The 72,089-nt window shown below is 39.4% G+C and overlaps 1 protein-coding gene across 1 annotated transcript; it reads right to left on the reverse strand.

Moving 5' to 3' along the window:
* Nucleotides 1–15,670: 15,670 nt before the first annotated feature.
* Nucleotides 15,671–55,581, reverse strand: LOC126942196 (zinc finger protein 208-like). Its single transcript, XM_050769515.1, has 4 exons — nucleotides 55,416–55,581; nucleotides 40,699–40,825; nucleotides 35,574–35,669; nucleotides 15,671–21,562 (listed from the first exon to the last, which is right to left on the reverse strand). The coding sequence occupies exons 1-4, from the start codon at nucleotides 55,416–55,418 to the stop codon at nucleotides 19,170–19,172; spliced, it is 2,619 nt and encodes an 872-aa protein (XP_050625472.1). The 5' UTR covers nucleotides 55,419–55,581; the 3' UTR covers nucleotides 15,671–19,169.
* Nucleotides 55,582–72,089: the final 16,508 nt, after the last annotated feature.

Raw genomic sequence — 72,089 nt, forward strand, 5'->3', positions numbered from 1 at the left:
TAGAAAGGTTGCAAAGAACCACAATCAAGCATGTTAACTACTCTAACCCATCCTTGTTAAATCACAAACCAGATTAAAATCCCATGGTCTTTTTGAAAAGGCTGAAAAAACTAATAAACAACTTCCAAGGAATGTGAATGACCTCTTCAAGGAGAACTACAAACCACTGCTAATGAAATAAGAGAGGACAAAAATAAATGGAAGAAAATTCCATGCTCATGGAAGTCCTTGCCCATGCCTATGTCCTGAATGGTATTGCCTAGGTTTTCTTCTAGAGTTTTCTTCTAGGGTTTTTATGGTTTTATGGTTTTAGATCTAACATTTAAGTCTTTAATTCATCTTGAATTAAGTTTTGTATAAGGTGTAAGGAAGGGCTGTTTCTGAGGTATCAGTTCTGATCCATCTGTTTTGGTACCAGTACCATGCTGTTTTGGTTACTGTAGCCTTGTAGTATAGTTTGAAGGAAGGTAGCATGATACCTCCAGCTTTGTTCTTTCTGCTTAGGATTGTCATGGCAATGTGGGCTCTTTTTTGGTTCCACATGAACTTTAAAGAAGTTTTTTCCAATTCTGTGAAGAAAGTCAATGGTAGCTTGATGGGGATGGCATTGAATCTATAAATTACCTTAGGCAGTACAGCCATTTTCACGATATTCGGTCTTCCTATCCATGAGCATGGAATGTACTTCCATTTGTTTGTGTCCTCTTTTGTTTTGTTGAGCAGTGGTTTGTAGTTCTGCTTGAAGAGGTCCTTCACATCCCTTGTAAGTTGGATTCCTAGGTATTTTATTTTCTTTGAAGCAATTGTGAATGGGAGTTCACTCATGATTTTGCTCTCTGTTTGTCTGTTATTGGTGTATAGGAATGCTTGTGATTTTTGCACATTGAAAAATTTCATATTCTGAGACTTTGCTGAAGTTGCTTGTCAGCTTAAGGAGATTTTGGGTTGAGATGATGGGGTTTTCTAAGTGTACAATCATGTCATCTGCAGACAGGGACAATTTGACTTCATCTTTTCCTAATTGAATACCCTTTATTTCTTTCTCTTGCCTGATTGCCGTGACCAGAACTTCCAACTCTATGTTGAAAAGGAGTGGTGAGAGAGGGCATCCCTGTCTCGTGCCAGTTTTCAAAGGGAATGTTTCCAGTTTTTGCCCATTCAGTATGCTATTGGCTGTGGGTTTGTTATAAATAGCTTTTATTATTTTGAGATACATCCCATCAATACCTAGCTGACTGAGAGTTTTTAGCATGAAGGACTGTTGGGTTTTGTTGTATGCTTTTTCTGCATCTATTGAGATAATCATGTGATTTTTGTCATTGGTTTAGTTTATGCAGATTACATCTGCAGACGCTGTCTGCTGCCTTTTGTTCAGCTATGCCCTGCCCCCAGAGGTGGAGTCTACAGAGGCAGGCAGGCCTCTTTGAGCTGCAGTGGGCTCCAACCAGTTCAAGGTTCCCAGTCACTTTGCTTACCTACTCAAGCCTCAGCAATGGCAGATGCCCCTCTGCCAGCCTCACTGCCACCTTGCAGTGGGATGTCAGAATGCTGTGCCAGCGGTGAGCGAGGCTCCACGGGCATGGGACTCTCTGAGCCAGGCATGGGATATAATCTTCTGGTGTGCCATTTGCTAAGACCATTGGAAAAGCACAGTATTAGGGTGGGAGTGTCCCGATTTTCCAGGTATGGTCTGTCACAGCTTCTCTTGGCTAGGAAAGTGATTACCCTGACACCTTGCACTTCCTTGGTGAGGCGATGCCCCGCCCTGCTTTGGCTCACACTCCATAGGCTGAAGCCACTGTCCGACAAGCCCCAGTGAGATGAACCCTGTACCTCAGTTGAAAATGGAGAAATCACCCATTGTCTGCGTCACTCCCGCTGGGAACTGTAGACTGGAGCTCTTCCTGTTCGGCCATCTTGGAACCTCTATCAACTAGTTATAAGTATTCTTAACTTACAACAATATAGTTGTTTGCATCAGTGAAACAAAAATCCATTTTCTATTTTTTTTTTTTTTTCTTTTGAGACATTGTCTCACTCTGTCTGTGGCCAGCATGCAGTGGCACAATCTCAGCTCACTGCAACCTCTGCCTCTCAGGTTCAAGTGATTCTCCCACCTCAGCTTCCTGAGTAGCTGGGAGTACACACAGGCACCACCATGACCAGATAATTTTTGTATTTTTAGTACAGATGGGGTTTCACCATGTTGGCTAGGATAATTTTGATCTCTCCACCTCATGATCTGCCCACCTCATGATCTGCCCACCTCAGCATACCAAAGTGATGTGATTACAGGAATGAGTCAATGTGCCCAGCTGAAAAATCCATTTTCTTATGCAATGAAACACAATAGAAAAATGCTAGTTCTTTTACCATGGCTTTAACTGGAAGGGTGTGTTTTCCTTTAAGAAATCAAGTTTAAGTTGCAAAACCAGTAACAGCCTCTTGGGAAAGCTGGTCTCATCCTTGTCTACACAGTCCTCATACAGATTTCCTGGCCAGTGGTGAGTAAAAAAATGTCACTTTCTAGCAGACTCAGAAACACTGTGCTCTTGGAACCTCAGAAATACAGGAGTTTAACCAACTCACAGGTATTTAAGAGTACAAATCCATGGCTTGGTCCAGCTTTAAAAAATTTAAGATTTCTTCTGGAATAGAGTTCCATCAAAGCCTATCAAAAAGGCCTATGGAAAGAGAGTTATTCTTGCTGCTCTGTGTTCAAATAGTTAGGCCAAGGATAATACTAAAGTCTGTTTTGCAAACAATTCAGACTATTGTAAGCTGTTTTTAACAAAACTAAATCTAAAAGAAAGAAATTATGTTTCAAAACTTATCATACATTTATCATCAACTTCTAGTTTCATTCATTGTTTTAAAGTTTTTGATGACGTTTTAAACTAACCCTGCTTATTCCTGTAAGCCAACCAGCAATCTCTGCCTGCAGCACAGAAAAAAAAGAAAGGGAAGGGTAATGTAAAAATCTAAATCAATATTCTAGTTCTAAGCAATTATTCTGGAAATCCAGCTGGGTGATGGAAATAAATAAGGTGTCAATAACCCACAGGTTTCTTTTATCAGAAAGTAAGATCAAGGGAGCTAACCAAAGCCAAGCCTCATGCCCCCAAATCTTAGCAAATATAACTATAGCTACCAGTTATCGGGGTGTGTCAGCAGCCTCAACATTTTTAGACTTTTCCTACCCTCCTCCTTTCATTTCAATGCATGTCCTCTACTAAACCAGATTGTTTCTTTTTCCCTAAAAACTCTCAAGCTCCAAGTGGTAATGCAAATGGAATGATGCATAAACACATGTTTCTTCCGAGACACTTAAACCAGCCCTGGAAGAAATTCTAGCTGCTGTTTTCTACACAGCACCCCTCTCCAGTGAGGAATAGCCAGAAATATCAATGCCTATTCTCCCTAACAGCAGTTAGGGTCTCCACTCCTGAGAGGTGACTGAGAGGGATTAACTAGCTAGCCTAATGTAGACAGCGAGGGAAGGGTCCCCAGAGAGCCCCCAATCCATGAGTCAGTGCCTCATAACCACATACCTACCAAGCCGGGCATAATGGCACACACCTGTAATCCCAGTGACTCAGGAGGCATGAGAATTGCTTGAACCTCAGAGGCGGAGGTTGGAGTGAACTGAGATCACACCATTGCGCTCCAGCCTGGGTGACAGAGCAAGACTCAGTCTCAAGGAAACAAACAAACAAAGACCTCATCTTTCATCAATATTTTAATAGTTTTATGTCTGAGTACTTAAGCCTCAAGGACAGGACCCTGGATGATGATAAGAGCATATTTAAATTCATAAAGTGAAAAATGACCATCAGAGTCTAGTAAGTGATGAATACAGCAACGTAATACTTCACAAAATCATTCTGGGTATGTTTGACAAACAAGAAGGTTGCACAGGACCTTCTTGTGCGACCCATGTGAAGTGTTCTTCTCTCTCACTTTAGTCTCAATTCCCAACCTTACAACTACCTCATACTCACATACACAGAATGAGAAAAATTAACTTATTTTCTTAGAAAGCCATGATTCACATTTTAGTCTATTAAATCTTTTCCATATTGCTGCTACAGTAGTGTTGAAGTGCACCCTCTTTCACCAGAAGAATACTTTTGTGAATGTGAATAGACTGACACTGGAGAAGACCAGCTCAGCACAGTCACCTGAACGATCCCATTGCTTTTCAGGCAGTAAAAATGCCTTCGAGCAGTGAAAATAAAGTTACTGCAGATGGAGCAGACAGTTACACACGCAAAAACATTGTCAATTGTTTGAAGATTACATTGCACGGTCTACAACTTTTAAAATATAAAATGCATATCATAAATACAGCAGAAGAAAATAGAATAAAAATAAGGGAGTTGTCCACAAAAGACAGTCAATGCTGTATTATAGCAATATAGAAAAATATATATCTACTGTCAGAAGAAGGTAACTTGAAGTATTTCAGAGATGTTCTCTAAGAAACTAAAAATATTTTTAGTTTTAGATTCTGTAAAAAATGCTTTTTAAGCATTTTTAATTTTCAAAAAAATGTGAGTGCATATTTTGTCAGCTTAGTTTTTCTGAAGAATTTAAATATAATAGAGTAAAATAATACATATTAAAAATACCTTTTCTGGTAATGGAGAAGTTTAATTTTTAGATTAAAAAAGTAAAATTTTACACAAATATATGCTGACCAATTTAATCAGAAGCTTCTTTCTTACAACTGTGAGAAATGACACAAAGATCCAACATTTATGTTGGTGGGAGAGAAAATGATTACCAGGTGCTAGAAAATTGTTGTTTCACTAATCAATGTTGATTTTTATTGCCATATTGTCTCAGATTATGTTAATAATAAAGTAATGGCCTTGATCCAAAAATTTTTTTTAATTTATTGTTTCAGTCAAAATATTAACCAAAAGAAGGCATAGAAATAAAGATATTTAACAGTCATAATTTATAGAATAAAATTAAAATGTTTCTAGAAATAAAAAAGAAAAAAGAGATAAAGAAATAAGAAAAGGAAAAAAAGTGGATTACTTACAATAGCTAAGGTATGAAATCAACCTAAGTGTCCATCAACAGGTGAATGAACTTTAAAAAGTGGTATATTTACACAATGGAATGCTCTTTATTCCTTCAAAAGAAAGAAGTCTTAGAGGTGGGCTCAGCAGTCTGTGTCTTAGCAAGCCTTGCAGGGACTCTGATGCATGCTGAAGTTTGAGCATCACTGGAATGGATAGTGTCAATATGATTGCTCAGTCACCCCACCTATCCTGAATGTCAAGAACATCTTGAGTGAGACCAGTAAGTATATTGTAGCTCTTTCTCCAGCCACAACAAGAAAGTCTTTGTTTCACCTTTGCCTTCCACCATGATTTTAAGTTTCCTGAAGCCTCTGCAGCTGTGTGAAACTGGAAAAATATGCACATCCAAAAGCCTCATTTGAAACTTCCAGACAGAAAGCCAAGAATTTGGAGGGTCTCTTTGGACAGTTCTAAACACAATTGCAGAAAAGAAAGCAACCCTACTCAGTGTGAAGATGATGAGAATGAAGACCTTTATGATGATCTACTTCCACTTAATAAATAGTGATTCCAGAATCCTTAACACAGCCCTCAGCTACCAATGCCAATGAATAAGATTTTGCATCATGGTTGAAATCTGTTCACCCCTCCTTTTGTAGATGTTCTGAATTGTGTACCAGAAGTCAATTGTTATTGGGGGATCCCACCCCCAATATTTCAATGTAGCTTCTATTTTCCCTAAATGTTGGCCAGTCTGAGAAATAAAGAGAGAGAGTATAAAGAGAGGAATTTTGCAGCTGGGCCTCCGGGGGTGACATCACATATTGGTAGGACCATGATGTTCACCTGAGCTGCAAAACCAGCAGGTTTTTATTAAGGACTTCAAAAGGGGAGGGGGTGTATGAACAGGGAGTATGTCACAAAGATGACATGCTTCAAAGGGCAAAAAGAGAACAAAGATCACATGCTTCTGAGGAAACAGGGCAAGGACAAAAGCAAAGATCACAAGGCAAATGGCAAAATTAGAATTACTGATGAGGGCCTATATACAGCTGTGCACATATTGTCTTGATAAACATCTTAAACAACAGAAAACAGGGTTCAAGAGCAGAGAACCGGTCTAACATGAAATTCACCACCCTAGTTTTTTTCCCCACCCTAATAAGTCTGAGGGTACTGCAGGAGACCAGGGCCTATTTCAGTCCTTATCTCAACCGCATAAGACAGACACTCCCAAAGTGTCTTAATTATTAGTATGCTATGCTAGGAAAAGAATTCAGTGATATCTTCCCTACTTGCAAGTCCATTTATAGGCTCTCTGTAAGAAGAAAAATATGGCTCTATTCTGTCCAACCCGGCAGGCAGTCAGACCTTATGGTTGTCTTCCCTTGTTCCCTAAAATCATTGTTATTCTGTTATTTTTCAAGGTCCACTGATTACATATTGTGCAAACACACATGCTTTGCAATCAATTTGTACAATAGTGCTCCTGAGGTGACGTACATCCTCAGCTTACAAAGATAACATGATTAAGAGATTAAAGTAACACAGGCATAAGAAATTATGAGTATTGTTTGGGAATTGACAAATGTTCATGAAATCTTCACAATTTATGTTTAGAGATTGAAGTAAAGACAGGTGTAAGAAATTATAAGAGTATTTTTAGGGAAGTGATAAATGTCCATATTAAAATGAAATCTTCACAATTTATGTTCCTCTGCTGCAGCTCCAGGCCGTCCCTCCATTTGGGGTCCCTGACTTCCTGCAACAAATTGTCTCATTATTAAGATGGCTTCTAAAGTGATTCATTTTTGTGACACATAATAAGTGCTAGCTGAGGTCTAGCTGTATGGTGAAAAGTACTGATGAAAACTGTTGTCTACAGAGAAGATAGTCAACTTTTATTAACTGTGAGTTATACTAGGAGCTATACTTAACTCATTTAGACTTTATTTGGTCAGCTTTTTTTATATTTCAAAAAAAGGAGACTTTTTAAAAAAGAAGTATTTTTAAATATATATTCTGCTCAAATCACCATTTCCTTTTTTTTTTCCTGACTAAAAGGACTTTTTCATGATCTTTCAGGGATTATATTTTCTTTCACCTTTACCTTCATTCTCTTTCTTCAGCCAATTGATTAAAAAAGAGATGCAGAGAAGACACATTTGCTTCTTATCCACACATCACTTCCACTTGCTATTCGTCAATGTGAGCAGAGCTGAGAATAGCAGTTTTCTAAAAGGCCAGCTGCTTCCAGGAAAGCAGGCAATGCTCTTTTTACTTTAACAATGATAATCAACAGCACTTGTTTTGGTGATACTCCTGGCCAAAAACTGTTATTTTGCCTGAAGTACTGGTTTTCTATTTTTCTCTATATTTATTAATAAAATAAAATTCTTTATTTTTTTAACTTTTTTTTTTTTTTTTTTTTTGAGACAGAGTTTCGCTCTTTTTGCCCAGGCTGGAGTGCAATGGCGCGATCTCGGCTCACCGCAACCTCCGCCTCCCGGGTTCAAGGGATTCTCCTGCCTCAGCCTCCCGAGTAGCTGGGATTACAGGCATGTGCCACCACCCCAGCTAATTTTGTATTTTTAGTAGAGACGGGGTTTCTCCATGTTGGTCAGGCTGGTCTTGAACTCCCGACCGCAGGTGATCCACCTGCCTCGGCCTCCCAAAGTGCTGGGATTAAAAGCGTGAGCCACCGCGCCCGGCAATAAAATAAAATTCTTAACCAAGAGGAATTTATCTCATTCAAGTTTTATGGAATTTTGTTTACATTTACGTGTCTCTGACTTTCCTGGAATATTGAAATTGTTATGAATCTAAACTGAGTACCATAAATAAACAATCTTATACTAAAATACTTTTTGTTTTGTTTTGTTTTGTTTTTTGAGACAGAGTCTTGCTCTGTCGCCCAGGCTGGAGTGCAGTGGTGTGATCTCGGCTCACTGCAAGCTCCGCCTCCCGGGTTTACGCCATTCTCCTGCCTCAGCCTCCTGAGTAGCTGGGACTACAGGCGTCCGCCACCGCGCCCGGCTAATTTTTTGTATTTTTAGTAGAGACGGGGTTTCACCGTGGTCTCGATCTCCTGACCTTGTGATCCGCCCGCCTCGGCCTCCCAAAGTGCTGGGATTACAGGCGTGAGCCACCGCGCCCGGCCTTACTAAAATACTTTTTGAAGTGGAATGATATTTATAAAAACTTTTCATAACATTGAAGAAATGTTTTAACCGTGTTCCCAGTAATTACGCTGAACACAGAATTTTCAATTTTCAGTATTTTCTCGGAGTCACTAAGGGGAAATTGATATCTTTACAAATGGGGAAAAAAAGGTGCTGAGTGGAGATGCAAAACATTGCAGATGAATGCTTTTCACATGCAGCTATTAGGGTCTTAATTTAGTTGAACTGTCATTTGCATAGCTAGACATACTAGCTAGACATACTGAAGCTAGTCATACTATTTTTTGGCAACTAATGCCATATTTGTTACCCATTAGTTTTATACACTTACTTGCTTGGCTGAAAAAAATAAATCTTCTCTTAATTCACTCTAAATTGAGAGACTAGATTCACAGTCTGGACTATAATAGTAGTTGAATGTTTGTAATACTACTCTTGGCAAATTCTCATATATTCACATTCAGAATGGATATAAATTTTATGAAAAGTTAGGGAACTGACAAAAAGTAAAACATTTCAAATAGGTTAAGTAAGTTTTGAGATCTATTGCACAGCAGGGTAACTATAGTAACTATAAAGTATTGTATATTTCAAAATAACTAAGTAAATTTCAAATGTAACACCACAAAAATGATTGGCAAGTGAGTTCATAGATATGTTATTAAATGAAACTTAATTATTCCATATTTTATACATATACTAAAACATCACATTGTATCCCATAAATTTATGCAACTGTGATTTGCCAATCAAAAACACTACTAATACTTTTTTTTTTTTATAAGAGAGAATGAAATAAGCTATTGCACCAGAGAAAAATGTGGTTGTTCACCTTAAAATTTTAGGAAACATATACATTTTATATATATATATATATATAATTTTATATATATATAAAATTTCAAATGGCTTGCTCATTTACAGATGTAGGTAAGTAAACTTTTAATATCATGAACAGACAGAACCCAGCACTCAGAAATAGACTGTTGATTTTTTTTTTTTTTTTTTTTTTTTTTTGATACGGAGTCTCGCTGTGTCGCCCAGGCTGGAGTGCAGTGGCCGGATCTCAGCTCACTGCAAGCTCCGCCTCCCGGGTTTTTACGCCATTCTCCTGCCTCAGGCTCCCGAGTAGCCGGGACTACAGGCGCCCGCCACCTCGCCCGGCTAGTTTTTCGTAGTTTTTAGTAGAGACGGGGTTTCACTGTGTTAGCCAGGATGGTCTCGAACTCCTGACCTCGTGATCCGCCCGTCTCGGCCTCCCAAAGTGCTGGGATTACAGGCTTGAGCCACCGCGCCCGGCCTAGACTGTTGATTTTTAATGTTCAAAATAGTATAGTACTTTAAAAGACAGACTCTGAAGCAACTGTTTAGAGTAAAATTCTCTCTATATTTTTAAATAAGTGATTTCCTTCACTTGTTAGATAAAAATTTTATTTTTAAACTATATTGAAATTTGTCAAATTAACATAAATTCATTAAACAAGTAAATAAAAAACATGATGCCTTCCTCTCTCTAATTATAAAACTGACAGACACTCTGCATTTAACCAAATACTTTGATAAAGGGATTCTAACAATGATATCTCTCATGACTTAAAAGTCACTAGTTTTAACTTAGACATATATTACATTTTTATATTAAAATCTAAGATTAGCCTATTATTACATAGAAAATTTGTGGTCTGCATGTACATCATCATCCATTGAGTAGTCTACAGTTTCTGAGTTTCAGAAACGCTAATATAAGAACACTTCTTTCAATTGAATAATTTAAATTTTCTCAGTGACTAAAAATGATTGGAATTACTTATCACTCACAATGTGGTTTTAAATATTATTTAATGAAGATATATAAAGTTTCATTTAAAATCATTTTAACATTTCTTTTGCTTTTTCACTTTTATTAGAAAATGAGTATGAAAATGTATGTTTTTACAAGCTTATAAATTTTATTTAAATTTAGACATAGTGCTAATCTTAAAAGATCTGTATGTTTAAGATTATGGATAACCTATTTACACTTAGAAGATAAATAACTGCTTTCCAGTAAATCAAATGGGGCAATTTTGACTCTCGATTATAAGCTATTAAAATATTAATACTATCATCTAGGTGGAAATTTAAGATATCTGCAGGTTCAGGTTTTTTAGCATATAATAAATCAGAAACTATAAATTTTTATAAACTAAATAATGAACTAAAAATATAAAGTATCACTTTCTTTTTCTCAGTTTTGAAATACTGTCATTATTTCTAGGTAATATAACACTAAATTACAGAGGCTGTGGCCATTGAAATTAGAAATGTCATGGTTGATTCTTCTTTACTTGCTGCCTTTTTATTTCAAACACAGCAGCACAAGGAAGGCAAGAAAGGCTACACTCTGATTGCAAACACATAAGTGCCCTTCTAGGGAGAATAAATGTGTGAGCAGATTTCCTTGAAATTCATGGCATCTTTTGTTCAAGTAAAGACTTTTGTATGGAGAGTAATAAAGACAGTAATTTCATACTGCAATGGCATAAGAAAAGTACTCTAAAAATACCTTCTGACCCATTATTTCTATTTTTCACAGGAATGATTGTGATGAAATGAGCATTTGCAGCACTGTGGTCTTAAATAACCCCTTCTTTTTTTTTTTTTCTTTTTTGAGACGGAGTCTTGCTCTGTCGCCCAGGCTGGAGTGCAGTGGCCGGATCTCAGCTCACTGCAAGCTCTGCCTCCTGGGTTTAGGCCATTCTCCTGCCTCAGCCTCCCGAGTAGCTGGGACTACAGGCGCCCACCACCTCGCCCGGCTAGTTTTTTGTATTTTTTTTTTTTTTTTAGTAGAGACGGGGTTTCACCGTGTTAGCCAGGATGGTCTCAATCTCCCGACCTCGTGATCCGCCCGTCTCAGCCTCCCAAAGTGCTGAGATTACAGGCTTGAGCCACCGCGCCCGGCCTAACCCCCACTTTCTGTTGAATTATTTTTGGAATATGACCATAAGCTTTTTGTGCTTTTTTTTTTTTTTTTTTTTTGAGACGGAGTCTCGCTCTGTCGCCCAGACTGGAGTGCAGTGGCGCGATCTCGGCTCACTGCAAGCTCCGCCTCCCGGGTTCACGCCATTCTCCTGCCTCAGCCTGCGGAGTAGCTGGGACTACAGGCGCCCGCCACCACGCCCGGCTAATTTCTTTTTGTATTTTTAGTAGAGACGGGGTTTCACCGTGTTAGCCAGGATGGTCTCGATCTCCTGACCTCGTGATCCGCCCGCCTCGGCCTCCCAAAGTGCTGGGATTACAGGCTTGAGCCACCGCGCCCGGCCTTGTGCTTTTTTTTTTTTTAAGAAAAAATGTTTTATATTTCTAATTCAGTAATTTAGCATAATTTTTAGTCTCACCCTTTCAAAAATAGTTCATTCTGAAAAAGATATGATTAAGCCACTTACCACATTTTCTCCCAAAACAGTAGAGTAACAAATTAAGTCTATAGTCTAGTGTACAGTTAATACATAAATAATAAAGCTGTAATTTGTTTTACCTGCACACTTGAAAATAAAACACTTTTTGGCTATAGACAAAGAAATTTCAGAGGTTAGCTTATAAAATGTGAGACCTTGTATAGAAACATTCACCACTATGTCTTAAGGGGTGAAAATTTGTCTTTCACCCCTTTCAACTATTAACCCAGAGCTGGAAAAATAGAACATGTCATTATACCAAAAAGCATTTTATTATTTTTATTTTATATTTAAGGGATACATGTGCAGATTTGTAAAACAGGTATACTACATGATGTTGGGGTTTGGACACTTAATAATTCCATTGCCCAAGTAGTGTACATCATACCTAAGCAGATTTTCAATGCTTATCTCCCATCCTTCCTCCTTCTTTATAGAATTCCCAGTGTTTATTGTTTTCATCTTTGTTTCCATGTGCACCCAATTTTTAGCGTCCATGCTGCATTCATGTTGCTGCATAGTATTGGAGGTTGTATAACCACATCACTTTTCTTATCCAATAAGAGATTCATGGGCAACTGCTTTAATTCTGCTTTTGCTATTATGTATAGTGCTGCAATGAACTTGTGAGTGCTGGTGTCTCTTTAGCAAAATTATGTATTCTTTTTGGGGCAGACACCCAGTAATGGGCTTGATTGGTCAAATGGCAATTCTATTTTTAGTTATTTGAGAAGTCTCCAAACTGCTCTGCACAGGCCCTGAATTAATTTGCATTCCCACCAACAGTGCAGAAAGATTTCCTCTTCTCCACAACTTCAACATCTTATTTATCTTACTTTTAACAACAGTCATTCTTACTGGTGTGAAATGGTATCACACTGTCACTTTGATTTACATCTTTCTAATAATTAGGAATGTTGAGCAATTTTTACATGTTTATTGGCAGCTCATATGTCTTATTTTGAGAAGCTGGCTATTCATATCTTGTTTGCTCTTTTTATTAAATGTTTTATAGATTCTGTATACTAATCCTTCATTGTCTGCAGTTTGCAAATATTTTATTTCATACTGTAGGTCATCTGTTTACTTTGTTGATAGTTTCTTTTACTGTGCAAAAGCTCTTTGGATTAGATGCCATTTTTAATTTTTATTTTGGTTCCACTCATGTTAGATGTTAGTCATAAATTCTTTCCAGAGGCCAATATTTTCTAAGTATTCTTCTAAGATTTTTGTAGCTTGGAGACTCACAGATCAAGTCTTTAATCTATGTTATTTATTTTTATATATAGAAAAAGGTAGGAGTACAATTTTCCTCCACATATGACTAACCAGTTTTCCCAGTATTATTTACTGAATAGGGAGTTTATTCCCCTTTTGTTTATTTCTGTTGGTTTTGTAAAAATAACCTGGTTGTAAAGTATAGCTTAATTCAGGACTCTCTATTCCATTTCATTGGTCTATATGTATATTTTTGTACCAGAACCATGTCATACTGGTTACTCTGATGCAATCTTGGCTCACTGCAACCTCCACTACCCAGGTTCAAGTGATTCTCTTGCTTCAGCCTCCCAAGTAGCTGGGATTACAGGCATGCACCACCACACCTGGCTAATTTTTTGTATTTAGTAGAGACGCAGGTTTCACCATGTTGGCCAGGCTGGTCTCAAATTTCTGACCTCAGGTGATCCATCCACCTCAGTCTACCAAAGGGCTGAGATGACAGGCATGAGCCACCACGCTCGGCCCAGATTTATTCTTTTAGTCTGATGCTGTCTTGGCTATTCAATCTCCTTAATTCTTTTGTATATAATTTAGAATAGTTTTCTTTTTCTAATTCTATGAAAAAGCATCATGGATAGTCTGATAAAAATAGCACTTAATCTGTAGGTTGCTTTAGGCAGAATGACCATTTTAATTATATTCTTTGAACCCATGAACATGCAATATTTTTGCATTTATTTGCAAAAGAAATGCCTCTCATTTCTTTCAGCAATGTTTTGTTGTTCTTTGTAGAGATATTTTACTCCATTGATTTAATGTATTTCCAGAGTTTTTTTGTTTGCTTGTGGCTACTGTAAATAGAGCTGTTTTTTGTTCTGTTTGAATATTATTGGTGTACAGAAATCCTATGCATTTGTGTTGATTTTGTATTCTCATATTTTTTTGAAGTCTTTTTTCACACTTAGGAGTCTTTTGGTGAAATCTTTAAAGTATTCTAGGTAGAGAATTCTATCATCAGTAAAGATAATTTGACTTCCTTTGTTTTCTGTTTGGATTCCTTTTATTTCTCTGGCTAGGACTCCATAACTTCAATAGGACAGTTTAGAAATGATATTTTTATTCTTATGAATGCTTCCAGTTCTTGCTCTTTTAGTATGATGATGGCTAAGGATTTGTCATAGATGACTCTTATTGAGATATGTTTCATCAATGTCTAGTGTGCTGACAACATTTTTGAGTCAATATTGGATTTTCTTGAATGCTTTTTCTGTCCCTATTGTTAAATATTTTTTTTAGTTATCTTTACATGGTGAATCACACTTATTGATTTGCATATGATGAAACATCTTTCTATTTATGGAATAAAGCTCATATGATTGTAGAAAATTAACATTCTGGGCCGGGCGCGGTGGCTCAAGCCTGTAATCCCAGCACTTTGGGAGGCCGAGACGGGCGGATCACGAGGTCAGGAGATCGAGACCATCCTGGCTAACACAGTGAAACCCCGTCTCTACTAAAAAATACAAAAAACTAGCCGGGCGAGGTGGCGGGCACCTGTAGTCCCAGCTAGTCGGGAGGCTGAGGCAGGAGAATGGCGTGAACCTGGGAGACGGAGCTTGCAGTGAGCCGAGATCCGGCCACTGCACTCCAGCCTGGGTGACAGAGGGAGACTCCGTCTCAAAAAAAAAAAAAAAAAAAACTTGTAGTTCTATCTTGTGTCTTCACTAGATTTTAAAATTTCCTGATTTCATATAAAAGTTAGGGTGAAATCCCATTTGGAAATACACATGTATATGTGGTGCTGCCATTTCATACGATCCAGGGCTTTTTATGGTTAGTAGGTTTATTATTACTCAACGTGTTATACAATGAGAAAATGGCCTGTAGTCATAACAAGGCAGAAAAATCAAAAAAAAGACTTCTGTTGTTTTCTGGTTTTGATCTTGTGTTATCTTTTGTGTTATGACTGTGAAATCATAACGCAGTAAGCTTTTACTCTAAGAGCAAGAAGACAAAATTACCCACTTTTTCTTCAGAATTAAACAATCCAAACAGAGAAATTAGAAAAAAAATCAATGTTATTTGATTTGTGTTATTTTTTTTGTGTTATGACTGTAATCATAACGCAGAAGAATCAATGTTATTTCTTTGCCTTGTACACTATTCGTTGTGATACAGTTTGCAGGACGGTCTTTGAAAGAATAAATTAAAATACTCCATTAACAATTTTTCAATTGGTATTTTCCATCTCTGACTCGAAGTTACAAACTAACTTTAGCAGGATTATTTATGACTAATTATGGAGCATCTGTTACACACTGAGCACTGTCATGTTTGTTTGCTACATTTATATGTAAAAGCATCTGCATGATTTATGAAGCTTCCCTAGTACTTACTGAAACAAATTGACTCAATGTCACTTATAAAAAGTTAAGGGAACAGTAACTAAAGAAAAGTAAGCTTATACAGGATTTTCCCCATTAAAAGAACCTAGTGAAATGTTTTAACAAAATAAACATAACTTCATACACAAATTGTGGAATTATGTCTAAAAATAATTTTGTGTGCATGATGAAATTTTATAAAAAATATTATTTTAACTACACATCAGCTCAGATAATAAACACTTCATAAACTATAAAACAAAAAAAGAGGCCGGGCGCGGTGGCTCAAGCCTGTAATCCCAGCACTTTGGGAGGCCGAGACGGGCGGATCACGAGGTCAGGAGTTCGAGACCATCCTGGCTAACACGGTGAAACCCCGTCTCTACTACAAAATACAAAAAAAAACTAGCCGGGCGAGGTGGCGGGCGCCTGTACTCCCAGCTACTCGGGAGGCTGAGGCAGGAGAATGGCGTGAACCCGGGAGGCGGAGCTTGCAGTGAGCTGAGATCCGGCCACTGCACTCCAGCCTGGGCGACAGAGCGAGACTCCGTCTAAAAAAAAAAAAAGAAACAAAAAGATTATGGGTCGAGCACCAGTATCATGCAAGCAAAAACAGAAAGTTTGCATGGAAAGATTCTAAATGATAAGCTATAAGATAGTTGTATAAATTGAATACAAAGCAAAGAGTATACATCCGCTTTTAGCATTTTTGAGGATTTTTGTTTCCTAGTAAATTAGACATCTTACTAAAATGATTTATTTTGCTTCAATATTACTCTTTTCTTCTGAAAAAACTTACAAATTTATAGTGAAACAAACACACTTACTCATTAAACCTAAGTTATATCTTTAGACTAAGAGACGTGTATATTTAACTCTATGCAGGTCAAAACTAAAACTCTATTATGTGCTCACAGGCAGAGGCCACATGTTCAAAAAATATACAATAAATTTTTGAAAATTATTCAGGACTCAGAAATATATTGATTTTATTTACACTTATTTACAATTTTTATCACCATAAAAATAACAATGTAGTCAATAACAATTTAATTGTACAATTTAGAATAACTAAGACTGTAGAATTAAATTGTTTGTAATGCAAAACATAAAAGCCAGGTTATAGGTACCTTATTTACCATGTGATTATTATATATTTTATGAATATATCAAAATATGCCATATATGGCATAAATGTATACACATATCATGTACACACAAAAACTAAGAAAAATAAATTTAAATGTCAAAAAAATTTAACCTGCAGGAACCATACTATTTAACTTATTTTCAGTTTAAAGCCACTGAAAAAGAATACTAGAGATGTTAGTCTATTATGTTAGCAAATAGTGAATTGTTACTATCTTCTAAATATACCCTTAAGTAAGGTGAAATAGGTTAAAATTAGTGGCATAATAACACTTTTTCAATGTATAACAGTATTTAACATGTTATAAATGTTGAATTAAAAAATTAAAGTAACACATAACCTAAAACTTTAAAAAACGTAGTTTCATCACATAAAAGTACAATTAGTAAAATGACAGTAATTTAGTTAATTTTAACTATAATTAAGAATAATTGGCCGGGCGCAGTGGCTCAAGCCTGTAATCCCAGCAATTTGGGAGGCCGAGACGGGTGGATCACGAGGTCAGGAGATCGAGACCATCCTGGCTAACATGGTGAAACCCCGTCTCTACTGAAAAATACAAAAAACTAGCCTGGCGAGGTGGCGGGCAACAAAAAACTAGCCAGGCGAGGTGGCGGGCAACTGTAGTCCCAGCTACTCGGGAGGCTGAGGAAGGAGAATGGCATAAACCCAGGAGGCGGAGCTTGCAGTGAGCTGAGATCCGGCCACTGCACTCCAGCCTGGGCCACAAAGCGAGACTCCGTCTCAAAAAAAAAAAAAAAAAAAAAAAAAGAATAATTTTATCTCATAATACTGCATTACAATATTACTAAGGGCCAGGCGCAGTGGCTCATGCCTATAATCACAGCACTTTGGGAGGCCGAGGTGGACAGATCACTTGATATCAAAAGTTCAATAACAGCCTGGCCAACGTGGTGAAACCTCATTTTACTAAAATACAAAAATTAGCTGGATGTGGTCATAGGCACCTGTAATCTCAGCCTCTTGGGAGGCTGAGGCAGAATAGCTTGAACCTGTGAGGAGGAGCTTATAGTGAGCCGAGATCACTCCACTACACTCCAGCCTAGGCAACAGAATGAGATTCCCTCCCAAAAAAAAAAAAAAAAAAAAAAAAAAAAAAAATTACTCAGAATACCTACTTCATACATCACTCAATTCCATAAGTTAACCACAAATAGCCTTTCTACTTAGATTTTCATCATGCATCTTACATTTTAATTTCCTTAGTCGTCCATAAGAAGGGTCATAAATAATGACCACCTATTAAAAAAGTCTCCCAAATCTTTGATGCAAAAAGAATTGATCACATTCTTTTACATGTGAATGCAACAGAAATGAAGAAATAGCATGAAGCAATTTAAGAGTTGAATTCCATCATTATTCAGTTTCCAAATAAGCTGTCTTTTTATTGGGTGTGAGGGAACAGAGTCTCACTGTCACCTGGGCTGCAGTGCACTGGCAAAAATCTCAGCTTACTGAAACTTCTGGCTCCCAGGTTCAAGTGATTCTCATGCCTCAGCCTCCCACATAGCTGGGACTACAGGTGTACACCACCATGCTTGGCGCATGTGTATTTCTTTTTAGTAGATATGGGATTCCACCATGTTGGCCAGGCTGGTCTTGAACTCCTGACCTCAGGTGATCTGCCCACCTTGGCATCACAAAGTGTTGACCTTATGGGTATAAGCCACTGTGTCTGGCCAAAAAAAATCTGTATTTTTAAGATATAAGTATACTTGAAATTTAATTATAACTTCTCAAAATCTACTTCTTTTAAAGTTATAAACAAATAATTTTTCTTTTTACCAACTTTAGTTTTGGATTTATCCTATATTCAGCAGTCTGATTTAGTGTAATGTCTGAAATTTGAGACAGATATTTCTACTGTGAATTCTCTCATATTGACATAAACTTACTTTTGGATTAAATATTTTTTACTTTTATATATCTGCAAAAATACATTTTAATATGAACTCTTTTGTGTTTTATAATCAGTAGTTTTTGAAAAAATGTTTTTCCAAACTTATTAAACTTGGAGGGTTATTCTTCAATATAAATTCCCTGATGTTGAGCAAAGTTGGAAAAACTACCTCAGGTATTCCTGTAGTACAAAATGTGTACAATAAAATCTGTGATACAAGTAAATATACTACAACCCTCTTTATATTTGTAATGTGTTTCCTCAAAATTAATATTCTTCTGTACTTTAAGGGCTTTTATTTTCTGAAAGATCTAATGAGAGTAATTGCACTCTTAATGCTTTTATTTAGTATGAACGCTCTGATGTTTAGTAAGATGTGGAAAGATATTAGTGGCATTCACAATTTTTTTTTTCCAGACAGAGTCTCTCTCTGTTGCCCAGGCTAGTATAAATGCTTTCCTTTGCAATAAGTCATGAGCATTGGTTAAATGTTTTGCCACATGGTTTATTCTAGTAGTTTTCTCCAGTATGAGTTATCTACAATCAAGTGTGACAGCTGTTTAAAGGCTTGCCACATTCTTCACATTTGTAGGGTTTCCCTCCTGTATAAATTCCCTTATGTTCAGTAAGAGTTGAGAACTAATTAAAACGTTTGCCACATTTTTCACATTTGTAGGGTTTTTCCTCCAGTATGAATTCTTTTATGAGCAGTAAGGTGTGAGGACCAGTTGAAGTCTTTATCACATTCTTCACATTTGTAGGGTTTCTCTCTAGTATGAATTATCTTATGCTCCATAAGGCTTGAGGACTGGTTGAAGCCTTTGCCACAGTCTTCACATTTCTAGTGTTTCTCTCCAGTATGAATTTTCTTATATGTAGTAAGGGTTGAGGACTGTTTAAAAGCCTTGTCACATTCTTCACGTTTGTAAAATTTCCCTCCAGCATGAATTTTCTTATGTTTACTAAAGACTGAGAACCGGCTGAAGGCTTTGCCACATTCTTCACATTTGTAGGGTTTCTCTCCAGTATGAATTACCTTATGTTTAGTAAGGATTGAGAACCTACTAAAGCCTTTGCCACATTCTTTACATTTGTAGGGTTTCTCTCCAGTATGAATTCTCTTATGTTTAGTAAGGATTGAGAAAGTACTAAAGCCTTTGCCACATTCTTCACACTTGTGGGGTTTCTCTCCAGTATGAATTTTTTTATGATAACTAAGGGTTGAGGACCACTTATAGGCTTTGCCACATTCTTCACATTTGTAGAGTTTCTCTCCAGTATGAATTACCTTATGTTTAGTAAGGATTGAGAACCTACTAAAGCTTTTGCCACATTCTTCACATTTGTAGGGTTTCTCTTCAGTATGAATTTTCTCATGCGTCATAAGGGTTGAGGACTGTTTAAAAGTTTTGCCACATTCTTCACATTTGTAGAATTTCTCTCCAGCATGAGTTTCTTTATGTTTACTAAAGACTGAGAGCCAGCTGAAGGCTTTGCCACATTCTTCACATTTGTAGGGTTTCTCTCCAGTATGAATTACCTTATGTTTAGTAAGGACTGAGAACGTACTAAAGCCTTTGCCACATTCTTCACATTTATAGGGTTTCTCTCTAGTATGAATTTTCTTATGATAACTAAGGGTTGAGCGCCACTTATAGGCTTTGCCACATTCTTCACATTTGTAGAGTTTCTCTCCAGTATGAATTACCTTATGTTTAGTAAGGACTGAGAACGTACTAAAGCCTTTGCCACATTCTTCACATTTATAGGGTTTCTCTCCAGTATGAATTTTCTTATGATAACTAAGGTTTGAGAACCACTTAAAGGTTTTGCCACATTCTTCACATTTGTAGGGTTTCTCTCCAGCATGAATTCTTTGGTGTTTAGTAAGGCTAGAGGACCAGCCAAAGGCTTTGCCACATTCTTCACATTTGTAGGGTTTATCTCCAGTATGAATTACCTTATGTTTAGTAAGTACTGAGAACTTACTAAAGGCTTTGCCACATTCTTTACATTTGTAGGGTTTCTGTCCAGCATGAATTCTCTGGTGGTTAGCAAGGCTTGAGGACCAGCCGAAGGCTTTGCCACATTCTTCACATTTGTAGGGTTTCTCTCCAGTATGAATTACCTTATGCTTAGTAAGGACTGAGACCTTACTAAAGGTTTTGCCACATTCTTCACATTTGTAGGGTTTCTCTCCAGTATGAATTTTCTTATGTTTGGTAAGGATTGAGGACCACTTAAAGGCTTTGCCACATTCTTCACATTTGTAGAGTTTCTCTCCAGTATGAATTACCTTATGTTTAGTAAGGACTGAGAACGTACTAAAGCCTTTGCCACATTCTTCACATTTGTAGGGTTTCTGTCCAGTATGAATTTTCTTATGATAACTAAGGGTTGAGCGCCACTTATAGGCTTTGCCACATTCTTCACATTTGTAGCGTTTCTCTCCAGTATGAATTACCTTATGTTTAGTAAGGACTGAGAACGTACTAAAGCCTTTGCCACATTCTTCACATTTGTAGGGTTTCTCTCCAGTATGAATTTTCTTATGATAACTAAGGTTTGAGTACCACTTAAAGGCTTTGCCACATTCTTCACATTTGTAGGGTTTCTCTCCAGCATGAATTCTCTTGTGTTTAGTAAGGCTTGAGGACCAGCTGAAGGCTTTGCCATGTTCTTCACATTTGTAGGGTTTCTCTCCAGTATGAATTACCTTATGTTTAGTAAGGACTGAGAAATTACTAAAGGCTTTGCCACATTCTTTACATTTGTAGAGTTTCTTTCCAGTATGAATTCTCTTATGATAAGTAAGGGTTGAGGACCGGTTAAAGGCTTTGCCATCTTCTTCACATTTGTAGGAATTCTCTCTACTGTAAATTCTTTTATGGTGAGATAGGTGTGAACGCATGCAAAATGATCTGACATATTCTTTACATTTCAAAAGTTTCTTTCCAGTATGCCTTACCTTACGTCTGCTTGAATTTGAACATTTATGAAAGACATTTGCATATTTGCCACATTGAAATACTTTGCTCTGTGTAGTTGTCAAACTATGGTTAAGCTGATTATAACCTTCTTTGTGCACCTTACACTCATCCACATTGGTACAACCAATTTTTAACTGTAAATTCTCAGGTCCACATTTTTCATATCTTCTCAATGTAACTTTTTGGAAAGAATCTTCTATGCCCTGCTCTGGCCAAAGGTCTTGAGCAAAATGAGAACATATAACTGAAAAGAAATAAAAATAACAAATTAGTCCACTTATTAGACTCAGGTAAATATAGTTTCCAAATTTAACCTACAAAATTATTCAAACTACATAAGCAAGATGACATTGCAATATGACACAGGCCCTAAGTCTTCATAGACATAGAAATGTAATAAAAACACACAGACCAAAATACACATGTGGATAATTTATACATGAGTTAAGTGCATGCAGTGCCTGAATTAAGACCAATGCAAAGAGCCACATAGAAAAAAAGAAAAGTTTGTTAAATTTACCCAATACAACTCTTTCTACTCCTCAATATTACCTAGTCCCTTCAGAAGTAAATTGTCAACTTCTGTATGTTCTTTTTTTTTTTTTTTTAAGGAAAGTAAAATATTGGCACATATGATTTAATTTTTGTCTTCTACAACCCTTTCCACACACTGGTTTCTGTCTCTCATGACAAAAAGGGCGGATAGATACAGTGGTATACTTTGAAATGACAGTTTGAGTCTGCTGAGACCAAAGGTAAATACACTGCAGCAGAGCACTGCAGTGCTGCAGAGAGAGAACAGTGTACCAAGTGATTACTTTTCAGAAGAAACAAAAATAATCTCTTTTAACTAAAACCAAACACAAAATTTCAGACAAGACAAATCTCAAGGAGATGTTTGAGAGACCCACATAATCTCTAGCCAAGATGACTGTTTTCTGACTATGCCAGGACAAAGCTACATTATAAATTATGTGACAGGTAGCCTTTTTAAATGTCCAAATCTCAGAGATTACAATCTATACAAAATAGGTAATATAATCTCATCAAAAATATTATAAAATTTTCAGAAAGAAACCATTAAAAATGTATACACTAATTTTAAAAACTGAATAACATTCAATGAGTGAAATAGGAACACAGAAGAGTATAGAAAATCAGAAAAATGAGGATAAGAACAAAAATAACCAGTGAATTGTCAACAAAAGATTTGCAGGCCAGAAGAGAACTGTGTGATATAGTCAAAGTCCAAAAAAGAAAAAGAAAAAAAATACCTATCAAGTGAGAATAATGCCATCAGCAAATCGGTACTGCCTAATAGGAAAAAACAAACAACAACAACAAAAACTTTCAAAATAACTAAATTCTTAAGAAGTATCTTGGCCGGGCGCGGTGGCTAAGCCTGTAATCCCAGCACTTGGGAGGCCGAGAGATCACGAGGTCAGGAGATCGAGACCATCCTGGCTGACACGGTGAAACCCCGTCTCTACTAAAAATACAAAAACTTAGCCGGGCGAGGTGGCAGGCGCCTGTAGTCCCATACTCAGGAGGCTGAGGCAGGAGAATGGCGTGAACCCGGGAGGCGGAGCTTGCAGTGAGCTGAGATCCGGCCACTGCACTCCAGCCTGGGTGACAGAGCGAGACTCCGTCTCAAAAAAAAAAAAAAAAAAAAAAAAAAAAAAAAAGAAGTATCTTGGCACTGCATATGTCTTCCATACGAAAGATGCTGAAAGCAGTTCTTACCGGTGAAAATAACAATGTAAGAAAACAACACCTAATCATATAAAAATACATTATTTTCTAGGAAAGATATGCACATACAAAAAACTGAATTTCTAGCATTATTCTAATGGTGCAGAAAACATTTTTAATTATTCTCTAACATTTGAGAGATAAAAGCATAGGAATTATTATAAACATCTGTAAATGTATATACAACATAAACACATAAACTTAGCAACATCAGTGACAAATTTAAGGTCAGACATAATAAGGAAGAATTTTTTATGCAACTGAAGCTAATTTTTCACCTGATTAAAATATACTGTTTTAGTTTTAGAGGTTTTATGTAATCCCAACGGTATCATACACAAAAAAAAATTTAGAGGTTTTATGTAATCCCAACGGTATCATATACAAAAGAAAAATAAGAAAGTGAAAGTATATCAATGCAAAAATCAGAAAGAAACAAAGGAAGACAGAAAGAGAGAAAATGAGGGACAAGATGCAAGAATCAAATAGAATAGGTAATAAAATAAAAGTAACTCCTTCACTTTCAGAAAATTATTTAAATATATGGAAAATTAACTTTCAAATCAACAGATTTTTAATAGATTTATTAACATTTTTTCTTTTGAGACAAAGTTTTACTCTTGTCGCCCAGGCTGGAGTGCAATGACACTATCTCAGCTCACTATAACCTCTGCCTCTGAGGTTCAAGCAATTCTCCTGCCTCAGACTCCTGAGTAGCTGGGATAACAAAAGTCCACCAACACGCCCAGCTAATTTTTGTATTCTTAGTAGAGACGGGGTTCCACAGTGTTGACCAGGCTGGTCTGGAACCCCTGGCCTCAGGTGATCCACCCGCCTTGGCCTCCCAAAGTGCTAGGATTACAGGCATAAGCCACCATGCCCAGGCTATTAAAAACTTTTAAATACCAAGATCCAACTTGCCTTTCGACAAGAGTCAGTTGAAATCTAATGTTAAAAAGACTCAAAGTGGAAGGTGGAAGTAGACATTTCATGCAAATGTTAATCAAATGAGAGCAGAAGAGGTCAAAATAATATTACATGAGCTAAATTTTAAGTCAAAGACTCATATTTCATAAAATGCACTTGACAGTGAAACTCCAAAAAGACAAAGAAAGATATTAACAATAGTAGGTTCACTGGGAACCTGTGAAAACTTTGAATATGTGTGTGTGTGTGAGTGTGTGTGTGTGTCATACATTAGGATTACAAATACATAAAGCAAATACTGACAGAATAGAAGAAACACAAGGAAAGCAATATAATTATAGCAGGATATTATTATACCACACTTTCTGTAATAAAAATCAAAATAGAGGAGGCTGGCAAGATGGCCGAATAGGAACAGCTCTGGTCTGCAGCTCCCAGCGCGATCGACACAGAAGGTGCGTGATTTCTGCATTTCCAACTGAGGTACCCGGTTCATCTCATTCGGACTGGTTGAACAGTGGGTGCAGCTCACTGAGTACGAGCCAAAGCAGGGTGGCATGTCGCCTCACCTGGGAAGTGCAAGGGGTCGGGGAACTCCCTCTCCTAGCCAAGGGAAGGGTTTAGGGACTGTATCATGAAGCACAGTGCTCTCCAACCCAGATACTATGCTTTTCCCATGGTCTTCGTAACCTGCAGACCAGGAGATTCCCTCTGTTGCCTATGACACCAGGGCCCTGGGTTTCAAGCACAAAACTGGGTGGCCATTTGGGCAGACACCAAAGTACCTGTAGGAGATTTTTTTTTCCCATGCCCCAGTAGCACCCAGAAGGCCAGTGAGGCAGAACTGTTCACTCCCCTGGAAAGAAGGCTGAAGCCAGGGAGCCAAGAGGTCAGGCTCGGCGGATCCCACACCCATGGAGCCCAGCAAGCTATGACCCACTGGTTTGAAATTCTGGCTGCAAGCACAGCAGTCTAAGCTACTCCTGGGAAACTCGAGCTTGGTTGGGGAAGGGCATCCGTCATTGCTGAGGCTTCAGTAGGCAGTTTTACCCTCACAGTGTTTACAAAGCTGCCTGGAAGATTGAACTGGGTGGAACGCACCGCAGCTCAGCAAGACCAGACTGTATCTCAAGATTCCTCCTCTTTGGGCAGAGCATCTCTGAAAAAAGAGGCAGCAACCACAGTCAGGGGCATATAGATAAAACACCCATCTCCTTGGGACAGCACCTGGGGGAAGGGACAGCTGTGAGAGTAGCTTCAGCAGACTTAAACATCCCTGCTGGACAACTCTGAAGAGAGGAGTGGATCTACCAGCACAGCACTCGAGCTCTGCTAAGGGTCAGACTGCCACCTCAAGTGGGTCCCTGACACCCGTGTCTCCTGATTGAGAGACACCTCCCAGTAGAAGCTGATAGACACCTCATCAAGAGAGCTCTGGCTGGCATGTGGCGGGTGGCCTCTGGGACGAAGCTTCCAGAGGAAGGAACAGGCAGCAATCTTTGCAGTTCTATCGCCTCCACTGGTGATAACCAGGCAAACAGGGTCTGGAGTGGACCTCCAGCAAGCTCCAGCAGATCTGCAGCAGAGGCGCCTGACTGTTAAAAGGAAAACTAACAAACAGAAAGGAATAGAAGCAACATCTACAAAAAAGATGTTTACTCAGAGACCCCATTTGAAGGTCATCAACATCAAAAACCAAAAGTTGATAAATCCATAAATGGGGAGAAGTCAGTGCAAAAAGGCTGAAAATTCCAAAAACCAGAATGCCTGTTCTCCTCCAAAGGATCACAACTCATCACCAGCAAAGAAACAAAACTGAATGGAGAATAAGTCTGATGAATTGACAAACTCAAATTTGACAAATTTCAGAGGTGGGTAATAACGAACTCCTCCAAGCTAAAGGAACATGTTCTAACCCAATGCCAAGAAGCTAAGAACCTTGAAAAACGGTCAGAGGTATTGCTAACAAGAATAACCAGTTTAGAGAAGACCATAAATGCCTGATGGAGATGAAAAACACAGCACAAGAACTTCATGAAGCATGCGCAAATATCAATAGCTGAATCAATAAAGTGGAAGAAAACATATCAGAGATTGAAGATCAATTTAATGAAATAAAGCAAGAAGATAAGATTAGAGGAAAAAAGAATAAAAAGAAATGAACAAAGCCTCCAAGAAATATGGGACTATGTGAAAAGACCAAATCTACATTTGATTGGGGTACCTGAAAGTGACAGGGTGAATGGAACCACTCTTCAGGATATCATCCATGAGAATGTCCCCGACCTAGCAAGACAGGCCAACATTCAAATTCAGAAAATACAGAGAACACCACAAAGATAAGAGAAGAGCAACCCCAAGACATAGATTCGTCAGATTCACCAAGGTTGAAATGAAGAAAAAACCGTTGAGGGTAGCCAGAAAGAAAAGCCGGGTTACCCACAAAAGGAAGCCCATTAGACTAACAGTGGATCTCTCTGCAGAAACCCTACAGGCCAGAAGAGACTGGGGGGCCAATATTCAACATTCTTAAAGAAAAGAATTTTCAACCCAGAATTTCATATCTAGCCAAACTAAGCTTCATAAGTAAAGGAGAAATAAAATCCTTTACAGACAAGCAAATGCTGAGAGATTTTGTCACTACCAGGACTGCCTTACAAGAGCTCCTGAAGGAAGCACTGAAAATAACTGGTACCAGCAACTGCAAAAACATACAAAATTGTAAAGACCATTGACACTATGAAGAAACTGCCTCAACTAACGGGCAAAATAACCAGCTAGCAACATAATGACAGGACCAAATTCACACATAACAATATTAACCTTAAATGTAAATGGGCTAAATGCCCCAATTAAAAGACACAGACTGGCAAATTGAGTAAGTCAAGATCCATCAAAGTGCTGTATTCAGGAGATGCAGCTCACGTGCAAAGACACACATAGACTCAAAATAAATGGATGGAGGAATATTTACCAAGCAAATGGAAAGCAAAAGAAAGCACGGGCTGCAATTCTAGTCTCTGATAAAGTAGACTTTAAGCCAACAAAGATCAAAAGAGACAAAGAAGGGCATTACATAATGGTAAAGGGATCAATGCAACAAGAAGAGCTAACTATCCTAAATATATATGCACCCAATACCGGAGAACCCAGAATCACAAAGCAAGTTCTTAAAGACCTACAAAGAGGCTTAGATTCCCACACTATAACAGTTGGAGACTTTAATGCCCCACTGTCAATATTAGCCAGATCACTGCAAAAAAAAAAAAAAAAAAAAAAAAAAAAAAAAAAAAAAAAAAAACTAACAAGGATATTCAGGACTTGAACTCAGTTCTGGACCAAGAAAACCTAATAGACATCTACAGGACTCTACCACAAATCAACAGAATATACATTCTTCTTGGAATCACATCACACTTATTCCACATGATTGGAAGTAAAACACTCCTCAGCAAATGTAAAAAAAACGGAAATCATAACAAACAGTCGCTCAGACCACAGTGCAATCAAATTAGAACTCAGGATTAAGAAACTGACTCAAAACCGTACAACTACATGGAAACTGAGCAACCTGCTCCTGAATGACTACAGGGTAAATAATAAAGTGAAGGCAGAAATAAAAAAGTTCTTTGAAATCAGTAAGAACAAAGACACAACATATCAGAATCTCTGGGACACAGACAAAGTAGTGTCTAGAAAATTTACAGCAAAAAAATGCCCACAAGAGAAAGCAAGAAAGATCTAAAATCGACAACCTAAAATCACAATTAGAAGAACTAGAGATACAAGAACAAATTCAAACCCTAGCAGAAGACAAGAAATAACTAAAAACAGAGCAGAACTGAAGGAGATAGAGACACAAAAAATCCTTCAAAAAAAAAAAAAAAAATCAATGAATCCAGGAGCTGGTTTTTTGAAAGGATCAACAAAATAGATAGACTGCTAGCCAGTCTAATAAAGAAGAAAGGAGAGAAGAATCAAATAGATGCAATCAAAAATAATAAAGGGGCCATCACCACTGATTCCGCAGAAATAAAAACTACCATCAGAGAATAAACCTATCTACACAAATAAACTAGAAAATCTAGAAGAAATGAATAAATTCCTGGACACATACACCCTCCCAAGTCTAACTCAGGAAGAAGTCAAATCCCTGAATAGATCAATAACAAGTTCTGAAATTGAGGCAGTAATGATGAGCCTACCAACCAAAAATGTCCAGGACCCGATGAATTCACAGCCTATGTATGAGAGGTACAAAGAAGAGCTGATTCTATTATTTCTGAAACTATTCTCAACAACAGAAAAAGAGGGATTCCTCCCTAACTCATTTTATGCGGCCAGCATAATCTTGATACCAAAACCTAGCAGAGACAACAAAAAAAGAAAATTTCAGGTCCATATCCCTGATGAATATGGATGCAAAAATCCTCAATAAAATACTGGCAAATCGAATCCAGCAGCACATCAAAAAGCTTATCTACCGTGATCAAGTCAGCTTCATCCCTGGGATGCAAGGCTGGTTCAACATACACAAATCAATAAACATAATTGATCACATAAACAGAACCAATGACAAAAACCACATGATCATCTCAATAGAGGCAGAAAAGGCCTTCGACAAAATTCAACAGCCTTCATACTAAAAACTCGCAATAAACTAGGTATAGATGGAACATATCTCAAAATAATAAGAGCTATTTATGGCAACCCCCCAGACAATATCATACTGAATGGGGAAAAACTGGAAGCATTCCCTTTGAAAACTGGCACAAGACAAGGATGGCCTCTCTTACCACTCTTATTCAACATAGTATTGGAAGTTCTGGTGACAGCAATCAGGCAAGAAAAAGAAATAAAGGATATTCAAATAGGAAAAGAGGAAGTCAAATTGTCTCTATTTGCAGATGACATAATTGTATATTTAGAAAACCCCATTGTCTCAGTCCAAAATCTCTCTAAGCAGACAAGCAACTTCAGCAAAGTCGCAGAATACAAAATCAATGTGCAAAAATCACAAGCATTCTTATACACCAATAATAGAGAGCCAAATCATGAGTGAACTCCCATTCACAATTGCTACAAAGAAAATAAAATACCTAGGAATACAATTTACCAGGGATGTGAAGGACCTCTTCAAGGAGAACTACAAACCACTGCTCAAGAAAATAAGAGAAGCCAGGCACAGTGGCTCCCGCCTCTAATCCCAGCACTTTGGGAGGTCGAGGCGGGCGGATCAGGAGGTCAAGAGATCAAGACCATCCTGGCTAACATGGTGAAACCCCGTCTCTACTAAAAATATAAAAAATTAGGCCGGGCGCGGTGGCTCAAGCCTGTAATCCCAGCACTTTGGGAGGCCGAGACGGGCGGATCACGAGGTCAGGAGATCGAGACCATCCTGGCTGACACAGTGAAATCCCGTCTCTACTAAAAAATACAAAAAAACTAGCTGGGCGAGGTGGCGGGCGCCTGTAGTCCCAGCTACTCGGGAGGCTGAGGCAGGAGAATGGCATGAACCCGGGAGGCGGAGCTTGCAGTGAGCCAAGATCACGCCACTGCACTCCAGCCTGGGCGGCAGAGCGAGACTCTGTCTCAAAAAAAAAAAAAAAATATATATATATATATATAAAAAATTAGCTGGGTGTGGTGGCGGGCACCTGTAGTCCCAGCTATTCAGAGGCTGAGGCAGGAGAATGGCATGAACCCAGGAGGAGGAGCTTGCAGTGGGCAGAGATTCTGCCACCACACTCCAGCCTGGGTGACAGAGCAAGACTCTGTCGAAAGAAAGAAAAGAAAGAAGAAAGAAGGAAAGAAGGAAAGAAAGAAAGAAAGAAAGAAAGAAAGAAAGAAAGAAAGAAAGAAAGAAAGAAAGAAAGAAAGAAAGAAAGAAAGAAAGAAAGAAAGAAAGAAAGAGAAAGAAAGAGAGAGAGAGAGAAAGAAAGAAAGAAAGAAAGAAAGAAAAAAAGAGAGAAAGAGAGAAAGAGAGAGAAAAGAAGAGAGGACACAAAAAATGGAAGAACATTCCATGGCTGGGCGCAGTGGCTCATGCCTGTAATCCCAGCACTTTGGGAGGCCGAGAAGGATGGATCACGAGGTCAGGAGATTGAGATCATCCTGGCTAACACTGTGAAACACTGTCTCTACTAAAAATACAAAAAATTAGCAGGGCCTGGAGGCGGGCGCCTGGAGTCCCAGCTACTTGGGAGGCTGAGGCAGGAGAATGGCGCAAACCTGAGGCAGGAGAATGGCGCAAACCTGGGAGGTGGAGCTTGCAGCGAGCTTCGATCGTGTCACTGCACTTCAGCCTGGGCGACAGGGCAAGACTCTGTCTAAAAAAAAAAACAAAAAAAAGAGAAAGGAAGAACATTCCATGCTCATGCATAGAAAGAATCAATATTGTGAAAATGGCCATACTGCCCAAAGTAATTTATAGATTCAATGCTATCCCCATCAAGCTACCATTGACTTTTTTCACAGAATTAGAAAAAACTAATTTAAATTTCTTATGGAACCAAAAAAAAAAAAAAAAAAAAAAAAAAAAACCTCATATAGCCAAGACAATCCTAAGCAAAAAGAACAAAGCTGGAGGCATCATGCTACCTGATTTCAAACTATACTACAAGTCTACAGTAACAAAAACAGTAAGGTACTGGTATCAAAACATATATATAGACCAATGGAATGAACAGAGGCCTCAGAAATAACACCACACATCTACAACCATCTGATCTTTGAGAAAACTGACTAAAACAAGCAATGGGGAAAGGATTCCCTATTTAATAAATGGTGTTGAAAAAACTGGCTAGCCATATGCAGAAAACTGAAACTAGACTCCTTCCTTACACTTTATACAAAAATTAAGATGGATGAAAGACTTAAATGTTCCATATCAAACCATAAAAACCCTAGAAGAAAACCTAGACAATACTCTTCAGAACACAGGCATGGGCAAAGACTTCATGACTAAAACACCAAAAACAATGGCAACAAAAGCCAAAATTGACAAATGGAACCTAATTAAACTAAAGAACTTCTGCATACCAAAGGAAACTATTCTCAGAGTGAACAAGCAACCTACGGAATGGGAGAAAAATTTTGCAATCTATCCAATCTGGCAAAGGGCTAATACCAGGATCTACAAAGAACTTAAACAAATTTACAAGTGGGCAAAGGATATAGACACTTCTCAAAAAGACATTTACATGGCCAACAAACATATGAAAAAAAACACATCATCACTGGTCACTGGAGAAATGCAAATCGAAACCAAAATGAGATACGATCCCATGCCAGTTAGAATGGCGATCATTAATAAGTCAGGAAACAACAGATGCTGGAGAAGATGTGGAGAAGTAGAAAAGTTTTTTTTTTTTTTTTTTTTGAGACGGAGTCTCGCTCTGTCGCCCAGGCTGGAGTGCAGTGGCGCAATCTCGGCTCACTGCAAGCTCCGCCTCCCGGGTTCACGCCATTCTCTGGCCTCAGCCTCCCGAGTAGCTGGGACTACAGGCGCCCGCCACTGCGCCCGGCTAATTTTTTTTTTTTTCTATTTTTAGTAGAGACGGGGTTTCACCATGGTCTCGATCTCCTGACCTTGTGATCCGCCCGCCTCGGCCTTCCAAAGTGCTGGGATTACAGGCGTGAGCCACCGCGCCCGGCCAGAGAAGTAGAAAAGTTTTTACACTGCAGGTTGGAGTGTAAATTAGTTCAGCCATTGTGGAAGACAATGTGTTGATTCCTCAAGGATCTAGAACTAGAAATACCAGTTGACCCAGCAATTCTATTATTGGTTATATACCCAAAAGATAATAAATCATTCTACTATAAAGGCACATGAACACGTATATTTATTGCAGCACTATTCACAATAGCAAAGACTTGGAACCAACCCAAATGCCCATCAGTAATATACTGGATAAAGAAAATGTGGCACATATACACCACGGAATACTACGCAGCCATTAAAAAAAATGAGTTCATGTCCTTTGCAGGGACATAGATGAAGCTGAAAACCATCATTCTCAGCAAACTAACACAAGAACAGAAAACCAAACACAGGATGTTCTCACTCATAAGTGGGAGTTGAACAATGAGAACACAGGGACACAGGAAGGGGAACATCACACACGGGGGTCTGTCGGGGGGTGGGGGGCTAGGGAAGGGATAACATTAGGAGAAATACCTAAAGTAGATAATGAGTTGATGAGTGCAGCAAACCTCCATGGCACGTGCATACCTAAGTAACAAGCCTGCATGTTCTGCACATGTACCCCAGAATTTAAATTATAATTAAAAAAACAAAACAATATTAATAAGGAAACAGACTACATAAAGGAGGCATAAAACAACTATTTCTGACAGAGGTATAGAGAGCACTCCTCAACATCAGGATACACACCCTTCTTAATAGCTCATACAATATATTTCTTGATAGATCACATCTTGGGCCAAAAAAGAAGTCTTACCAAATTTTTTAAAACAAATTTTATGAATTATTTTCTATGACTAAACTCGATTGCAAGTATACAACAAAAATAGAAAAAAACTGAAAACAAAAAAATAGGCCAGGCACCGTGGTTCACACCTGTAATCCCAGCACCTTGGAAGGCCAGGGTGGGAGAATCACAAGGTCAGGAGATCAAGACCATTCTGGCCAACATGGGTGAAACCCTGTCTCTACTAAAATACAAAAAACTAACGAGGTTTGGTGGCACACACCTGTAGTCCCACCTACTAGGGAGGCTGAGGCAGGTGAATCACTTGAACTCAAGAGGTGGAGTTGCAATGAGCTGAGATCATGCCACTGCACTTCAGCCTGGTGATAGAGCAAGACTCCATCTCAAAAAGACAAAAACAAACAAACAAACAAACTATATGTGTGTGTATATATATGAATTTAACAAAACACTCGAGCATGCTCTTATGTAAAGGTTGTAATGTTAATATTGTAAAGATGTTCATCCTGCTTAATGTAATCTACAAATTTAAGAAATGTTTTTCAAATTTCTCATTGCATTTTTGAAAAAATAGAAATAGCAACCCTAAGTGTATATAGAATCTCAAGACAATAGAGTTCCCAACAATCTTAAAATAATAATAATAATAAAGCAATATTGCAGGCATTAAAGTTCCTGATTTCAAAGACATTCCAAGCTGCAGAATTAAAACAATCTGGTATAAGTATAAGGAAGAAAAATTAGACTAATAAAATAGAATGCAACACTTACATATACTTTAACATGGTCATATGAGAAGTCATTTACAGAGCAATAATTATTACTGTAAGCTAATAGGTAAAGGCAATGCAAATTTCTATTGCCAAATCATTCAGTAAATATAATCTGAAATATAAAAATACTGGAATATCACTCAGTTTTCAAAAAGCAGAAAATATTCTACCAATTATAAAGATAAATCTTGATAACATTATGCAAAATGAAATGACTCAGCCACAAAAAGACAAAGATTGTATGAGACAGACAGATATAAAGCATTTACACACTTAGAAACAGATAAAAATAAAAAGGTCTCCTATTTGCTTAACCCGTAACAGCAAGAAAGTTTGTCAGTCATCTGTGACAAAAATGTCTTAATGAGAGAACCACGCATCATGGTTAACATCTGTAATGACAGCTACATAGTACAGTAAGGTTGGAGAATGGCTTCAGGCCAAAATTTTACGACCAATCTGGGTTATGTAGTGAGACGCCATCTCAAAAATAAGTGCCTTTAAGAGAGCTTTGAGATCCAGGGAGAGAATTGTGAAACTTTGCCGAGCCCAAGGTCGAGGAGCACCCTTTTCAGAAGGCAAGCTTTCATTCAGGTGGCAAACTACAGGATCCCTGCTCTTGACTACAGACACAGAAAATGTCCCACCCAACTTGGTCCCACTGAGAATTTTGAACTTACTGTGTAATCATCCCAAACTCCTCCCAGCCACAGTTTGTGAGAGGTCTTAGTCTTCCAGAAGCCCGGAGAGAGATACCAATTTAGACCCATGCTGGCAGGCTGGCAGACCTTGGTCCTTACTGTGGTCCTAATAGCAGTTCCAGCTTCCTAAGTCACAGTTCATGGCCACTTCTGCCCATGTAGAAAGCCACAGTGACCTCGGAAATCCTCTCTAGTACTCAGTGAAAACCATACTAATCCACATCCTAATACAAAGCCCACCATATGCAGACCTAACTGTAGAACCTGCCCTAGCATCTATCCTACTGAGTAAAGTCCTGAAGGATATTTACTCTGTCCAAAAATAAAATGAGAATTACAATTACCCAAGCCCCTTCCAATAAGCCAACCCTAGTCCAGAGCCAGCAGCCTTGTGACCAAGCTACAACCCCACTCAACTACAAACCCAGAGGGCATTCTGTCACCCTAGGGGCCCAACAAAAGACTTTTACCCTCTGAAACCTTAAACTTGAAGTTTACAAAAACTTTAAGAGGTGTTTGCTCCTTCAAATTCAGACACCAATGCAAAAGTATATTGTGCCCATTGTCAATGCCTCTATTTTAACACAGCACTTGATGTGGAAGAAAAATTAGTCAAAAAAATTTTAAAGTCACTGAAATTGAAGACAAATAAGTAAAATGTTGCTGTTTGTAGATCTTGCAATGTTCTCTATAAAAAACCATAAACAGTACATTAAAACCTTTTGAAACCAATAAGTACACTCCATAAATTAGCAAAATATAAAATTAACATACAAGTATAAGTTATGATTCCATACACTTAAACTATCTGATAAAAGAGGAAGAAAACAATCTTATTTACAATCACACTAAAATAATAAATATCTGAGAACAAATTTAACTGACGAGCTGAAAAAGTTTTCAAGTGAAAGACTTATCAATGAAAAATAATGAGAACACAAATAAATTTAAATATATTTTATGTCTATCAATTCAAAGAATAAATGTTAAAATGCCATTTTATCCAAAGTGCTCTCTAGATTCAGTGAACTCTCTATCAATATTCCAGTGTTTTTTTTTCACAGTAATGAAAAATACAATCATAAAATTTACATGAAACCACAAGAAACTGTGAATAGCCAAAGCAATCTTGAAGAAAAAGAAAAAAGCAGGACATCATACTTTAAAATTTCAAACTATATTTCAAGACTATAGTAATAAAAACAGAATGAAATGTGCAGAAAAATGAACCAAAAAAACTCAATGATACAGAAACCACTGTCTCACACATTTCAGAAATGATGGAAAAAGAGAATGTAAAAGATAGTTTAACATGGAGTATCTTAAAATTATGCAGATATCTGTGTATCCACAAAAACAAACAAACAAAAAGTCAGAATGTTCACTCTCTTGTATGCCATGAACAGTACTTTAGCTGTCACTGTAAACTTGAAGGAAGATTACGGAAGTGAAAGAAGAAATCTTAGAAATTTTAAAAGCATAAGACAGAAGATGCCCGTGTGTGAGAGAAAATTAAAAAATAAAAATAAAAATAAGGCTTTCCAGAAACTACTTCTTTCAGAGCACAGCTTCCAGAATCACTTTAAGGACTGGCTTCCTCCTTGACCTTGGACCTCTCATCCATGTTGTCTGTATTCACTCTCACCTACCTGGGGGTTCTTCCACCATCTCATGTCTCTTCATATTCCAGGGCTCTTTTCCTTGCTCCAGAAAAATGATGAGGTCTGGCTTAAAGGCAGCAATACCTGTTTTATTAAAAATGAACAACATGCGTCTTGCTCATATTCTCCAATTACCGACTTAGTAATGTGCTCAGTAAAGAGGATGTAATAGAATATTCTAATACATTTATCCCAAAATACTAAATTATAACATGTTGGGAAAAAGGTTTATGGGGTGCCTGCATAAACTGGCCATAAAAATATGGGACAATAAGTTGTGGAAAGTTACAGGAGGTCTCTGAGGAGGAAAGCCTCCTTATTACCATCACGTTCCCATGACCAGAGCTTGACCTGCTCCCTTATTTATAAACACTGTGCTCAAGGAGAAAGATACTCCTTTGAAGCATTGGAATGTGGCCAGATATGCTGGCTCCCAGTTAGGCCCACTCCCCACAGCTGCTCTCTGATAAGTTAAAGAATAAATCAGTAGTTAAGTTTATGCTGCTTCAGCACAAAGAAAATGTACCCAAACTACCACTACTATAGATTAGGTGTATGACACACCGCCTCCCTTTCACCGTTTCACCCCTTCTCATTCCTTCATCCCCACCACACTTTATGTACCCTACAGGTGGTGTTAAGGCTGGTCCCCAACAGTAACAGAAATTTCTAAATATTTAGAAAATACTCTAATTTTGCAGGTTCTTAATTTTATCACCTGGTACTACTGAATTAAAACTTGGGGGTTGCCAGCAAACTTTTGAAATTACCATTAATCTAAAGTGAAGGACACAGATCAGCTCAAAAATGTGGTAAGTTCAGGTCAAGATGAAACATCTTGAAATTTTTTTTCTATATGGAAAAATCCCTATGATTTTCTTGAAAACAAAAATCTGAAAGCATAAATTACCAAAAAGAAATTATACAAAAAAGAAATGATGTTGGGAGCTGAAAGCCTGAGGGTCATGACCCACACAGCATTCCACTGGAGGCTATATGATCAAACAGCAAACTGTTTATCATGAATGCAAAATGTGGGCAAACTCGCTTCTGCTCCTGCCACCAGAAGGTACACTGAGGGCAGTCACTCCCTGGTGCCATGTTTCTTGAGGTTATCTACTGTAACATCTGGAGACTACTGTTCAAAGAATGCAGTCGTGCAGTCCTGCACTGAGTCAAGCAGCTGACCACAACCTCCCCCTTCTCCCTATCTCCTTGATTCAATAAATACAAAGGGCTATAGAGGCTCAGGGCCCTTATTACTAGAAGCAAAGAGTCCCCTGACTCCTTCTTCCAAATATACTCTTTTTTCTTTGTCTTTATTCCCACATTCATCCCCCTTTGTTCAGTCCAATAAGGTCTGCAGCAAAGCGGCATCCGAACACAGGGACTTTGAGGACACGAATGAAGAAGGTCTGCTGGAGCAGAAGTGAAATTGACCAGATGAACGGGGACCCTGAGACAAAATTGCCAGAAGTGGATATAAGGTCAGTATTCTAAAGAAATACTGGGAATGGGAACTTTCTGAATCAAGGTAACATGAGCAGAATTTGTCTATTGAAAGGCCGGGCGCGGTGGCTCAAGCCTGTAATCCCAGCACTTTGGGAGGCCAAGGCGGGCGGATCACAAGGTCAGGAGATCGAGACCACAGTGAAACCCCGTCTCTACTAAAAATACAAAAAATTAGCCGGGCGCGGTGGCGGGCGCCTGTAGTCCCAGCTACCAGGAGGCTGAGAGCTGGCGTGAACCCAGGAGGCGGAGCTTGCAGTGAGCCGAGATCGCGCCACTGCACTCCAGCCTGGGCAACAGCGTGAGACTCCGTCTCAAAAAAAAAAAAAAAAAAAAAAAAAAAAAAAAGAATTTGTCTATTGAAGAAACACATTATGTGCAGTTGCTTAAAGTTCTGTTGAAACAGTCTGGAGCTCAAGTTAATTCACAGACATTAACTAAGCTTCTGAAGGAGGTTATTACGTATAACTTATGGTTTCTGCAGGCAGGCACTCTCAATGTGGAAAATTGGGACAGAGTAGGAGACGGATTGAAATGGGTTCATCAAAAAGGCCTTAAAGTAGACCCTTCTGTTCTTTTCTGCTTGGGGTTTGGTTTGCACAGTCCTACTGCTGCTGTCTCCTTCTTATTCTGTCAGACAACAAGAGTCAGGTTCTGAGTCTCAAGAATTAAAAAGATTATTTGTTCCTCCGACAATGCCTACTGAAAATAATGAGCAAAAGAAAGGGGAGAATTGGCCACTTGCTAAGCAGGAGAAAGGAGAGGAGAATTGGCCTTTGCCACCCCCTGCAATAACAGAAGTAGAAACCCCCATACAAAATAATTTTGCATGCTGCTGCTGTGGCTGGGGAGCCTTTAGGACCTTGTGCTTTTCCTATTACTGTGAGGCCTGATCCGAACAATCCACAACATCTTTTACATGAGCACACTCCTGTACAGTTTAAATTACTAAAAGAATTAAAAGTTAGTGTGGTTAATACTAGAGTGCAAACCCCATTCACTACAGGGCTGTTAGAATCAGTGTTCAGAGCCATGCACCTCCCACCCTTTCATATAAAACATTTGGCTTGCACTTGCTTATCCACCAGGGCACACCTGACATGGAGTTTAAATTGGCAAGAAATGTGTGCAGATCAGGCAAGGTAGAACCACGCCACTGGTCAAGGAAACATTACAGAGGAAATGATGACAGGCAGTGGCCCATTTTCAGATCTGGTGCAACAATTAACATTCCCAGAGGCTGCTTACCACGGGTCTGCCTTAGCCGCCAAGCATGCTTGCAGAACAATACCTGAAGAGGGAGTTCCAGTGCAGTCTTTCTACATATCATGCAGGGATCATGAGAGCCTTATGCACAATTTATCGCATGGTTGCTAGAGGCAGTGTGGCATCAGATCCCTCATGTCCCTGCTCCAGAAATACTTACTATAATTCTAACCTATGAAAACACAAATGCAGATTGCAAGTGAGCAGTGGCTCCTGTGAGATTCACAAAAAGCTTGGGGAATTACCTTAAAGCTTGTCAGAATGTAGAAATTGAATTTCATTGTTCCACAATGTTAGCACAAGTAATGGCTAGTTTAGTAGTGGACAGATCTAAAAGGAGCCAAGGGTCAAACCCTAAAGTGGAAAAATGTTATAATTGTGGAAAAACTGGACATTTCAAAAAGGGATGTCACCAGATCCCAGGACAGAAAGGACCTTACAATGCAGTGCCCCCCACCCAGAGCAGAAAAAACACCAGGACTCTGTCCTCACTGTAACAAAGGGAATCACTGGGCTGCAACAGTGGAAATCATTGGGCTAATCAGTGCCACTCAAAATGTCATCATAATGACAACCCCCTGTCAGGAAACGAGAAGGGGCCCTGGACCCAGGCCCCTCAAACAATGAAGGCATTCCCATTTCAGACCACAACCCCATTTAAAGGGTTGGTCCCAGGAGAAACATTGATTTCCTCTCCCCAGGAACACCAGGAAGTACTGGATTAGATCTCCCAGTCAGAGAAAGAATTACATTAGTTGCAGGAGACAAACCTACCAAAGTACCCACTGTCACTTTGGGGACCTTTACAAGCAGGACACATGGGACTAATTTTAGGCAATAGCTGCCTTAACTTGCAAGGCATCACTGTAGTCCCAGGAGTAGTTGACTCTGATTATGAAGGAGAAATTCAAGTAGTTTTAATGTCACAAGATCTTTGGGTTTTTGAACCAGGGGAATATATAGTGTAATTATTGCTTATGTCCTGTAAATTACACCCTTCTCCACAAAAGGAGAAATGAGGAAATAAAGGGTTTGGGAGCACAACTACATGAGAAATCCATCTATCACAACCCATAGTCTCTAATAGACCCAGCTGTGTAGTGCAAATTAAAGGAAAGAAATTTTATGGGCTTATTGAAACAGGAGCTGATGTGTCAGTAATATCCGGTAAAAATTAGCCCCAATTTTGGCCCATTTTGGGTCGCATCCCTGGGCTATGGATTCCTGTTAATCTGTCCGAGTCTTGGGCTGCCACCCCTTCTTTGCACTTCATGAAACTTCTTCTAACTCAACTTACTCATCGTGTCCATAGAGCCTTAGGCATGATAATTTTTGCTATTGTTTCCTTGGTCACACTAATAACTTCTGTTGTGATGTCCTCTGTAGCTTTGCATAGTTCTATTCAACAGTTCTATGTTGAGGAGAACAAGTACAAAGCTTCAATTGCAACAGCAATTGTGTTGTCATTTAAATCACACTCATATTTGTGTAACCAACTTAGAACATAACCAAAGTGAGTATCCATGGGGCCTTGTGAGAGCCCATTTGCAGGGAGCTTTCACATCCAACATCACCTTTGATACTGATGAATTACAAAACAAAATTCTTGATTTAAATAGGCAAACTCAAGAGTTTCAGCCTTCTTTAGAAGACTGGATCAAATTCCAGCAAGGCCTGGAGAGCCTCAATCCTTGGACCTATCTAAAGCACCACATTAAAATCTCATATGTGGTTCTTGGAGTAATGCTGTTCTCTGTTTTCTCTTCATAGTCTGTAAAATCGGATGGACCAGAATATGAGAGCTGCCCAACCTGGCCTTACATTCATTCGGTTAATGCTAAACAGAAAGGGGGAAACGTTGGGAGCTGAAAGCCTGAGGGTCATGACCAACTCAGCATTCCACTGGAGGCTATATGATCAAAGAGTAAACTGTTTATAATGAATGCAGAATGTGGGCAAACTCGCATCTGCTCCTGCCACCAGAAGGTACACTGAGGGCAGTCACCCCCTGGTGCCATGCTCCTTGTGGTTATCTACTGGAACATCTGGAGAGTACTGTTTCAAGAATACAGTCATGTAGGCCTGCATTAAGTCAAGCAACTGACCACAACCTCCTCCTCCTCCCTATCTCCTTTACTTAGTAAATACAAAAGGGCTATAGAAGCTCAGGTCCCTTGTTCACTAGAAGCAAGGAGCCCCCTGACCATTTCTTCCAAATATACTCTTTTGTCTTTGTCTTTATTCTCACGTTCATCGTCCTTTGTTCAGTCCAATAAGGTCTGCAGCAAAATGAAACCTGTGGCATATACTAGGAATTGCGTATTAAAGTTATTCTCACCCAGGAAGACCAGGTTTCTGTAGTTCTCTAACATCACATTTCTATATAAATTCTGCTGTGCAGTGTCCAGGCATTGCCACTCCTCCAGAGACAATTCTATGGCCACATCCCTAAATGTCAGTGATCCCTGGAAAACACAAACACACACACATATTTACCAATTGGTCATGGGCAGAATTTTTAATTTCACTCAAGGTAAAATGGAGAAAGTAAAGAGAGCTGGTTCTGACTTATAAGCAGGATGGAAATTATTCAATAAAATAGTTTTCAACACAGAAATATTCTCTAATGTTTTTTCTAACTCTGACAAAAGAAAGTGGTATAAGATCCATAACATCAGTGTATATGTAATATTTTTCTAGATAATAAAGTATAAATTGAGGGCACAAACACTAGCACGTACAATTTTGAGTGCTGTATTTACACCATACAGAATTAATTGTGTGCTGGGCGTGGTGACTCATGCCTGTAATCCTAGCACTTTGGGAGGCAGAAGTGGGCAGATCACCTGAGGTTGGGAGTTCGAGACCAGTCTGACCAACATGGAGAAACTCCGTCTCTACTAAAAACACAAAATTAGCCAGGCATAGGGGTGCATGCCTGCAATGCTAGCTACTTGGGAGGCTGAGGCAGGAGAATCACTTGAACCCGGGAGGCGGAGGTTGCAGTGAGCCAAGATCACACCATTGTACTCCAGCTTGGGCAACATAAGTGAAACTCCATCTCAAAAAAAAAAAGGAATTAATTGAATTTTTCAGATGGAAAAGACATAGTTTTGTATATGATTCAGATGGAACAGACATGTTGAGTTAGCAGATGTCACTCCAATTTTAATGTGTACAATAAGCTAGAGATCCTGTTACTGCAGATTTTTTATTTTTCAGAAGTTCTAGGATAAAGTCTGAGTTGCTGAATTTCTAATAAGCTCATCAGTATGCCAATGTTTTTGGCCCAAAAAGACTATTTGGTCAAACATCCAGTAATTGAATAAGCCTGTGTTTTTCTCAGTTTTTCTGGTTTGTAAACAAAGATGAGAGCCTTCATTTTCCAAAAACAGATAAATGCAAAGGAAACCTAAGAAAGAAGGGCAGCTGCCAGATTAAATGTGGTGGTTTGTTCACATCAGCTGCATAAAGATACTTAATGATGAAGAGAAAAATAATTAATTCTATAGTGAAAAAATGTGTCAGAGAGCTTATCAACTAAGTGATTTATTAACATCAACTACACTAGAACAAACTTTTATAATGTCCTGATGCACCCAGAAGGACACAGCATTGCTGCTGAGATACCGCCCCCTGAAAGGTAAATTATAGTGTGAATTTCACCATAAGGAAACATTAGTTTTATGGAAAGTTCAAGATAGAGATATCTCCCATGTGCTGTAATGTTTAATAGTGATTTTAAGTAGTCTTTCTTTAGCACTGTAGAGAGCAGGTATCTCCTAACAATTCTTTTAGAATTTTCTGGGTAACAAATACCATACTGCTTCAATGAGTGTTTTCTTAATCCTGTACTGCATAGACATAATAAAGAACACAGATGAAACCTCAACATTACATGTTCTCTGTCTTCACTAAAAACACCAGGTTTTCCCCGACAGGAATTTGGAGTATCTACACCTTCCACGTTCAACAGCCACAAAAGGACATTTTTAATATTGCAGATTATAAATTCACAGTGAGATTTCTGCATGGCATATAAGAAGCGGTGATATAGAAAAGGCTCTGGTATATAGAAAAAATGTATATTTTTCAGAGACTTTGATTATTGTAAGAATTTTTTAAAGTAGTTAAGACAAACTTATAAGGGAGGAAAAACACAAGTACAGAAATACAGGTTTGCAAGTACCAAATGCATGTTTCCTGAAGGAAGCAGAGTGGACACAGATCTTGATCTGAGACATGTTTAGCTGAAAAAGAAAAGGCCATTTTTATATATTTCTCCTCTTTCTCTACGGTCCTTTCTCAGATAAAGTTTTCTGGACAAATTACACCTGCATCTTGAGAATATGCCTTTAAAAGTGTCAGCACCACAGGTCTACCTGCTCTCACCACATCCATAGGCAGAAGGACCAAGACAGAAAAACTCCATCCGTTGTGTCCTTTATCTCCTCCACAGAGATAAAAATGCACTTTTCTTTATTTTGTCCTCAGGAGCCATCCCCTGACACAGGCACCAGCAATTTCTGCTACAGCAATGGAAATATGGGCCATGCTGTACTGTCCCTACCAAATCCAAACAGAATAGGTTCTTGGACCACCCTTTAATGCAAAGATGGAACTTAACTGTCATGAATGTATTTTGAATTCCTCATACTTGATTCTGGCCTCACCTTAGAGTCACATGAGCCACTTAATTACAACAACATGGTGGCTTGCACCTGAACAATAAACAGAATCCATGGACAGGGCACAAGTAAAAAGAGTTCTGCAAAATGACCAGGTGATACTAATTGGAAGCCTGGGCTGATAATCCCTTAATTAAGCATTTCCTCTCAAGCTCTAATGAGCTTATAAAATCACTTGGTAATTTTGGCCCTACTCTATGAAATGTAATTCTGAGGTATGGAAAGGGTCCATAAATGGGTCTTTTAAACAAGTGCCCTGTCAATCATGATGTTGCTCCCCCTGGGCTTATTATTAGCATTAGTTAGAGAAATGAGGCACAACACAGAGTCCCTTACATGTAGCACTCTTGTCACAACACATATATTCTAGTACAAATGAAGACAATCATTCTTCAATCTAAAGTATTATATTCTTTGCTGACTCTTTAAAGTTTACAGAGAAAAAAAAAAGCAGTAATTTCTGAGTAAGTCTGCGTTTGGAGAACATGTGCACATGTACTAATGCAGTGTTTATTAAGCAGGTACTATGGGCTCAATAGGATGTTACAGAGCACTGTGATACCACATTATGTGGTTTAATCCTAATAACACCCTGTGAGTTGATACTACGTGTTCAGTAATTCCAAGGCTTTAAAGGACCCAGCATTTTTATTTCTATTTCTGTTGATCTGTCATTTATTTTTTTCAAAAAATGCATAGAATAAAAGCTAAATATAGACAGATGAAAGGATACAGCTGGAAAGAGTTTAATAAAATTTAGAGAAATTTTTATTGTGTTTATGTTTACTTTCTTGTGACTTATGAATCAACTACTAGATCTGCAGGAACAGAAAACAAGCTGCTAAATAATGTCTCTGCAAGCACTGGTTTTAATAAAAAATTTGAAAAGATCCTATAATATATACTTTATATTTCCCATTTATCTGCTTTTAAGTTTCAGAAAATGTTGAGCACCAGCTCTAAAAAGGCAACAGGATTCATGACCCAAAACTCCGATCTCTTCTAATCAGTTCTTTGAGGCAAGACTCCAGGGTAGAGCCAGACATAAATAAGGATTCCAAAAACGGTGAATATGAACAGGGCTGGGGCAGAGTAGAGGGTCGATGTACAATTCTGTTCTCTATGCCACTGGGGGGTATTGTCAGTTCTTTTTTTATAAAGCTTACTTAAGTAAACTTAAATCTGAGTTTTTGGCCGGGCGCGGTGGCTCAAGCCTGTAATCCCAGCACTTTGGGAGGCCGAGACGGGTGGATCACGAGGTCAGGAGATCGAGACCATCCTGGCTGACACGGTGAAACCCCGTCTCTACTAAAAAATACAAAAAAAACTTAGCCGGGCGCGGTGGCGGGCGCCTGTAGTCCCAGCTACTCGGTAGGCTGAGGCAGGAGAATGGAGTAAACCCGGGAGGCGGAGCTTGCAGTGAGCTGAGATCCGGCCACTGCACTCCAGCCTGGGCGACAGAGCGAGACTCCGTCTCAAAAAAAAAAAAAAAAAAAAATCTGAGTTTTTATAATTTTAACCTTTTTTAGCCACTGCCCTGTAAAATTTATATTATATGCTAATAGGCAATTCAAAAAAAAAATCCCTTAAGGTTTTCTAGAATAATTTTTTTAGAAGAAAAATAAGTATTCTTAGCAGGGTAAAAGAAACACAAATAATAATAAAGACTCTTCTGGTTGTAAGTTCAGGTGTAGCCACCAGAAACCACAATATAGGTCGGGCGCGGTGGCTCAAGCCTGTAATCCCAGCACTTTGGGAGGCCGAGACGGGCAGATCATGAGGTCAGGAGATCGAAACCATCCTGGCTAACACGGTGAAACCCTGTCTCTACTAAAAAATACAAAAAACTAGCTGGGCGAGGTGGCGGGCGCCTGTAGTTCCAGCTACTCAGGAGGCTGAGGCAGGAGAATGGCCTAAACCCGGGAGGCGGAGCTTGCAGTGGGCTGAGATCTGGCCACTGCACCCCAGCCTGGGTGACAGAGAGAGACTCTGTCCCCCTCCCCAAAAAAAAGAGAAACCACAATATAAAGAAAGTGGCTCAAATAAAACCCAAGTTTTTTGCACACATCTATTTATTGTACCCACCATCTGATGTATAATTCAACCACTTTTCCAGTTGCTAGTCTAGACTAAAACTGCCAGGATGGTAGGAACAATGACTGCTTCATCGATTTTTCTCTTTTTTCTTTCTTTCTTTCCTTTTTTTTTTTTTTTTTTTTTGAGACTGAGTCTCACTTTTTTGCCCAGGCTGGAGTGCAATGGTGTGATCTCGACTCACTGCAGCCTCCTCCTCCCAGGTTCAAGAGATTCTCCTGTCTCAGCCTTAAGTAGCCCGGACTACAGGCATGAGCATTTCCCAACCATTGAATGTGAGATCTATATTGGAATATATCTGACAACTTCCACCAGCACTTTTTTTATAAAAAATTGAAATCTGACTGTGTTAATATAGTAGAATATATTAGAGCTTGCAACATAGCTGACTGGAGAGCTATTACGGTTTCTAGGTAGCCATATCACCTGTCTTTATTTGTCCTCTAATAGCAGCACACTAATTTGGTAAAATATATGACACTAAAATTATGCTTACCTATAATTATTCCCACTGGATACATTAATAAGCATGTTGGACTAATATCTACTATAACGATTTAATGGGAAATTTTTTGGGGTATCAGATATAAATATATAAGTATGAATAATTTTATGTACTAGTCATAATGTGTGGAAGATTTTTAAAAATTATCTGAACTATAATTCGGTTGAAACACTATATTTCAAAAATATGAATAATATTAAAATAACTAAGGAATTCAATCAAAGTAAATATTGTGGCCTTAATTTCATACTGCTGTAGAAATACTGTTTATATGAATGCAGGTTGTCTACAAACACTACACATAACTACACTAACTGTACTGAAGTAACCCAAGTACAACAGACTCCACTGTTCAGTTTATACACTGAACTCTTCTGGCTTTTGCAGTGTAAGTATGTCAGCCTGCAAATAATCACCTTGGATAACCAGGTTTCTGCCAAAGAACTTACTCAGTATCTTTTGGTCTTTGTTATTCTGTATTGGTAAATTTAATCTGATCTTTGTGCTCAATTTTATTATGCTCTTGAATGAACTTTACTCTGAACAAGTCTGTGTCTACCTTAAAGACTAAAGATAAAAAAAATAATAATCTTTTGCCAAGACAAAAAGCAATGAATCTCAAGTCGCAGATAAAGACAATTCTGAGTCAAAAAGAATGACAAAAGGTTTGTTTCTTTGCTAATATGATTTACATATATTTCAAAAAGCAGAAGAAATATATACATATAATCTAAACCTTTTATAAAAATCAGGTAGTTATCCTCCCTTATTTTCACATATGAGAATAAAGCCTCTTATTTATAATTTATATTTTCTCTTAAAACAGCAGGTCTCTGGACAAGTTCTTGAACTCTTGGACATCTGAATTTTGCACACTGTGTGCACTTGAAAGGATGTTTATGGGGGGAAAAGCAGAAGCGAGAAAGGTGTTATAAAAAAATCCATGGGTTCACATGAATAAAGCAAGTTCTTAGAGACTTTTGAAGAGACTTAGAATCTGACACAGTAATAATCAGAGATGACATCTCACAGGCACTAATGGACAGATCATTGAAGAAAAAAATTAACAATATTAGGACCTGAACTCAACACTTTACCAAATAAATAGTCCTAATAGACATCTACAGAACTCTTCATCTAAAAATACCACAAAACACATTCTTCTCATCATCACATGGCACATACTCTAAAATTCACCACACAATCAGAAACAAAACAATTCTCAGCAAATTCAAAAATCCCAAAATGATACAAACCACACACACAGATTACAGCTTAAGAAAAACATGATTCAGGCCGGGCGCAGTGGCTCAAGCCTGTAATCCCAACACTTTGGGAGGCCGAGACGGGCGGATCACGAGGTCAGGAGATCAAGACCATCCTGGCTAACACAGTGAAAACCCAGCTCTACTAAAAAAAATACAAAACACTAGCTGGGCGTGGTGGTGGACGCCTGTAATCCCAGCTACTCAGGAGGCTGAGGCAGGAGAATAGCGTGAACCCGGGAGGCAGAGCTTGCAGTGAGCTGAGATCCGGCCACTGCACTCCAGCCTGGGCGATAGAGCGAGACTCTGTCTCAAAAAAAAAAAAAGAAAGAAAAGAAAAATATGATTCAATACCAATAAAACAACTGGAAACTAAATAATTAAATAAAAATTAAATGGCCTACACTTAAATAACTTTTTGGTAAATAATGAAATTAAGGCAGAAACCAAAAAGTGTTTTAAAACAAGTAAGAACTAAAGTACAACACATCAGAATCCCTGCAATACAGCTAAGGCGGTGTTAAAAGAAAAATTTATAGCATTAAATCCTCAATCAAAAAGAAAGATCTCAGTTTAACAACCTGAATCCATAAATAAAAGACTGAGAGCAACAAAAGCAAATCAGCCCCTAAGCTAGCAAAAGTCAGATCTGAAATGAAGGAGATTTAGACATGAAAAACTACAAAATACCAAGAAATCCAGGTATTAAATCTATTTTTTAAAAAGGTAAATAAACTACTAGCTAGATTAATGAAGATACAGATAAACACAATTAGAAAATAACATTACCACTGACCCCACAAAAATATACTGAAGTCTGCCATGTACATAAACAAACAAATAAAAATCTAGAAGAAATGAAAAAATTATTGAATTTCTCAAGGCTTCTCAAGACTGAATACACACACACACACAAAATCAAAGCCCTAAATACATAGATAAGCTCAAAAAATTGAATTAGTAATAAATAGCCTACCAACTAAGTGAAGCTCAGAACCAGACATATTCACAGTTGAATTCTACCAGAACAACAACAAAAAAAACAAGATTATGTCCTTTGCAGCATCATGGATGAAGCTGGAGATCATTATTCTTAGAAAGTTGATGCAGAGGGGGGAGGGGGGAGGGATTGCATTGGGAGTTATACCTGATGTAAATGACGAGTTGATGGGTGCAGTACACCAACATGGCACAAGTATACATATGTAACAAACCTGCACGTTATGCACATGTACCCTACAACTTAAAGTATAATAATAATAAATAAATTAAAAAAAAAAAAAAAGAAGAAGATGCAGAAACAGAAAACCAAATGCATATTATTTGTAAGTAAGAGTTAATGATAACACAAGAACACACAGGAGAAAAACACACTGAGGCCTAGTTGAGGGTGAAGGGTGGGAGGACTAAAAGGGTCAGAAAAAATACCTTTTTGGTGCTATGATTAGTACTGCAGGGACAAAATAATCTGCACACCAAACTCCCATGGTACAATTTTAGCTGTATGACAAAGCTGCACGTGTACCCTTGAACCAATCAAAAATAAAAGTTAAAGGAAAAAAAAAGTCCCTGGGTTGGAAAGAGTACAAGGCAGGTAGAAGGACTGGTTTGTGCTATAGGTAGTGGCCCAGGTGGGGCTATACTCTGATTTATTTCTGGGCCCATGAAGGCAGATAAGATTACAAACCCTAGGCTGGTGGAGAAACAGGTCGCTACTGCAGATTCAGTGTCTGAAAATAGATATGCCAGGAGATTCATAGACACTTTTGTAGGTTTCTGGCCAAAAAAACAACTAGGATCAAAAATGCTGTGGTAAAATTTCTGAGGGTGGTGCCTTGTCCTGAGAGGGGTGTGGACACATCAATGTCTAGTGAGTGTTTGTGAGTGGGTGGAAATCCTCTGCTGGCAGCTGTGACAAAAGGGAGTTTGTCATCAGATCTCCTTTAAGTTTTCAGTCCTCTGTCACCCTGGGAGGAGATCTGAAATCAAAGAACAAGGGGCAGTGTGACAGCCCGTGTAGAGGAGAGCAGAGCCTCCCATTCCCAGACACCCAGAGTTTCATTCCAGGCCAGGAGTCTGATATTTTTCTTCTGGCACCAAATCTGCAGAGTTTGATGAACACCAACAATTCTCCAACACCAACTCATTGTCTAACACTTGAATTCTGACACCACCCAGAGTCAGCACAGACCCTGATTCAGGGCTCAGTCCCACAACATTGTCCTGACTGCAGATGCCAGTCACAAACTCCATGGGCCCCATCTATGCTTCTGAGGTACTATTTAAAAATTGGGGACTCTCCTTTCTGAAATCCAATAATCTGATAGAGTTACTCACAGAACTCAACAGAACACTGTAGTTATATTTACTGGCTTCAAATAAAATATACAAACCCCAAAAAGTCAAATGGAAGAAAAGTATAGAATCAAAAAAATGGGTGGGAAAAGATGATGCATATAGATAATAAACAGCTGTGATTAATAAAATTCTCTATCCTCTGTGTTCTCCAGGAACATTTTATGAGAAGAAACACCCTTCCCATTATGACTTAGATGCTGCTCTCTTTACTTACCTAATACACAGCCAGGAAAACACTCTGCATATTTTCTTCTTCTCATTAAAAAAATCAGCTGAATTTGCCTTCAGTGGTCAACATAAAATACTTTTTAATCAAACTTAAGTTTATTTTCTTCCCACAGGATCCTAAACTCTGAGCTACACTCACTCTGAGCCACCATACGACCTCATTTTATGCTACTGCAGATTCACTGTCTGAAGAACACTCCTTAGAACACACTGACTTCAGGTTAAAACATTCTCTGATCTAAAATCTGAGTATTTCACCCTTCGTTTAAACATTCCCCTCACCTTCTTTCTAATCTTATTTGCTTTTCCCTAGGAAAAAAAGCCCTTTTCTACCTAATCTTTGCAATCCTTAAAGATCTTATAGTTGGTACTTCCTCCTTTTGCAATACTCCTTTGGAATTCAATTTTTTTTTTTTATATACGTCTAACTGGTTTATTTTAAAACCTCTCGAAACTGCCTCAAAACAGTAACAATTTTATCTTCAGTAAGACCCCCAAATCCCTTCTTTCTTAATCTTAACTGCATCTGCCTGTGGGGCCCCAGCTTTGCAGGGCTCTGTAGCTTCTCTCACTATGGAGGCTTCTTCCACCGCTGGGGTAAGCAGGCTGGGACATCTGCAGGAAAGGCTTTCCAGAAGGAACTAACTGGGCCTTTAATAACCTCCTTTTGCTGGCTCAAAATTAACCTTATCTTGTAGTCATTGGGCTCAAGCTTTAATTACTATGTCAGAGTCATTTACTTAGTTTTTGAAACTGTTTGAAAAATCCAGTAAAATGATTCAAAAACAGTGTTCATGTAAGAAAAATGTTAAGATGCTTACCTTTTGTACCTCAGTAAGAGAAGCAAATGTATTTCTTTTTTTTTTTTTTTTTTTTTTGGACAATAAAGCATGATTTTATTTTTTGTATTAAAAATAATGTGGTAAATAGTTATATGGGAACCTTCTAGGAGGTACCAAGTTTCATCACATAAAATTTACCATTAAATTCAGAAATCAAAATAACAGAATATAGAACAAACATATTTATTTTTGCAAATTCACCCTGCAAAAAAAGAAACTGATGTTTCCACGAATCTATGTAACTCATCAATTATCTACCACATTTTCTTGTGGAAATATATTAATGGAAATGGAAGAAAATGGAAGAAAAATTTTTATTTTTTTCCTCAGTAGCTAACATTGTAAAAGCTAGATGGAATTCTGTTTGAAATTAATCAGTCATTAAAAAACACACCTGGCCGGGCGCGGTGGCTCAAGCCTGTAATCCCAGCACTTTGGGAGGCCGAGGCGGGCGGATCACGAGGTCAGGAGATGGAGACCATCCTGGCTAACACGGTGAAACCCCGTCTCTACTAAAAATACAAAAAAAAACTAGCCGGGCGAGGTGGCAGCGCCTGTAGTCCCAGCTACTCGGAGGCTGAGGCAGGAGAATGGCGTAAACCCGGGAGGCGGAGCTTGCAGTGAGCTGAGATCCGGCCACTGCACTCCAGCCTGGGTGACAGAGCAAGACTCCGTCTCAAAAAAAAAAAAAAAAAAAAAAAAAAAAAAAAAAAAAAAAAAAAAAAACACCTATGGGCCGGGCGCGGTGGCTCACGCCTGTAATCCCAGCACTTTAGGAGGCCAAGGCAGGCGGATCATGAGGCCAGGAGATGGAGACCATCCTGGCTAACATGGTAAATCCTCATCTCTACTAAAAATACAAAAAAATTAGCTGGGTGTGGTGGCAAGCGCCGGTAGTCCCAGCTGCTCGGGAGGCTAAGACAGGAGAATGGCATAAACCGGGGAGGCAGAGCTGGCAGTGACCAAGATCCCGCCACTGCACGCCAGCCTGGGTGACAGAGTGAGACTGTGTCTCCAAGAAAAAAAAACAAAAAACAAAAAACAAAACACCTGAAAAAACTCCTAAATTCACTCTGAGAAAGAAAAAGGTGAATGACAATTTTCAACAAATAAAATATATAATTAGATATTATTTTTTTGAAATTCACCTTTTTTATGCCCTTTGTAAATATTTTCTTACCTTTTAAGACCTACTAATAAAATGCAACTTACAGTTAAAAAACTGAGGTCAGTTGGGCACATCTGCAATCCCAGCACTTTGGGAGGCCAAGGATGGCAGATTACTTGAGGTCAGAATTTTGAGCTCAAACAGCCTGATCAACATGGCGAACACCCATCTCTACTAAAAATACAAAAAGTAGCCAGGTGTGGTGGCGGGTACCTGTAGTCCCAGCTACTTGGGAGGCTGAGGCATAAGAATCACTTGAACTCGGAATCACTTGAACTCGGAACTCGGAATGAGGAGATTGCACCACTGCACCCAGCCTGGGTGACAGAGGAAAACACTGTCTTAAAACAAACAAACAAACAAAAACGGCCGGGCTTGGTGGCTCATGCCTGTAATCCCAGCACCTTGGGAGGCCGAGGCGGATGGATCGCGAGGTCAGGAGTTCGAGAACAGCCTGACCAATACGGTGATATTCTGTCTCTACTAAAAATACAAAAATTAGCTGGGCATGGTGGTGTGCGCCTGTAGTCCCAGCTACTCTGGAGGCAGAGGCAGAAGAATTGCTTGAACCTGAGAGGTGGAGGTTGCAGTGAGCAGAGATTGTGCCACTGCATTCCAGCCTGGGCAACAGAATGAGACTCTATGTAAAAAAAATAAATAAATAAAAGAAATAAAACTGAGGTCAAAATGAGTGAACAAAATCATTTGAAGGTACAGATATGCCTGACTCTTGTGTCAAGTCAGGCCATCCAATTACTTGAGAGATTCTCCCACCCCATCCTGTTCACTTAAGTGCTCAATAATCATCCTCTGAACTCTGCCCCAGGTACATTTTACTTTGCAAGTTCTTGCACCATCTCACTGGGGTCAGTTTTTTTCTTTGTCTTTGGAGTGCTATTCTTTTCCACAAACTTTTTACCACTTTTATTTCACTATTTTTCTGTCCCCTAAGAGAATCCAGGGGCAAAAATTATTTTGGTTTCCCCTTCAATACCAGCATCTGATTGTCTGAACAACAATGTCTCTCCAAGAAATGGAAGCTGGGTTGGTAAAGACAATATTAATATCTCAAGGGGATAGCTTTCCAAAAAAACAGCGCACCGGAAGATGCCTCTCAGCCCCAGGGCATTCACCTGCTCTCGAGAGGCTCCACTCCATATCTCAGGTTGTCTTATGGGAAATGAGAGGCTACACTCCATACCTCAGGTTATCTTATGGGAGAAAATGACCCAGGAACTGATATTCACTAGACACTCTCGCAGACATAGCCATGGCGGGTATCCTGGTTTTTCCCCAGACAGTACTGAATCTCAGGTCCAAGAAAAAACTGAAAGGTGGCTGAGGACACATCTACCTATAAAGTTTCCAAAGGGAAACCTTGATCCAAAAACATTCTGATATCTGTGTCTAGGGAAAACAGAAGAAAAAAATATTTACAAACAGAAAACAAATCTTTTTAAATGTGCCATCAAATGTTTTGTCAAAAAATGATTAAAATAGGTATCAAAATGTACACTAAAGGACAAATAGTTGATAATGTGAATAAGGGAAGGGAAATTGGCATTTGGGAATGTCAGAAGGAAGTGGAAATTAAGTATTTTACTGCAAGCCAGAGTCAGGCTGGAGAAATAGGGGGTGGCGAAATGACTTGAGGCCCTGCTTGGGACACATGTGAAAAATGCAAGGAAACAGCAGTTCCTTGTGGGGTGTGAAAATAATTAAGTGGCTGGCAGTTAGACTGAGAAGGCTCTAGTTCCTAATTTCTACTTTTAAAAAATCTACTTCCGCCAGGCGCGGCGGCTTACACCTGTAATCCCAGCACTTTGGGAGGCCAAAGCAGGTGGATCACTTGAAATCAGGAGTTCGAGACTAGCCTGACCAAAATGGTGAAACCCCGTCCCTGGTAAAAATACAAAGTTAGCTGGGCATGGTGGCACATGCCTGTAATCCCAGATACTTGGGAGTCTGAGGCAGGAGAATCACTTGAACCTGAAAGGCGGAGATTGCAGTGAGCCCAGATGGCACCATTGCACTCCAGCCTGGGCGTGAGACTTGGTTTCAAAAAAAAAAAAATCTAATACAAATGCATTTTTTGTAAATTACTACATTGGGGGGAAAAAAATTCAGGCTTAACACACTATGAACTGCCAATTAACCTCTGATTACATAACCAAGAAATTTCCATCTTGATGTTACAAATTAAGAAACTACAAGGCCGGGCTCGGTGGCTCACGCCTATAATCCAAGCACTTTGGGAGGCCGAGATGGGCGGATCACGAGGTTAGGAGAGGGAGACCATCCTGGCTAACACGGTGAAACCCCGTCTCTACTAAAAAATACAAAAAAAAAAAAAAATAGCCGGGCTAGGTGGTGGGCGACTGTAGTCCCAGCTACTCGCAAGGCTGTGGCAGGGGAATGGCGTGAGCTTGCTGTGAGCCAAGATCGTGCCACTGCACTCCAGCCTGGGTGACAGAGGGAAGACTCTGTCTCAAAAAATAATAATAATAAAACAAAACAAGAAACTACGTAATTGTAGTTTCTTGATTAACTGTAATAGAAATGCAATACAAATATAATGTGAACCACATGAGATTTTTCTTTTTTTTCTAATAACTATTTCGTCAGTAATCAATGAGATTTAAAAATTCTCCTAGATCGCTTGAATCATGCAAATGTGCTTTGCCTTTGTATTGTAACCCTTGTGGGTTGCTAATAACCAAGCAGTTTGTAGCAGAGTTAACTCAGGCTGGTTCTAGGACTCATTCATGTTCACTCACTGTACAATCATCTCTGGAAATGTGAAATTTACTTTTATATTATTGTTATGTAGGGCTGACAGGACAACTGGATCAAGTTCCATTAAAAAGAGTAAACTTGAAGATAAATCTTTTGACTCCAGCTCTTTAGAGATCTAAAGTGATCTTGATGGACAGTGGAAGAAATCACAACATGGAATTCCTTGAATAAATATTTATTGACTTAAAAAAGAAGAAGAAAAGAAACTACGTAACTGTACCTAACCAATTATTGAATGTGGTTTTCTTTTTTTTTTTTTTTTTTTTTTTTTTTTGAGACGGAGTCTCGCTGTGTCTCCCAGGCTGGAGTGCAGTGGCCTGATCTCGGCTCACTGCAAGCTCCGCCTCCTGGGTTCACGCCATTCTCCCGCCTCAGCCTCCCAAGTAGCTGAGACTACAGGCGCCTGCCACCACGCCCGGCTAGTTTTTTGTATTTTTAGTAGAGACGGGGTTTCACCATGTTAGCCAGGATAGTCTCGATCTCCTGACCTCGTGATCCACCCGCCTCGGCCTCCCAAAGTGCTGGGATTACAGGCTTGAGCCACCGCGCCCGGCCTGAATGTGGTTTTCTTCATTATGCACCTTATAAAACTCTTTCCGTCAAACCCCTTCAATAGATCATAAACTACAACCCATAGCTGGGTGCTCTACAATTTTGGAATCACTCTTTGATTAAATTCCTTAATATTTTTGCGGTGACTTCCGTAAATTTTTAATAGGAGAAAGCAGGAACTGGGAACCTCACGGACCAAAGCTCTTCCCATTCATGAAACCACACCCCGAGTCAGGATTCTCCGACGACGACCCTCCCATGGTCCCTGCACATCTGGGGGAGACTCCGGCGCTGCGGGTGCAGGGCTGCCCCAAGAGTAGCCCTGGCTCCAGGCCAGGGCACAGTCACAGCGCAGGGAAGAAACAGGACGCCCGGGGCCGGCTGTCAGCGCAGCCGCCATCTTATGGCTAAAGGGGACTGAGGTCCAGCTAGGCAAGGAGAACTCGGGGCGCAGATGTGGAGCTGACTGCGGGGAGGCCAGAGTGCCGCCACAGCCACTTCCCACCGGTTCCAACCAGCCCCGGCCACTCTCTCGGGCTGTCGGACCGGGCACACTCACCATTTCTAGGCTTCCAGGGGGTCCTGGCGACTTCGTTGTGGATCTCTCAACACAGGAAGGTCACAGCGCCACACAGGCTGGGCCTCTAGGAGCAGAGGACACACAGCAATAAAGGCAAGACCTTGACCTCCGGCTGCAGCGAGAGTCAAAGGTTCAACCACGTCCAGGAAGCCGCCCTGTCCCCTCCAGCTGCGTGCCTGATTGGACGTTCCCAGCCCAGCGTCCCTGATTGGATAATGTTTAAGGCCCCGTCCCTTCAGGCCCTGAGTGACAGAAGATGTGATCAGATGCTGGGCTGAATGAAGAAAGAGTGCCAGCCTAGGCTGCAGCCCTTTCAGGCAGGGCTTCCTCCCTGAGCTGAGCCAGGCCCACCCCAGAGCATGGGAAAATTCTATCTCTTCCTTACTTTCTCTCTTTTTAAATGTATTCGAATTGTGAACAGATGTATTTTACTGTCATGTTAATAATACATAAAACTTTTGTTCAAAAGTAAACCAATTTTTACTTTAGTAATAGTGTATTATCAATACTAAAGGCCGGGCGCGATGGCTTACGCCTTTAATCCCAACAGTTTGGGAGGCCTAGGCGGGCGGATCACTGGAGGTCAGAAGTTCAAGACCAACCTGGTCAACATGGTGAAACCCCTTCTCTACTAAAAATACAAAAATTAGTCGGGCGTGGTGGTGGGCGCCTGTAATCCCAGCTACTCAGGAGGCTGAGGCAGGAGAATCATTTGAACCCAGGAGATGGAGATTGCAGTGAGCCAGGATTGGGCCATTGCACTCCAGCCTGGGCAACAAGAGTGAAATGTCATCTCAAAAAACAAAACAAAACAAAAACTAAACCTAATTTTAGTAAAACCTTATAAATAAATCCATCAAACGTCATTTTTGAACACCCTAGATTTTCATATATATTTTATAATCTCACATTTTTTGACTTTTTTTATTTTATTTTAATAGACTTTTTGTTTTTTAACTTGAAACAACCTTAATTTTTTTTTTTTTTTTTTTTTTTTTTTGAGACAGTCTTGCTCTGTCAGTCAGGCTAGAGTGCAATGGCATGATCTCAGCTCACTGCAACTTCTGCCTCCTGGGTTCAAGTGATTCTCCTGCCTCAGCCTCCAGAGTAGGTGGGGTTACAGGCACCCGTCACCACGCCCAGCTAATTTAGCATGGTGACCTGAACCTGTAGTACCAGCTATTCAGGGGCTGAAGTACGAGGATTGCCTGAGCCCAGGAGGTTGTGGCTGCAGTGAGCCCTGATCAAGCCACTGCACTCCATTCTGGGTGACAGAGTGAGCCCTTTCTAAAAAAATTAAATTAAATTAAATTAAATTAAAAAAATAAAAAGCCAAAGCATATAAACAAACTTACGGGAGTTTGGAGATTTTTTATTTTTGTCTTAAGTTATTATATTTCAATAGTTTTGGGGTATAGGTAGTATTTGGTTACATGGATAAGCTCTTCTGTGGTGATTTCTGAGATTTAGGTGCACCAATCTCCCAAGCAATGTTCACTGTACCCATTGTGTTGTAATACCTAACCTTGTTTTTCACTAACTTTGTTTTTAGACTCTCCCTTTCTTCCTTAATCACCTAGCCTTGTTTCCACATGAATAAGCTCTCCCTTAGCTGAAAAAGCCGGATGAACTCCATTTGGCTCTATCATTTGCAAGGCTTCAAGGACTCCTTACCCACCCCCTTCCTCAAGGAGTTAACTTGTATAAGCAGACTCTCAACATATCAACATGATCTTATGAAAGACTTAAGAGCTCCTGCACCTGGAAACTGTTTCTCTGTAACCATTTGTCTTTTTAACTTTTTTACATGTTTTTACTTCTGTAGAATTATTGCAACTGAGTCCCCCTCCCCTTCCTAACCCGAAATATAAAAGAAAATCAAGCCCCTTCCTCCAGGCGGAGAGAATTTCGAGCGTCGCCGGCTAATAAAGGACTCTTGAATTTGTCTCAAAGTGTGGTGTTTTTCTAACTCGCTCGGGTACAACAGTGTAGTCTTTCATCCCTCATCCCCTCTCCCACTCTTCCCACTGAGTGCCCAGAGTCCATTACATAATTCTTTCATTTATCTATTTATTCTTGTTGCCCAGGCTGGAGGACAGTGACGTCATCTTGGCTCACCACAACCTCCGCCTCCCAGGTTCAAGGGATTCTCCTACCTCAGCCTTCCCAAGTAGCTGGGATTACAGGCGTACCCCAACATGCCCGGCTAATTTTGTATTTTTAGTAGAGACAGCCTGACCATGTTGGTCAGGTTGGTCTTGAACTCCCGACCTCAGGTGATCGCCCGCCTCTGCCTCCCAAAGTGCTGGGATAACAGGCGTGAGCCACCGCACCCGGCCCTCTTATATAATTTTTATGCCTTTGCATCTTCATAGCTTAGCTCCCACTTGTAAGTGAGGACATACAAAATTTGCGGGTTTATTCCCTATTTCTTTTTTTTTTTTTTCTTTTCCAGATGGAGTTTGCTGTGATTACAGGCGTGAGACACCGTGCCTGGCCTATTTTTTGATGTTTTAATTATGGTCTTTTCTGTTTGTTTGTTTGTTTATTTTTGAGATGGAGTCTCGCTCTGTCGCCCAGACTGGAGTGCAGTGGTGTGATCTCAGCTCACTGCAACCTCCCCCTCCTGGGTTCAAGCTATTCTCCAGCCTCAGCCTCCGCACTACCAGGGATTTCAGACACACGCCATCGCGCCCTGATAATTTTTGTATTTTTAGTAGAGGCACGGTTTTACCATTAGCCAGGCTGGCCTGGAACTCCTGACCTCAGGTGATTCACCTGTCTCAGTCTCCCAGAGTGCTGGGATTAGAGGCAAGAGATGCCATGCCCAGCCAATCATGGTCATTCTTGGGAGAGTAAGGTGGTATCACACTGTGGTTTTGATTTGCATTTCCCTAATCATTAATCATTAATGATGTTCAGTATTTTTTTTTTTCTATGTTTGTTGGCCATTTGTATAACTTCTTTTGAGAACTGTTTAAGTCCCATCTGTCTTTGTTTTTGTTGCATTTCCTTTGGGGTTCTTGGTCGTGCACTCTTTCCCTAAGTCAATGCCTAGAAGAGTTTTTTCAATGCTTTAGACTTTGTGTAGTTACAGGTCTTAGATCACAGTATTTTTCACTGGCGTCCGTGTGAAGAGACCACCAAACAGGCTTTGTGTGAGCAACAAGGTGCAGTTTTTTTCACCTGGGTGCAGGTGGGCTGAGTCCAAAAAGAGTCAGCAAAGAGAGATAGTGGTGGGGCTGTTTTATAAGATTTGGGTAGGTAAAGGAAAATTACAGTCAAAGGAGGGTTGTTCTCTGGCGGGCAGAAGTGGGGGGTCACAAGGTGCTCAGTGGGGGAGCTTTCTGAGCCTGCAAGAGCCCGGAGAAGGAATTTCACAAGGTAATGTCGTCAGTTAAGGCAAGGACCAGCCATTTTCACTTCTTTTGTGGTGGAATGTCATCAGTTAAGGCAGGAACAGGCCATTTAAATTTCACTTCTTTTGTAATTCTTCAGTCACTTCAGGCCATCTGGATGTATAAGTGCAGGTCACAGGGATATGATGGCTTAGTTTGGACTCAGAGGCCTGACAGTATTTGATCCATCTTGAGTTGATTTTTGTAAAAGGTGAGAGACAAAGATCCGGGGGTTTTTTTTTTTTTTTTTTTTTTTTTTTTTTTTTTTGAGACGGAGACTCGCCCTGTCGCCCAGGCTGGAGTGCAGTGGCATGATCTCGGCTCACTGCAAGCTCCGCCTCCTGGTTTCACACCATTCTCCTGCCTCAGCCTCCCGGGTAGCTGGGACTACAGGCGCCGGCCACCACGCCCGGCTAATTTTTTGTATTTTAGTACAAGCGGGGTTTCACTGTGTTAGTCATTTGATGGTCTCGATCTCCTGTCCTCGTGATCCGCCCGCCTCGGCCTCCCAAAATGCTGGAATTACAGGCGTGAGTCACGGAGCCCGGCTTTTTTTTTTTTTTTTTTTTTTTGAGACCGAGTCTCTGTTCCCAGGCTGGAGTGCAGTGGCACCATCTCAGGTCACTGCAACCTCTGGTTCCTGGGTTCAAGCAATTCTCTGCTTCAGCCTCCCGAGTAGTTGGGATTACAGGCACCCACCACCATACTCGGCTAATTTTTTTTTTTTTTTTTTTTTTTTTTTTTTGTATTTTTAGTTGAGACGGGGTTTCATCATCTTGGCCAAGCTAGCCTTGAATTCCCGACCTCATGATCCACCCACCTCGACCTCCCAAAGTGCTGGGATTACAGGTATGAGCCAACGTGCCCAGTCGAAGATCCAGTTTTATTCTTCAATGTGTGGCGTCCCAATCGTCCCAGCACCATTTATTGAATAGGGTGTTCTTTCCCCACTTTATATCTTTGTTTACATTGTCAAACATCAGTTGGCTGTAAGTATTTGGGTTTATTTCTGGTTTTGCTATTCTGTTTCATTGGTCTATGTGTCTATTTTCATACCCCTAAAATGCTGTTTTGGTAACTATAGCCTTATAGCATACTTTGAAGTCAGATAACGTGATGCCTTCAGATTTTTTGGTCTGTTTTTGGTTTGGTTTTGTTTTTCTTAGTCTTGCTTTGACTATGGAGACTCTCTTTTTAATCTATATAAATTTTTGGATTTTTTTTAGTTCTGTGAAGAATGATAGTGTTATTTTGATGGAAATTACATTGAATTTGTACATTGCTTTTGGTAGGTTGATCATTGTCACAATAAGATTGCTACCCATCCATAAGCATGAAATATGTTTCCATTTATTTTTGTTGTCTATGTTAAGCCTCTGAGCCAAAGCTAAGCCATCACATCCCCTGTGACCTGCACATACACATCCAGATGGCCAGTTCCTGCCTTAACTGATGACATTCCACCTCAAAATAAGTGAAAATGGCCTGTTTCTGCCTGAACTGGTGATAATTACCTTGTGAAATTCTTTTTCCTGGCTCAAAAGCTCCCCCACTGAGCCCCTTGTGACCCCCTACCCCTGCCTGCCAGAGATCAACCCCCTTTGACTGTAAGTTTCCTTTCCTACCCAAATCCTATAAAATGGCCCCGCCCCTATCTCCCTTCACTGTCTCTCTTTTCGGACTCAGCCCGCCAGCACCTAGGTAATTAAAAAGCTTTATTGCTCACACAAAGCCTGTTTGGTGGTCTCTTCACACAGACACGCATGACAGTCTATGACTTCTTTCATCAACGTTTTGTAGTTTTTCTTGTAAAGATCTTTCACCACCTTGGTTAGACATATTCCTAATTATTTTTTTTTTTGCAGCTATTTTAAAATGATGAGTTCTTAATTTAATTCTTAGTTTGGTCACTGTTAGTGTACACCAGTGCCACTAATTTGTGCGCATTGATTCTGTATCCTGAAATTTTACTGAATTTATGTATCAGATCGAAAAGTTTTTTTTTTTTTTTTTTTTCCTTTTTGAGACAAAGTCTTACTGTCATTCAGGCTGGAGTGCAGTGGCAAGATCTCGGCTCACTGCAACCTCTGCCTTCCAGGTTCAAGTGATTCTCCTGTCTCAGCCTCCCTAGTAGCTGGGATTACAGCCACTCGCCACCATGACCGGCTAATTTTTGTATTCTTATTAGAGACGGGGCTTTACCATGTTGGCCAGGCTGGTCTTGAACTCCTGACCTCGGGTAATCCACTTGCCTCCTCCTCCCAAAGTGCTGGGATTACAGGCTTGAGCCACTGCACCCGGCCCTACAAGCTTTTTAGATGAGTGTTTAGGGTTTCCCAGGTATACAATTATATCATTGGTAAACATCAGTGACAATTTGACTTCCTCTTTGCCAATTTAGATGTTGTTTATTTTATTTTATTTTATTTTATTTTATTTTATTTTATTTATTTTTTGAGACGGAGTCTCGCCCTGTCACCCAGGCTGGAGTGCAGTGGCAAGCTCCGACTCCCAGGTTCACGCCATTCTCCTGCCTCAGTCTCTCCAGTATCTGGAACTACAGGTGCCCGCCGCCATACCCGGCTAATTTTTTGTATTTTTAGTAGAGACGGGGTTTCACCATGTTAGCCAGGATGATCTCGATTTCCTGACCTGGTGATCCGTCCAATTCGGCCTCCAAAAGTTCTGGGATTACAGGCGTGAGCCACTGTGCCTGGCCGATGCTGTCTACTTTTTGCTTTACTCTGATTGCTCTGGCTAAGACATCCATTACCGCGTTGAATAGAAGTGGTGAGAGTGGGCATTATTGTCTTGTTCCAGTTCTCAGAAAAAAATCGTTTCAACCTTTTCCCATTCAGAGTAATGTTGGCTGTTTATCATAAATAGCTTTTTTTTTTTTTTTTTTTTTTTTTTCCACAGGGAGTCTCGCTCTGTCTCCCAGGCTGGAGTGCAATGTCAGGATCCGCTCACTGCAATCTCTGCCTTCCGGACTCAAGCGATTCTCCCGTCTCAGCCTCCCCAGTAACAAGGACCACTAGACACCGGCCATCATGCTTGGCTAATTTTTGTATTTTTGTTTGTTTTTGTTTTTGTTTTTGAGACGGAGTCTCGCTGTGTCTCCCAGGCTGGAGTGCAGTGGCGTGATCTCGGCTCACTGCAAGCTCCGCCTCCCGGGTTCACGCCATTCTCCCGCCTCAGCCTCCCAAGTAGCTGAGACTACAGGCGCCCGCCACCACGCCCGGCTAGTTTTTTGTATTTTTAGTAGAGACGGGGTTTCACCATGTTAGCCAGGATAGTCTCGATCTCCTGACCTCGTGATCCACCCGCCTCGGCCTCCCAAAGTGCTGGGATTACAGGCTTGAGCCACCGCGCCCGGCCAATTTTTGTATTTTTGAACAGAGGAGGTTTCACCCTGTTGGCTAGGCTGATCTCAAACTCCTGACCTCAGGTGATCTGTCAGCCTTGGCCTCCCAAACTGCTGGGATTACAGGCGTGAGCCACCTTGCCCGGCCTGTCATAGATGGCTTTTATGACCTCACAATATGTTCCTTCTATCCCGATTTTGCTGGGAATTTTAATCATAAAGGGATACTGGATTTTGCTAAATGATTTTTCTGTGTATATTGAGATACTCATATAATTTTTGTTTTAATTCTGTTTATTTGGTGTATAACATGTATTGACTTACCTATGTTAAATCATCTCTGCATCTCTAGCATAAAATGTTCTCATTTATGCTGTACTATCTTATTAATATGCTGCTGTGTTTGGCTAGCTAGTATTTTATTGAAGATTTTTGCATTTATGCTCATCAGGAACATTGGTGTGTAGTTTTCTTTCATTGTGTCTTTTCCTGATCTTGATATTAGAATGATATTGGCTTCTTAGAATGATTTAGGAAGGACTCCCTTTTTCTCTATCTTTTGGAATAGTTTCAGTAGGACTGGTACCAATTCTTTGAATGTTGGATAGAATTGAGCTATGAATCCATCCTGGACTTTTTTGGTTGGCAGTGTTTTTTTTTTTTGTTTTGTTTTGTTTTGTTTTGTTTCTTCTTTCTTGAGTCTTGTTCGGTCACCCAGGCTGGAGTGCAGTGCTGCAATCTTGACTCACTGCAACCTCTGCCTCCTGGGTTTAAGGGATTCTCCTGCTTCAGCCTCCCAAGTAGCTGGGATTACAGGCACAAACCACCATGCCTGGCTAATTTTTGTATTTTTAGTAGAGATGGGGTTTTGCCGTGTTGATCAGGCTGGTCTCAAATCCCTGACGTCAAGTGATCTACCCGCCTCATCCTACCAAAGTGCTAAGATTACAGGCACGAGCTACTGCACCCAGTTGGCAATTTTTTATTACTAGTTTAATCTTGCTACTTGTTATTGGTCTGTTTAGAGCTTTTATTTCTTCCTGATTTAACCTAGGAGGTTTGTATATTTCCAGGAATTTATCGAACTCCTCTAGGTTTTCTAGTTTGAGCATGTAAAGGTGTTCATAGTAGCTTTGACTGATCTTTTATTTCTAATTGAGCATATTTGGATCTTCCTTCTGCTTTTCTGGGTTAATCTAGTAGTCTATCAATTTGGTTTATCTTTTCAATTAACTAGCTTTTTGTTTTATCTTTTGTGTTTTTTTAAATTTCAATTTTATTTAGTTCTCCTCTGATCTTTGTTTTTTTTTTTTTTGAGACGGAGTCTCGCTCTGTCACCCAGGCTGGAGTGAAGTGGCGCTATCTCGGCTCACTGCAAGCTTTCCGCCTCCCGGGTTTACGCCATTCCTCGCCTCAGCCCCCCGAGTGAAACTGGGACTACAGGCGCCCTCCCCACCGCGCTCCGGCTAATTTTTTTGTTATTTTTAGTAGAAGGGGTTTCACCGTGTTAGCCAGGATGGTCTCGATTTCCTGACCTCGTGATCCGCCCGTCTCGGCCTCCCAAGTGCGATTTGGGATTACAGGCTTGAGCCACCGCGCCCGCCAGATTTCTGTTATTTATTTATTTATTTATTTTCTGCTGGGTTTTGGGTTTGGTTTTGTTCTTGTTTCTCTCTTGTTCCTTGAGGTGTAATCTTAGGTTATTTATTGTGCAAAACAAAATTTTTGATGCATGTATTTAAAACCATGTACTTGGGCCGGGCGCGGTGGCTCAATCCTGTAATCCCAGCACTTTGGGAGCCGAAACGGGCGGATCACGAGGTCAGGAGATCGAGACCATCCTGGCTAACACTTTTGGTTTTTTTGAAACACTCGTCTGATCTACTAAAAAATACAAAAAAACTAGCCGGGCGCGGTGGCGGGGCCTGTAGTCCCAACTACTCGGGAGGTGAGGCAGGAGAATGTGCGTGAACCCGGGAGGTGGATGCTTGCAGTGAGCTGAGATCCGGCCACTGCACTCCAGCCTGGGTGGCAGAGCGAGACTCCGTCTCAAAAACAAACAAACAAAAAAAAAAAAACAAAAAAACTATGAACTTTCCTCTTAGACCGCTTTTGCTGTATCCCGAGACGGAGTCTCGCTTTGTCGCCCAGGCTGGAGTGCAGTGGCCGATCTCAGCTCACTGCAAAAAAGCTCCGCCTCCCGCGGTTTACACCATTCTCCTGCCTCAGCCTCCCGAGTAGCTGGGACTGACAGGCGAATGGCCTCGCCCGGCTAGTTTTTTGTATTTTTAGTAGAGACGGGGTCCGGCCACCATATTCCAGCCAGGATGGCTCGATCTCCTGACCTCGTGATCCGCCCGTCTCGGCCAAAAAAAGTGCTGGGATTACAGGCTTGAGCCACCGCGCCCGGCCCCCAGAGGTTCTAATATGTTTTGTCACTATTATTTGGTTTAAAGAATTATTTAATTTCCATCTTGATTTGATTGTGGAATGAACAATCATTCAGGAGCAGTTTATTTAATTTTCATGTATTTGTACGGTTTTGAGTGTTCCTATTGGAATTGATTTCTAATTTTGTTCCACTGTGGCCTAAGACAGTACTTGATATAATTTTGATATTCTTACATTTATTCAGGGGCTGAGCATGGTGGCTCATGCCTTAATCCCAGCACTTTGGGAGGTCAAGGCAGGTAGATAACTTGAGGTCAGAAGTTCAAAATCAGCCTGGCCAACATGGTGAAACCCCATCTCTACTAAAAGTACAAAAATTAGGCAGGCATGGTGGCACAAGCCTGTCATCCCAACTACTTGGAAGGCTGAGGTAGGAGAATCCCTTGAACCTGGGAGGCAGAGGTTGCTGTGAGCTGAGATTGTGCCATTGCACTCCAGCCTTGGTCACAGAGCAAGACTTTGTCACACACGCAAAAAAATTCAGACTTGTCTTATGGCCTATCATGTGGTATATCTTGAATGTTTTATGTGCTGATAGAAAGAATGTGTATTCTGCAGTTATTGGGTAGAATCTAAGGGACAACTTAGGTGAAACAAGAAAATTTATATTTCTGAAGCACAGAAGTAACAGCTTAGGCTAAAAAATAATTTTTTTTTTCTTTGAGATGGAGTCTTTCTCTGTTGCCCAAGTTGGAGTGCAGTGGCATGATCTTGGCTCATTGCAACCTCTGCCTCTTAGATCAAGTGATTTTCCTGCCTCAGACTCCCGAGTAGCAGGGACTACAGGCACCCACCACCAAGCATGAGTAATTTTTGTGTTTTTAGTAGAAACAAGGTTTCACCATATTGGCCGGGCTGGTTTCGAACACCTGACCTCGGGTGATCTGCCTGCCTTGGCCTGCCAAAGTGCTGGGATTACAGGTGTGAGTCACTGTGCCTGGCCTTAAATGTACTGTTTATTTTTTTAATATATAAGATTATATGATTTGCAAACAGCAACTTTTTACTTATTTGTCTTCAATTTCAATGGCTTTAAACAATTTTTTTGCCTAATTCTTCTGCCACATACTTCCAGGGTTATGTTAAAATAGAAGCATTGACAATGGACATAATATAGTTTTGCATTGCATTGGTTTTTGTAAATTTCATGAAGTGAAAACCTCTTCAAGCTTATATAAACTGGTTACAAGAGGTAAAGATATTCTTTTGTTGGGCCACCATATTTATAAAATGCCCTCTTTATTTGTAATAGAGAGAGGTGGTAGGTTGGTCACAAGGCTGCTGCCTCTGTATAGGATTTACCTTTAGTTCGCTTCTTACAGAAGGCTTGGGTAGTGGTAATTCCCGTTTTATTATTGGACAGACTGAGTATCTTTCAGGACTTTTCACCTGTAGAGCAGGCACTAGAGGAAGTTGTTGCAGTCATATCTGCATATGGTGGGCCTTACATCAGGATGTGGATGAGGATGCCTTTCACTGAGTACCAGAGGGGGTCTTCCCAGGTCACTGTGTGGGATTCTACCTAGGCAGAATTGGCCATGAATTGTGGCTTGGAGTTAGAACTAAAACATTAAACTGTATGGCTACAAATGGGTGTCTTCCTCCAGGTCTCTGGAAGGGCAGGAGCTCTCCCAGGCTGTGGTTGGGAGGAGTTTGGAATGGTTACAAGGTAAGTTCAGAATTCTCAGTGGGAGCAAGTTGTGTTGGCTAATTTTTGGTCTGTAGCCAAGAACAGAAGTCCTGTAGTTGCCATCTTAATGGAAGCCTGTCTCCTGAAAAGAACGTTCCTCAATCTTGAGCTTTAGCAGAGTTTCACAACTCCATCCCTGGATCTCAAAGCTCTTTTGAAGGTACTTGTTTTAGAGATGAAGTATTGCTACATTACACAGATTGGTCTTGAAATCCTGGCCTGAAGAAATTCTTGAACCTGAATGTATTATGTAGCTATCATTACAGATATGAGTCAGGATGCCTGGATCTCTCATAAGGACATTTTTGTCCAGGATGGCTCACAGTTTTCTCGTTGCCGGGAGATAAGAAAATAGGTCACCTTTTTTTTTTTTTTTTAATTTTACTGATGTCGCTCTCCGTATACATTTTTACTTTCTATTTTCTATTTCAAATTTCTCTGTTATTTTAGATTCAGACATTCAGTATAATATGTTAGAATTTACATGTTATGCCTGAAGTAAATTAGATGATTAGTAGGTATTCTATATTTACTAGAATATTTAGATATAAATTTAAGTTTGCTGCCGGCAGAAAGGAATTATATGATTTCCATTCACTTTCTTCAGCCCATATTTAATAATAAAATAAGTTTTTCCCAGATAATTGGCTTTATATATCAGAGGCTTTAATTATATTCTGCAAGACATTTTTCTTTAATTTAACAAGGTAATACTATACTTTGCTTCTAAAGTTAAATTCCAGCAGTTTCATTTTGTGTAAGAATAGCACATATTCTTTAAGAATATATGTAGCATATATTGCATAAGAATAGCATATATAATGATGAAATTTACCTCTAGTTTTATTTAATCCTTATTTATTAAAAGCTTATCATTAGAATCTTCTATTTATGATTATACTGCAATTTCTCTTAAATTTTGCTGTCATACTGTGCGTGCGGATGATTCAAAATACCTGCTTTCCATGACTACACAGATACAGTCAAATATTGCAGTTATCTAGACAAATTTTTTTAATGGTACATCAGTGTTGCATACCAGATCTTATGAGTAAACATTTATTATTATTTGCAGTTCTATATGTGTGCTTTTTAGTGTCAGTTTCTTAATATCACTGTATTGGGGTTTTTTGTTTTATTTATGTATTATAATTCTAGACAATTTGCAATTCTGTTTGTACACTTTAACTCAACGTGGGGTTTAATTAAGAAATAAATTAGCCATATGTCTATCACAATCAGATTATATATTTGTGTGTTTTTATTTATAAATATCATCCCAATTATGGTTATGGCTTATCTTGTGTATATTCTTTCTTAGCTGATTTTCAGTGATTGTTTTATCTTGTCTAAGAGAGTAGTTGTGGAAATAATCTTATTTTTGCCCTGTGTTTAATAATGAATATATATTTCCTTTGTGTGAGGGAAACACATTTGTGATTTGAAGGTAATTCTAGAAAAGATTTATAATTCTGCGTTTAGTTTTTCTTCTAAAATAATTTATGTAGAAACATATCATAAAATTGATTATCTAGAATCTATTTTAGTGTCATTTTATGACCAGGCATGGTAGTGGCTCACCTCTGTAATCCCAGAAATTTGAGAGGTCAAAACAGAAGGATCACCTGATCCCAAACGTTTGAGACCAGACTGGGAAACATAGGGACCTGCTGTATCCAAAAAAATTTTTAATAACAAGCCATGGTGGTGTGCACCTGTGGTTCCAGCAACCCGGGAGATTAAGGGACAAGGAGTACTTTATCCTGGGAGTTTGAGGCTGAAGTGAGCCATAATTTTGCCACTGCACACCAGCTTGCGTGACAAAGTGAGACCCTCTGTCAAAAAAAGCGGATTTCAGGCATGTTAAAGTATATTCACCTGGTTATGTGAAAGGCTTCTAGAGGTTCTACGTCTTGTAAAACTAAAACTCAATACCCACTAAATAACAACTGCCCATTTTACCCTCTCTCCAGCCCTTGGCAAACACCTTTCAGCTTTGTGTTTTTATGAGTTTGACTATTTAACTTATCTCATAAATGGAATCATGTAGTATTCATCATTTTGTTACTGGTTTATTTCACGTGACATAATATTTTCAAAGTTTATCTTAAAATGTGACAAAATTTTCTCTTTTAAGGCTGAATAATATTCCATGTATGTATATGTTAAATTTTTTGTTGTTTTTATAAATCAAGGGACATCTAGGTTGCCTCAGATATTTGGCTTTTGTGAAATCTGGTACAAAAAGCATAAACCTTTACATACCTCTTCCAGGTTCTGTGTTGCATACTTGGGAAATGAATTTATAAATAAGATTGCTGTAGTTGATTATAATTTTACTTTTAATGATCTGAGGAATATTTTTAACATTTTAAAATAATGGCTGCATCTTTGTTTTCCACCAAAAATCAACCTAGGTTTCATTTTCATAGCATCATCAACAGATTTGGTTTTCTGAAAAAATTGATAGTGGCCGTTCTAATGGTTGTGAAGTTATTTTGTATTTCATTGTGATATTTATGCATTCCTCTACAAATTAATAATTTTGTGTATCCTTTCAAATGCTCTTCCCATTTATACTTTTGATAAAATTTAGATTAATTAGTTTTCCATTTCTAAATCCTGTTATTCCACTTTATTGTTCAGTTTTAAGAGTTGCTTATCGGCCGGGCGCGGTGGCTCAAGCCTGTAATCCCAGCACTTTGGGAGGCCGAGACGGGCGGATCACGAGTTCAGGAGATCGAGACCATCCTGGCTAACACGGTGAAACCCCATCTCTACTAAAATACAAAAAAAATTAGCCGGGCGAGGTGGCGGGCGCCTGTACTCCCAGCTACTCGGGAGGCTGAGGCAGGAGAATGGCGTGAACCCGGGAGGCGGGGCTTGCAGTGAGCTGAGATCCGGCCACTGCACTCCAGCCTGGGCAACAGAGCTAGACTCCGTCTCAAAAAAAAAAAAAAAAAAAAAAGAGTTGCTTATATATTCTGAAGATTAACTTCTATCACATGTGATTTGCAAATACTTTCATTGATTTCCTAGGAGGCCTTGTCACTCTCTTGAATTTTTTTTTTTTTTTTTTGATGTGCAAAAATTTTGGCGTATATTTCAGTTAAATTTTTCTGTTCTTTTCAGTGCTGCGCATGAGTTTAATGTTATCTAAGACAATGATTCCAAGGCCAATGTCATGTTTTTCTCCATTTTTTTAAAGAGATTTGTGAGCTGTTTTTTATATCTAAGTATTTTATTTGAAATTTTTTTGCATGTGGTTCAAGGAAAGAATTCAACTTTGTCAGTATAGATATTCAGTTTTCAGCATTAATTTTTGAAGATATTATCTTTTCTCTATTGTGTGCTCATGGCAGCTTTGTGGAAGACCACTTATTTACAGAAGGGTTCATTTCTGGGCTCTATATTCTGATTTATCATCCGTTTATGTGTCTTTGTGTCAGTACTACATTGTTTTTGTTACAACTTTTAACATGTTTTGAAATGAGAAAGTATATTGCCTCTTCTTTTTCGTGGGTGTTTGGCTAGTTATAGTTCATAATCAAATTTTAAAATGTTAAAGAAGATTTCTGTTTAAAAATCCTGTGCTATTAGATTTTTTATAGAAATTATGTCGAATTTGTTTACCACTTCGGTTGTACTGAAATCTTAACAACATTAAAGTTTTTGACTCTTGAGCAAGAATATGTTAAAGAGTGTTTTATTTTTATTTTATTTTATTGTATTTTTTTTAGAGAGAGAAAGGATCTTGCTTTTTTTTTTTTTTTTTTCTTTGAGATGGGGTCTCTCTCTGTCATCCAGTCAGGAATGCAGTGGCACAATCTCAATTTAACACAACCTCCACCTTCTGGGTTCAAGTGATTCTCCTGCCTCAGCCTCCTGAATAGTTGGGATAACAGGCATCCACCACCATGCCCAGCTAATTTCTTTGTACTTTTAGTAGAGACAAGGTTTCACCATGTTGGTCAGGCTGCTCTCAAACTCTTGATGTCAGGTAATCCACCTGCCTCGGCCTCCCAAAGTGCTTGGATTACAGAGATGAGCCACTGCGCCCAGCTAATGTGTTTAATTTTTACATGCTTTTGGATTTTCCTGTTTTACTTTTACTTTAAGTTAGAATAATAGCATCAGCAAATCTGTCCTGCCAAATCAAAAGAGGAAAACCTTTCAAAATAGCAATATTTTGAAAAAGCATACTGACACTGCATATGCCCTATAAAGAATGCTGAAAAGTATCCCACTTATTCTGAAATTGACCACATAATTGGAAGTAAAACACTCCTTGGCAAACGCAAAACAATGGAAACCATAACACACAGTCTCTCAGACCACAGTGCAATCAAATTAAAACTCTGGATTAAGAAACTCACTCAAAACCACACAACTACATGGAAATTGAACAACCTGCTCCAGAATGACTAGTGGGTAAATAATGAAATGAAGGCAGAAATAAGTAAGTTCTTTGAAACCAATGAGAACAATGACACAATGTACCAGCATCTCTCGGACACACACAAAGCAGTGTTTAGAGGGAAATTTATAGCACTAAATGCTCACAAGAGAAAGCAGGGAGGGTCAAAATCGACACCCTAAAATCATAATTAAAAGAACTAGAGAAGCAAGAGCAAATAAATTCAAATGCTAGCAGAACACAAGAAATAACCAAGATCAGAGCAGAACTGAAGTAGATAAAGACACAAAAGACCCTTCAAAAAAATCAATTAGGCTAGGCGCGGTGGCTCACATCTGTAATCCCAGCACTTTGGGAGGCCGAGGTGGGCGGATCACGAGGTCAGGAGATTGAGACCATCCTGGTTAACACAGTGAAATCCCGTCTCTACTAAAAATAAATAAATAGATAAACAATAAAAATAGCTGGGCGTGGTGGCTGGTGCCTGTAGTCCCAGCTACTCAGGAGGCTGAGGCAGGAGAATGTTGTGAACCCGGGAGGTGGAGCTTGCAGTAAGCCGAGATCACGCCACTGCACTCCAGCCTGGGGACAGAGCAAGACTCCATCTCACAAAAAAATAAAAAATAAAAAATAAATCAATAAATCCAGGAGCTAGTTTTTTTAAAAGATCAACAAAATAGAGAGACCACTAGCCAGACTAATAAAGAAGAAAAGAGAGAAGAATCAAATAGATGCAATAAAAAATGATATTGGCACTGATCCCACAGAAATACAAACTACCATCAGATAATACTATAAACACCTCTATGTAAATAAACTAGATAATCTAGAAGAAAAGGATAAATTCCTGGACACATATACCCTCCCAAGACTAAACCAGAAAGAAGTCAAATCCCTGAATAGACCAATAACAAGTTTTGAAATTGAGGCAGTAATTAATAGCCTACCAACCAAAAAATAGCCAGGACCAGACAGATTCACAGTCGAATTCTACCACAGGTACAAAGAGGAACTGGTACCAATTCTTCTGAAACTATTCCAAAGAACAGAAAAAGAGGGACTCCTCCTTAACTCATTTTATGAGGTCAGCATCATCCTGATACCTAAACCTGGCAGAGACACAACAAAAAAGAAAACTTCAGGCCAATATCCCTGATGAACATGGATGCAAAAATCCTCAATAGAATACTGGCAAACCGAAACCAGCAGCACATCAAAAAGCTTATCTACCATGATCAAGTCAGCTTCATCCCTGGGATGCAAGGCTGGTTCAACATACACAAGTCAATAAATATAATCCATCACATAAACAGAATCAATGACAAAAACCACA

The sequence above is a fragment of the Macaca thibetana genome, chromosome 19 (genome assembly GCF_024542745.1).
Source record: "Macaca thibetana thibetana isolate TM-01 chromosome 19, ASM2454274v1, whole genome shotgun sequence".
Lineage (NCBI taxonomy): Eukaryota > Metazoa > Chordata > Mammalia > Primates > Cercopithecidae > Macaca > Macaca thibetana.

Coding starts and splice junctions, on each gene's coding strand:
- LOC126942196 (XM_050769515.1), bottom strand. Junction 35,670..40,698: donor CAGAAACCTGGTCTTCCTGG/GTGAGAATAACT, acceptor TTAATAAAACAG/GTATTGCTGCCTTTAAGCCA. Junction 21,563..35,573: donor GATGGTGGAAGAACCCCCAG/GTAGGTGAGAGT, acceptor ATTTCTTTTCAG/TTATATGTTCTCATTTTGCT.